Source organism: Syzygium oleosum, unplaced genomic scaffold, assembly GCF_021117445.2.
Source record: "Syzygium oleosum isolate NSW1041296 unplaced genomic scaffold, Sole_v2.1 Sole_v2.06, whole genome shotgun sequence".
Classification (NCBI taxonomy): Eukaryota; Viridiplantae; Streptophyta; class Magnoliopsida; order Myrtales; family Myrtaceae; genus Syzygium; species Syzygium oleosum.
Genome location: NW_026607490.1, coordinates 4480 through 65831, shown reverse-complemented (window position 1 = coordinate 65831; position 61352 = coordinate 4480). Strand labels below are relative to the sequence as shown.

The 61352-nt window shown below is 39.2% G+C and overlaps 7 protein-coding genes and 1 long non-coding RNA gene across 13 annotated transcripts; 6 read left to right on the top strand and 2 right to left on the bottom strand.

Annotated features, from left to right (window-relative positions):
* The first annotated feature begins 1336 nt into the window (after positions 1-1336).
* On the top strand, positions 1337-4827 carry LOC130138355 (isoeugenol synthase 1-like). The gene is made up of 5 exons (XM_056312167.1): positions 1337-2003; positions 2118-2252; positions 2380-2611; positions 2737-2940; positions 4190-4827. Exons 1-5 carry the CDS (start codon positions 1770-1772, stop codon positions 4387-4389), a joined length of 1005 nt encoding a protein of 334 aa, XP_056168142.1. The 5' UTR covers positions 1337-1769; the 3' UTR covers positions 4390-4827.
* A 2761-nt stretch (positions 4828-7588) lies between these two features.
* On the top strand, positions 7589-10683 carry LOC130134622 (isoeugenol synthase 1-like). Of its 2 annotated transcripts, none has more exons than XM_056312662.1 (5): positions 7589-7873; positions 7976-8110; positions 8236-8467; positions 8593-8796; positions 10046-10683. In XM_056312662.1, the coding sequence occupies exons 1-5, from the start codon at positions 7640-7642 to the stop codon at positions 10243-10245; spliced, it is 1005 nt and encodes a 334-aa protein (XP_056168637.1). In that variant the 5' UTR covers positions 7589-7639; the 3' UTR covers positions 10246-10683. The 2 variants fall into 2 exon arrangements, with proteins under 2 accessions (XP_056168637.1, XP_056168635.1); XM_056312660.1 differs by having other exon boundaries at positions 8236-8479.
* A 2756-nt stretch (positions 10684-13439) lies between these two features.
* Positions 13440-16545, top strand: LOC115669285 (isoeugenol synthase 1-like). The gene is made up of 5 exons (XM_056312673.1): positions 13440-13727; positions 13834-13968; positions 14094-14337; positions 14451-14654; positions 15908-16545. Exons 1-5 carry the CDS (start codon positions 13494-13496, stop codon positions 16105-16107), a joined length of 1017 nt encoding a protein of 338 aa, XP_056168648.1. The 5' UTR covers positions 13440-13493; the 3' UTR covers positions 16108-16545.
* A 2723-nt stretch (positions 16546-19268) lies between these two features.
* On the top strand, positions 19269-21540 carry LOC115666718 (uncharacterized). The gene is made up of 3 exons (XM_030588394.2): positions 19269-19605; positions 19696-19937; positions 21209-21540. Exons 1-3 carry the CDS (start codon positions 19363-19365, stop codon positions 21399-21401), a joined length of 678 nt encoding a protein of 225 aa, XP_030444254.2. The 5' UTR covers positions 19269-19362; the 3' UTR covers positions 21402-21540.
* A 2628-nt stretch (positions 21541-24168) lies between these two features.
* Positions 24169-29290, top strand: LOC130138345 (uncharacterized). The gene is made up of 4 exons (XM_056312130.1): positions 24169-24519; positions 26133-26653; positions 27706-28617; positions 28908-29290. Exons 1-4 carry the CDS (start codon positions 24346-24348, stop codon positions 29194-29196), a joined length of 1896 nt encoding a protein of 631 aa, XP_056168105.1. The 5' UTR covers positions 24169-24345; the 3' UTR covers positions 29197-29290.
* A 724-nt stretch (positions 29291-30014) lies between these two features.
* Positions 30015-36962, bottom strand: LOC115689662 (uncharacterized). Of its 4 annotated transcripts, none has more exons than XM_056312127.1 (11): positions 35951-36962; positions 35530-35789; positions 35354-35432; positions 34124-34394; positions 33792-34016; positions 33296-33555; positions 32759-32982; positions 31931-32056; positions 31521-31706; positions 30680-30817; positions 30015-30539 (listed from the first exon to the last, which is right to left on the bottom strand). In XM_056312127.1, the coding sequence occupies exons 2-11, from the start codon at positions 35767-35769 to the stop codon at positions 30237-30239; spliced, it is 2052 nt and encodes a 683-aa protein (XP_056168102.1). In that variant the 5' UTR covers positions 35770-35789; positions 35951-36962; the 3' UTR covers positions 30015-30236. The 4 variants fall into 4 exon arrangements, with proteins under 4 accessions (XP_056168102.1, XP_056168101.1, XP_056168103.1 ...); XM_056312126.1 differs by having other exon boundaries at positions 35530-35771; positions 35951-36564; XM_056312128.1 differs by having other exon boundaries at positions 35530-35607; positions 35951-36540.
* Positions 36963-37502: 540 nt separating this feature from the next.
* On the bottom strand, positions 37503-39295 carry LOC115669132 (uncharacterized). Of its 2 annotated transcripts, XR_008816748.1 has the most exons (3): positions 39200-39295; positions 38964-39119; positions 37503-38862 (listed from the first exon to the last, which is right to left on the bottom strand). It is a non-coding gene; the product is annotated as an uncharacterized LOC115669132 (long non-coding RNA). The 2 variants fall into 2 exon arrangements; XR_008816747.1 differs by lacking the exon at positions 39200-39295 and having other exon boundaries at positions 38964-39177.
* An 18361-nt stretch (positions 39296-57656) lies between these two features.
* On the top strand, positions 57657-60398 carry LOC130138394 (uncharacterized; the record flags this gene model as incomplete). Its single annotated transcript, XM_056312382.1, has 8 exons — positions 57657-57734; positions 58536-58580; positions 58716-58845; positions 59233-59258; positions 59375-59442; positions 59534-59582; positions 59672-59769; positions 60260-60398. Coding segments are annotated over 8 exons (633 nt in total), but the record flags the coding sequence as incomplete, so codon positions are not given.
* Between the last annotated feature and the right edge of the window lie 954 nt (positions 60399-61352).

The window sequence follows — 61352 nt, the reverse complement described above, 5'->3', positions numbered from 1 at the left end:
TCTTTACTTAGGAAAGTATTCAATATACCAAGTAATTAGAACAAACTACTTTATGATAGGTTGGAAGTTATATTTTTCATAGTATCCCTCTAATCATTAAAGAATATCACTAGCCAAGAATAGGTACTTTCTTTGGTAATGTGCAAGATTACTGAGTGCATAGAAAAACATTTACTATAGTGACTTGATAATTCAAACTTACTATTCATGAAGAAAGTCACAGGAAAAAATCGGGAAAATGACACAAATGGTCCATGAACTTTGTCCCAATGTGCAATGTGATTTCTGAAATTTTAATTTGTGCAATGTGACTCTTGGACTTTAGCCCAATGTGCAATGCCGTCCCTACACTTTTAAGTTGTTCAATGTTATTTCCGAACTTTTGGTATATGTTCAATAGTCCCTAGACTATATGAAAATATTCAATATTATCCCTGAACTTGATTTGATGGAAGGACAACATTAAATATTTTCATATAGTTTAGGGACTGAATTGAACATGTACCAAAAGTTCAAGTACCGCATTGAACAAATTAAAGGTTCAGAGATCACATTGCACATTGGGGTAAAGTTCATGGATCATATTGAACAAATTAAAAGTTCAAAGATCACATTGCACTTCGGGCTAAAATTCATGGATTTTTTTGTCATTATCCCAAAAAAATATAAGTTTTTTCATAGTGCGACAGTGACCGTTTGCTACCCCGCATGTACACTGGCCTGAGATTCCGGTCCGTCCGTGCTTGCGAAAAAGTTACGCTGGCAGTGGCTGACGATGGACGGAAAGCCAATAGCGTGGATTCTTCTTATATTTCGCAGTTGACGATTCTATGTACTTGCAGGGTTGGTGACACCATGACGATATGACTCTCCCAATACACGACAGAACATCCTTATTATCGTTGATTAATGATATGCATAGTTTGTGCAAACAGGACAAGGTATCTGAGATGCATATCCTATATAGATTTGAATTATAAATTATTAGATTTTTCTCCTAAAAAATTGCCTTCACACTATATATCCAAACCAGTCTGTGTAACTGAGAACTCTTTGTAGTCTGTGTAAGGATAAAATGAAATTGTTATTTGTAATGCACGGTTGGTGAAACTCTCACAAGCAACTCTTTTTTTTTTTTTCTGGCTTTGCTAGCATAGTAATTTTTGGCCACCGTGAGAGTAATAATATATTGTGAATCATAAATTTTTGAAGAAGTAAACCCTACAACAATTTATGATTATTTTTTATATATTTTTTGTAATCCAGAACATGCTATTGTTTTCACAATATATTAAGGACCGCCACTTAATCAGTTCTTTTTTCTTTTTTTCCCCTACATAAAAGGGTCGACTTGAATAGGGCAATGACTATATGAACGTATTTCCTTTTCATGCTTTCTAAAGGGTAAAAATCTTTATTTATTGTTTTCATGCTGAAAATTTGCCCCTTCATCGAATATTAACACGATTAAAGTCCATTTCAAAACTGTGTTTTGCATATCTGTGTCAAACACGATTAATCGGATTATGTTTTTGGTATTGTGAGAATCAATTTAGACAAATGGTGTGATTGATGCTTGGCTAGTCTGGTGCGGTAGTTGGGATAGTACTCAACACTGTTTGTGATCGACCTCACCCACCATATGAAGTTTTCGCATATAAAAAGGCCCTGCAGCCATGCAGATGGACTCGCACAGAGAGAGAGAGAGAGAGAGAGAGAGAGAGAGAGAGAGAGAGGGGTACGTACGAGGCTGAGAATATAACGGGAATATGAAGGACGAGGGTTTCCAATCCATGGCTAATGTTACTGTTATGAGCAAGAAGAAGGTGGAGAAGGAGAAGATATTGATATTCGGAGCGAGTGGATACCTGGGCAAGTTCATGGTCAAGACCTCCCTTTCCATGGGCCACCCTACTCTTGCTTATGTCCGCTCCATCAATTCCGAACCTTCCAAGCAACGGTTGCTCCATGAATTCGAATCGATGAACGTTACCGTTGTCCAAGTACCTATGACCGAAATAATTTTCTCATTCATTATCTTTTGTGTGTGTGTGTCTGTGTTTGTGTGTGAGACTCTCGAGTGTATTTATATAGATACTTTGTTTTCTGTGGTGTAGGGTGAATTGGAAGAGCATGAGAAGCTTGTGTCGCTACTCCGGCGGGTTGATGTCGTCATCTCGACTCTCCCTGTCCCTCAACATCTCCAACAACTCAAGATCATCGATGCCATTAAAGAAGCCCCCAACATCCAGGTGAAATTAAATTAGCTAGTCATATCCTAATTAAATAGAATTCATATTGAATGATGTATATGCTGCATGCAAGTGGCGCATGCTTAGTCCTCGTACATACTTATAAATGTGTGTGTATAATGTAAAGAGGTTTGTTCCGTCGGAGTATGGAAACGAAGTGGACAGGGTCAAAGGGGCGCTGCCGCCATTCGAAGCATTGCTGGAGAACAAGAGGAAGATCAGGAGAGCGACCGAGGCTGCGGGGATTCCCTACACCTACGTCTCTGCCAACTCTTTCGCTGCCTACTTTGTGGATTACTTGCTCCATCCCCGTGAGCAGTGCGACCATGTGGTCATTCATGGAACTGGCGATGCCAGAGGTACGGATATATGTAGGTATCTACTATACATATGTAGAAGATATATGCATAGCAGAGAGAGAGAGAGAGACTTCGTGTTAATCTTCTTTATAATGTATATGTCCCATTCCTACTGTAATCTACAGCCGTCCTAAATTACGAGGAAGATGTTGCGTTCTACACGGTAAAGGCAGCGACAGATCCAAGAGTGGCGAACCGCGTTATCATATACCGACCTCCAGGGAACATCGTTTCCCAGCTAGACTTGATTTCCATGTGGGAGAAAAAGACTGAACGGACTCTTAAAAAGATACACATTCCAGAGGAGGATATGGTCAAGCTCACTGAAAGTAAGATTTGAGTTCTTCGGGAAAATTATATAAAAATCCTTAAATATATTGCAATTGTGCCAATTCAGTTATAAACCTTTTTTTTTATGTTAATTGAGTCCTAAACCTTTTGTATTTGTGCCAATTCAGTCCATCTGGCTAATTTTGGCCGGCTGGCACTAACGTGGCACGACATCAGCTGACGTGACATAGCCGGTGCCGATGTGGACATTTTAAATAATATTTTAATATTTTTTCGAATTTTGTAATTATTTTTTTTTCTTTTCTTTGTCTTTTTTATTTCCTTCCTTCTTCCTCTGGTGGCGCTAGCTGGCCAAAATTGACTGAATTGGCAAGCCTCGAGCAGCGATAAAGAGGCTCCCCTCGCTGGGGTCGGCGAGGTTGATCTCGTTGACCCTCGCCTCTGATTGGTCGCCTCGGCTTGGCAATTGGCCAGAGGAAGAAGGAAGGAAAAAAAAAAGAGCAAGAAAAGAAAAAAAGCAAAAATAATTAAAAATTCAAAAAAAATTAAAATATTATAAAAATGTCCATGACAATACGTGACGATCAAAATTAGCTGGATGGACTAAATTGGTACAAATGCAAAAGATTTAGGACTCGTTTGGCACGAAAAAAAGTTTAGGACTGAATTGACACAATTGCAATAGATTTATGATTTTTTTGTTAATTTTCCTGAGTTTTTCTATTAATTTGCTTCTCTATTGAGATCTCTCTGCACAATGTTAAAGATGCCATGATAGCTATTGCACATGTCATTGAATCTTCGTGCCCAATACTATTCAGCGTTTTTACTGCTTTGACTATATCATGAGGACAAACGCAAGGTGCTTAGTTGATTCATTTTGAGAGAGGATGTTTATTTGCCGAGTGTGGGAAATAGAGTCATTCGTTTCTTAATCTAGTACGAGGTCAAGAGAATAAAGAGCCATACGTGCATCCTCATTAATTATGCGCTTCACGAGGTTGTCATTCCGTTAAGATAACAAAATTTAACATTGTCCGAAGGTTTTAATGTGAGCGATCACGTATTAAAATGTATTGTTATTCGCCTACACTCATAGAGACTTAATCATGGGTAATGACTAATGACATCTCGCCAAGATCAAATGGAAGCCAAGTCTACATCAATTCTGATGGTGCTACAGAATAGGATCTCTCTCATATTATATGTTGCGTGACACGTAGGCAATCGTTATAATTAGAAAGTAATCATCTCCTAATTTTTGTGGTTTGATTTACTGATCATCAGGTCTGCCACATCCGGACAATATACCGGTGGCGATACTTCACAACATATTCATAAAAGGAGAGCAGACGAGCTTTGAGATGACGGAGGATGATGTCGAGGCCTCCACATTGTATGCTGACCATCCCTACACTTCGGTTGATTCTCTCCTCGACCTTTGCTTGCTCAATCCTCCCAAACCCAAGTTGGCCTCTTTTGCCTGATTCTCTTCATGTACGTGTGATCTATGGCTATTCTCTCATAGTTTGCCCAAATATGTGTTTGCCCACCCCTGCTATATCACCCATATGTACTTGATGATGTATCATAATAATGAGGATTTCCGTACTGTCTTAAGAAGCCGAATGTTACAAATCCCTTGTGAATGTCTTGATCCGGGCTTATTTGGGGTGCATCGGCCAATGCCACTCAGGTTAAGCACGCGTCGAACATAGTGCATGGGTGTTTTGGACTTTTCATGTTTTTGATAATTTTTAGCCTGTGCCATCTCAAGTATTTATAATGTCTACTCTTGTTAGAATCAATGACGCTTGTAAAGTTCTTTAGGAGGTTCAACAACTCAAACTCTCATATTCTATATTTTCTTTTAATATACGGTGCTTGTACCGTTGATTAATATAATTGAGTAATATATTTTCTTACGGCCCGTTATTCGCCATCTATTTTTGTGTTCATTGCATGGTGACTCGTGGTTTGATGCGTGATGGAGACTGTTTTGGAATTTGGATCGTTTTTCTTATTAGCTTTGTGGTGTTTAATAACCCTACCGTCGGTTCTGCCTCGACAAGGTTTCTTCATGAACAGCTTTTACATAAGCTAATTTACCCGGAAGTCCTCGAAATGGAGAGCCAAACTAATTGTGCACAAGCCAATCGATTCAAAGTTGATGGAGAGCAGAATGCATCCCACACTTATATCTTGACATACAGTTGAAAGAATATTCCTAGAAACATATATACCTTCCTCTTAAGTTCAAACACATATTTATTTAGAGATTGTGAGTTGTTGGAAAAATTGTCCAAAAAGTCCTAAACATTTTACACTTTAGCCAATTGAGTCCTAAATATTTTCACTTCTTGCCAATTGAGTCCATCCGGCCAATTTTGACCGAAAATTATTGATGTGGACGTCGACCGTCCTGCGTGGTATTGTCGGTGCTGATGTGAATAATTTTTAATAATTTTTTTATGATTTTTTAATAAAATTTTTTAATTTGATTTTTATTTTTCTTTTCTTTGTTTTTTTTTTCATCTTCTTCTTCCTTCGGTCATTGGCCTCCTCAATGGCTGGCAACCGACCACAGGGGAGAGCCGGCAAGGCTTGCCCTCGTCGGATCTGGTGAGGGCTGATCTCGTCGGCCACTGGGGAGGGTTGACCTCGCCATTCAAGCGAGGATTGCCTCGCAGTGCCTGATAGGGGTGAGGTCGCCGAGGCGGGTGAAGTCCCCTCGCCTGTATTTGGTGAGGGCTGACCTCGTTGACCTCGAGCAAGGCTCGCCCTCGCCACATCCAGCAAAGTCGAACCTTGCCTGAGGCTGGCGAGGGTCAACCTTGCCAGAAGTTACTCTATCGAGCCTCGCTCGAAGCTAGCGGGGCCGACCCTTCCCGGATCTGGCGAGGGCGAGCCTTGCTCGAGGCCAGCTAGGTCGACCCTCGCTTGCCTTGGCGACCTCGCCTCTGCGAGGCGACCCTCACTCGGCTGGTGAGGTCGGTCCTGGCCAGATTTCGATGAGGGGGAGCCTCGCCGGTTCTCCCCTGTCGCTAGTCACCGGCCATCAAGGAGGCTTGCGACCAAAGGAAGAAGAAAAAAAAAAAACAAAGAAGAGAAATGATAAAAAGGAAAAAGAAAAAGAAAATATAAAAAAAATAATCGAAAAATCGAAAAAATAATAATAAAATTATTAAAAATGATCAATGTTAGCACCGGCAGTGGCATGTCAATGATTTCCGATCAAAATTGGCTGGATAGACTCAACTGGCAAGAAGTGAAAATATTTTGGATTCAATTGGCAAGAAGCGAAAATGTTTAAGACTCAATCGGTAAAATTGGAAGGTTTACGACTGAATTGAAAAAAATATAATAGATTTAAGACTTTTTGGACAATTTTTCTGTGAGTTGTTGTAGGGAGAGGCCTTGTACGTCCATGCTCCTACCTTTCACTTCTACCTTTTACTATGGCTTCACGTGCCAATTCTAGTATTTCTCCAGGATACAACAAAGTCTCAAAATGAGAATACTAGATATCAATTCTAGTATTTCTCCAGGGTCTCTCTAGGAAACAAAAGAAATGATGGCTGTAGTTTTCGAAACAAGACTCGAAGAAATTGATCTCTGTTTTCTTTCTTGCCAAAAACTGACATATATAGAAATCGGTCTTAAAGAACATTGGCAACTCTTCACGAAAGGTTGCGAAGCTAACAAAGATATTCCTTCGGAAGAAGTTGCAAACTGAATAGATGCAACCCTTCGGAAAAGATTGAAAACTGAACAAGTATAATCTCCAAAAGTTGTCTTGAAAAGACACATGTAAAATTCGGAATAAAATAAATAAATAAATAAATATATAATTCCGAATTTTCATAATTTCGAAAATTACTTAATAAACAAAAAACAACCTTTCAACTAATAAAAATTAATAAAATAACCTTGCGAAATAAAATAAAAAATATAAAGGGATTAGTGCTAATTAAACCGGTTTGTGTAACCTGACAATTCTTTGTAGTCTTTGCAAGGATAAAATAAAATTGTTATTTGTAATGCACAGGTTTGTGAAACTCTTGCAAACAACTCTTTTTCTTTACGGCTTTGCTAGCACGGTAATTTTTGGCCACTTGTGAGAGTAATAATATATTGTGAGCCATAAATTCTTGAAGAAGTAAACCCTACAACAATTTATGATTATTTTTATTTATTTTTTGTGATCCAGAACACGCGATTGTTTTCACGGTATATTAAGGACCGTCCCTTAATTATTTCTCTTTTCTTTTTCCCCTACATAAAAGGGTCGGCTTGAATAGGGCAATGACTATATAAACGTATTTCCTTTTCATGCTTTCTAAAGGGTAAAAATCTTTATTTATTGTTTTCATGCTGAAAATTTGCCCCTTCATCGATTATTAACACGATTAAAGTCCATTTCAAGACTGTGTTTTGCATATATGTGTCAAACACGATTAATCGGATTATGTTTTTGGTATTGTGAGAATCAATTTAGACAAATGGTGTGATTGATGCTTGGCTAGTCTGATGCGGTAGTTAGGTTGGTACTCAAAACTGTCTGTGATCGACCTCGCCCAACAAATGAAGTTTTCGCATATAAAAAGGCCCTGCAGCCATGCAGATGGACTCGCACAGAGAGAGAGAGAGAGAGAGAGAGAGAGAGAGAGAGAGAGAGAGAGAGAGAGAGAGAGAGAGAGAGAGGGGTACGTACGAGGCTGAGAATATAACGGGAATATGAAGGACGACGGTTTCCAATCCATGGCTAATGTTACTGTTATGAGCAAGAAGAAGGTGGAGAAGGAGAAGATATTGATATTCGGAGCGAGTGGATACCTGGGCAAGTTCATGGTCAAGGCCTCCCTTTCCATGGGCCACCCTACTCTTGCTTATGTCCGCTCCAGCAATCCCGATCCTTCCAAGCAACGGTTGCTCCATGAATTCGAATCGATGAACGTTACCGTTGTCCAAGTACCTATGACCGAAATAATTTTCTCATTCATTCATTATCTTTTGTGTGTGTGTGAGACTCTCGAGTGTATATGTATAGATACTTTGTTTTCTGTGGTGTAGGGTGAATTGGAAGAGCATGAGAAGCTTGTGTCGCTACTCCGGCGGGTTGATGTCGTCATCTCGACTCTCCCTGTCCCTCAACATCTCCAACAACTCAAGATCATCGATGCCATTAAAGAAGCCCCCAACATCCAGGTGAAATTAAATTAGCTAGTCATATCCTAATTAAATAGAATTCATATTGAATGATGTATATGCTGCATGCAAGTGGCGCATGCTTAGTCCTCGTACATACTTATAAATGTGTGTATAATGTAAAGAGGTTTGTTCCGTCGGAGTATGGAAACGAAGTGGACAGGGTCAAAGGGGCGCTGCCGCCATTCGAAGCATTGCTGGAGAACAAGAGGAAGATCAGGAGAGCGACCGAGGCTGCGGGGATTCCCTACACCTACGTCTCTGCCAACTCTTTCGCTGCCTACTTTGTGGATTACTTGCTCCATCCCCGTGAGCAGTGCGACCATGTGGTCATTCATGGAACTGGCGATGCCAGAGGTACGGATATATGTAGGTATCTACTATACATATGTAGAAGATATATGCATAGCAGAGAGAGAGAGAGAGACTTCGTGTTAATCTTCTTTATAATGTATATGTCCCATTCCTACTGTAATCTACAGCCGTCCTAAATTACGAGGAAGATGTTGCGTTCTACACGGTAAAGGCAGCGACAGATCCAAGAGTGGCGAACCGCGTTATCATATACCGACCTCCAGGGAACATCGTTTCCCAGCTAGACTTGATTTCCATGTGGGAGAAAAAGACTGAACGGACTCTTAAAAAGATACACATTCCAGAGGAGGATATGGTCAAGCTCACTGAAAGTAAGATTTGAGTTCTTCGGGAAAATTATATAAAAATCCTTAAATATATTGCAATTGTGCCAATTCAGTTATAAACCTTTTTTTTTATGTTAATTGAGTCCTAAACCTTTTGTATTTGTGCCAATTCAGTCCATCTGACTAATTTTGGCCGGCTGGCACTAACGTGGCACGACATCAGCTGACGTGACATAGCCGGTGCCGATGTGGACTTTTTCAATAATATTTTAATATTTTTTCGAATTTTGTAATTATTTTTTTTTCTTTTCTTTGTCTTTTTTATTTCCTTCCTTCTTCCTCTGGCGACGCTAGCTGGCCAAAATTGACTGAATTGGCAAGCCTCGAGCAGCGATAACGAGGCTCCCCTCGCTGGGGTCGGCGAGGTTGATCTCGTTGACCCTCGCCTCTGATTGGTCGCCTCGGCTTGGCAATTGGCTAGAGGAAGTAGGAAGGAAAAAAAAAAGAGCAAGAAAAGAAAAAAGCAAAAATAATTAAAAATTCAAAAAAAATTAAAATATTATAAAAAATGTCCATGACAGCGCCGGCCAGTCAAAATTAGCTGGATGGACTAAATTGGTACAAATGCAAAAGATTTAGGACTCGATTGGCACGAAAAAAAGTTTAGGACTGAATTGACACAATTGGAATAGATTTATGATTTTTTTGTTAAATTTCCCGAGTTTTTCTATTAATTTGCTTCTCTATTGAGATCTCTCTGCACAATGTTAAAGATGCCATGATAGCTATTGCACATGTCATTGAATCTTCGTGCCCAATACTATTCAGCGTTTTTACTGCTTTGACTATATCATGAGGACAAACGCAAGGTGCTTAGTTGATTCATTTTGAGAGAGGATGTTTATTTGCCGAGTGTGGGAAATAGAGTCATTCGTTTCTTAATCTAGTACGAGGTCAAGAGAATAAAGAGCCATACGTGCATCCTCATTAATTATGCGCTTCACGAGGTTGTCATTCCGTTAAGATAACAAAATTTAACATTGTCCGAAGGTTTTAATGTGAGCGATCACGTATTAAAATGTATTGTTATTCGCCTACACTCATAGAGACTTAATCATGGGTAATGACTAATGACATCTCGTCAAGATCAAATCGAAGCCAAGTCTACATCAATTCTGATGGTGCTACAGAATAGGATCTCTCTCATATTATATGTTGCGTGACACGTAGGCAATCGTTATAATTAGAAAGTAATCATCTCCTAATTTTTGTGGTTTGATTTACTGATCATCAGGTCTGCCACATCCGGACAATATACCGGTGGCGATACTTCACAACATATTCATAAAAGGAGAGCAGACGGGCTTTGAGATGACGGAGGATGATGTCGAGGCCTCCACATTGTATGCTGACCATCCCTACACTTCGGTTGATTCTCTCCTCGACCTTTGCTTGCTCAATCCTCCCAAACCCAAGTTGGCCTCTTTTGCCTGATTCTCTTCATGTACGTGTGATCTATGGCTATTCTCTCATAGTTTGCCCAAATATGTGTTTGCCCACCCCTGCTATATCACCCATATGTACTTGATGATGTATCATAATAATGAGGATTTCCGTACTGTCTTAAGAAGCCGAATGTTACAAATCCCTTGTGAGTGTCTTGATCCGGGCTTATTTGGGGTGCATCGGCCAATGCCACTCAGGTTAAGCACGCGTCGAACATAGTGCATGGGTGTTTTGGACTTTTCATGTTTTTGATAATTTTTAGCCTGTGCCATCTCAAGTATTTATAATGTCTACTCTTGTTAGAATCAATGACGCTTGTAAAGTTCTTTAGGAGGTTCAACAACTCAAACTCTCATATTCTATATTTTCTTTTAATATACGGTGCTTGTACCGTTGATTAATATAATTGAGTAATATATTTTCTTACGGCCCGTTATTCGCCATCTATTTTTGTGTTCATTGCATGGTGACTCGTGGTTTGATGCGTGATGGAGACTGTTTTGGAATTTGGATCGTTTTTCTTATTAGCTTTGTGGTGTTTAATAACCCTACCGTCGGTTCTGCCTCGACAAGGTTTCTTCATGAACAGCTTTTACATAAGCTAATTTACCCGGAAGTCCTCGAAATGGAGAGCCAAACTAATTGTGCACAAGCCAATCGATTCAAAGTTGATGGAGAGCAGAATGCATCCCACACTTATATCTTGACATACAGTTGAAAGAATATTCCTAGAAACATATATACCTTCCTCTTAAGTTCAAACACATATTTATTTAGAGATTGTGAGTTGTTGGAAAAATTGTCCAAAAAGTCCTAAACATTTTACACTTTAGCCAATTGAGTCCTAAATATTTTCACTTCTTGCCAATTGAGTCCATCCGGCCAATTTTGACCGAAAATTATTGATGTGGACGTCGACCGTCCTGCGTGGTATTGTCGGTGCTGATGTGAATAATTTTTAATAATTTTTTTATGATTTTTTAATAAAATTTTTTAATTTGATTTTTATTTTTCTTTTCTTTGTTTTTTTTTTCATCTTCTTCTTCCTTCGGTCATTGGCCTCCTCAATGGCTGGCAACCGACCACAGGGGAGAGCCGGCAAGGCTTGCCCTCGTCGGATCTGGTGAGGGCTGATCTCGTCGGCCACTGGGGAGGGTTGACCTCGCCATTCAAGCGAGGATTGCCTCGCAGTGCCTGATAGGGGTGAGGTCGCCGAGGCGGGTGAAGTCCCCTCGCCTGTATTTGGTGAGGGCTGACCTCGTTGACCTCGAGCAAGGCTCGCCCTCGCCACATCCAGCAAAGTCGAACCTTGCCTGAGGCTGGCGAGGGTCAACCTTGCCAGAAGTTACTCTATCGAGCCTCGCTCGAAGCTAGCGGGGCCGACCCTTCCCGGATCTGGCGAGGGCGAGCCTTGCTCGAGGCCAGCTAGGTCGACCCTCGCTTGCCTTGGCGACCTCGCCTCTGCGAGGTGACCCTCACTCGGCTGGTGAGGTCGGTCCTGGCCAGATTTCGATGAGGGAGAGCCTCGCCGGTTCTCCCCTGTCGCTAGTCACCGGCCATCAAGGAGGCTTGCGACCAAAGGAAGAAGAAAAAAAAAAAACAAAGAAGAGAAATGATAAAAAGGAAAAAGAAAAAGAAAATATAAAAAAATAATCGAAAAATCGAAAAAATAATAATAAAATTATTAAAAATGATCAATGTTAGCACCGGCAGTGGCATGTCAATGATTTCCGATCAAAATTGGCTGGATAGACTCAACTGGCAAGAAGTGAAAATATTTTGGATTCAATTGGCAAGAAGCGAAAATGTTTAAGACTCAATCGGTAAAATTGGAAGGTTTACGACTGAATTGAAAAAAATATAATAGATTTAAGACTTTTTGGACAATTTTTCTGTGAGTTGTTGTAGGGAGAGGCCTTGTACGTCCATGCTCCTACCTTTCACTTCTACCTTTTACTATGGCTTCACGTGCCAATTCTAGTATTTCTCCAGGATACAACAAAGTCTCAAAATGAGAATACTAGATATCAATTCTAGTATTTCTCCAGGGTCTCTCTAGGAAACAAAAGAAATGATGGCTGTAGTTTTCGAAACAAGACTCGAAGAAATTGATCTCTGTTTTCTTTCTTGCCAAAAACTGACATATATAGAAATCGGTCTTAAAGAACATTGGCAACTCTTCACGAAAGGTTGCGAAGCTAACAAAGATATTCCTTCGGAAGAAGTTGCAAACTGAATAGATGCAACCCTTCGGAAAAGATTGAAAACTGAACAAGTATAATCTCCAAAAGTTGTCTTGAAAAGACACATGTAAAATTCGGAATAAAATAAATAAATAAATAAATATATAATTCCGAATTTTCATAATTTCGAAAATTACTTAATAAACAAAAAACAACCTTTCAACTAATAAAAATTAATAAGATAACCTTACGAAATAAAATAAAAAATATAAAGGGATTAGTGCTAATTAAACCAGTTTGTGTAACTGACAATTCTTTGTAGTCTTTGCAAGGATAAAATAAAATTGTTATTTGTAATGCACAGTTTGTGAAACTCTTGCAAACAACTCTTTTTCTTTCTGGCTTTGCTAGCACAGTAATTTTTGGCCACTGTGAGAGTAATAATATATTGTGAGCCATAAATTCTTGAAGAAGTAAACCCTACAACAATTTATGATTATTTTTATTTATTTTTTTGTGATCCAGAACACGCGATTGTTTTCACAGTATATTAAGGACCGTCCCTTAATTATTTCTCTTTTCTTTTTTCCCCTACATAAAAGGGTCGGCTTGAATAGGGCAATGACTATATAAACGTATTTCCTTTTCATGCTTTCTAAAGGGTAAAAAACTTGATTTATTGTTTCCATGCTGAAAATTTGCCCCTTCATCGATTATTAACACGATTAAAGTCCATTTCAAGACTGTGTTTTGCATATATGTGTCAAACACGATTAATCGGATTATGTTTTTGGTATTGTGAGAATCAATTTAGACAAATGGTGTGATTGATGCTTGGCTAGTCTGATGCGGTAGTTAGGTTGGTACTCAAAACTGTCTGTGATCGACCTCGCCCAACAAATGAAGTTTTCGCATATAAAAAGGCCCTGCAGCCATGCAGATGGACTCGCACAGAGAGAGAGAGAGAGAGAGAGAGAGAGAGAGAGAGAGAGAGAGAGAGAGAGAGAGAGAGAGAGAGAGGGGTACGTACGAGGCTGAGAATATAACGGGAATATGAAGGACGACGGTTTCCAATCCATGGCTAATGTTACTGTTATGAGCAAGAAGAAGGTGGAGAAGGAGAAGATATTGATATTCGGAGCGAGTGGATACCTGGGCAAGTTCATGGTCAAGGCCTCCCTTTCCATGGGCCACCCTACTCTTGCTTATGTCCGCTCCAGCAATCCCGATCCTTCCAAGCAACGGTTGCTCCATGAATTCGAATCGATGAACGTTACCGTTGTCCAAGTACCTATGACCGAAATAATTTTCTCATTCATTCATTCATTATCTTTTGTGTGTGTGTGAGACTCTCGAGTGTATATGTATAGATACTTTGTTTTCTGTGGTGTAGGGTGAATTGGAAGAGCATGAGAAGCTTGTGTCGCTACTCCGGCGGGTTGATGTCGTCATCTCGACTCTCCCTGTCCCTCAACATCTCCAACAACTCAAGATCATCGATGCCATTAAAGAAGCCCCCAACATCCAGGTGAAATTAAATTAGCTAGTCATATCCTAATTAAATAGAATTCATATTGAATGATGTATATGCTGCATGCAAGTGGCGCATGCTTAGTCCTCGTACATACTTATAAATGTGTGTATAATGTAAAGAGGTTTGTTCCGTCGGAGTATGGAAACGAAGTGGACAGGGTCAAAGGGGCGCTGCCGCCATTCGAAGCATTGCTGGAGAACAAGAGGAAGATCAGGAGAGCGACCGAGGCTGCGGGGATTCCCTACACCTACGTCTCTGCCAACTCTTTCGCTGCCTACTTTGTGGATTACTTGCTCCATCCCCGTGAGCAGTGCGACCATGTGGTCATTCATGGAACTGGCGATGCCAGAGCTACGGATATATGTAGGTATCTACTATACATATGTAGAAGATATATGCATAGCAGAGAGAGAGAGAGAGACTTCGTGTTAATCTTCTTTATAATGTATATGTCCCATTCCTACTGTAATCTACAGCCGTCCTAAATTACGAGGAAGATGTTGCGTTCTACACGGTAAAGGCAGCGACAGATCCAAGAGTGGCGAACCGCGTTATCATATACCGACCTCCAGGGAACATCGTTTCCCAGCTAGACTTGATTTCCATGTGGGAGAAAAAGACTGAACGGACTCTTAAAAAGATACACATTCCAGAGGAGGATATGGTCAAGCTCACTGAAAGTAAGATTTGAGTTCTTCGGGAAAATTATATAAAAATCCTTAAATATATTGCAATTGTGTCAATTCAGTTATAAACCTTTTTTTTTTTATGTTAATTGAGTCCTAAACCTTTTGTATTTGTGCCAATTCAGTCCATCTGACTAATTTTGGCCGGCTGGCACTAACATGTAACGACATCAGCTGACGTGACATAGCCGGTGTCGACGTGGACATTTTTAATAATATTTTAATATTTTTCGAATTTTGTAATTATTTTTTTTTCTTTTCTTTGTCTTTTTTATTTCCTTCCTTCTTCCTCTGGCGACGCTAGCTGGCCAAAATTGACTGAATTGGCAAGCCTCGAGCAGCGATAACGAGGCTCCCCTCGCTGGGGTCGGCGAGGTTGATCTCGTTGACCCTCGCCTCTGATTGGTCGCCTCGGCTTGGCAATTGGCTAGAGGAAGAAGGAAGGAAAAAAAAAAGAAAGAGCAAGAAAAGAAAAAAGCAAAAATAATTAAAAATTCAAAAAAATTAAAATATTATAAAAAATGTCCATGTTAGCGCCGGCCGGCCAAAATTAGCTGGATGGACTAAATTGGTACAAATGCAAAAGATTTAGGACTCGATTGGCACGAAAAAAGGTTTAGGACTGAATTGATACAATTGCAATAGATTTATGATTTTTTTGTTAATTTTCCCGAGTTTTTCTATTAATTTGCTTCTCTATTGAGATCTCTCTGCACAATGTTAAATATGCCATGATAGCTATTGCACATGTCATTGAATCTTCGTGCCCAATACTATTCAGCGTTTTTACTGCTTTGACTATATCATGAGGACAAACGCAAGGTGCTTAGTTGATTCATTTTGAGAGAGGATGTTTATTTGCCGTGTGTGGGAAATAGAGTCATTCGTTTCTTAATCTAGTACGAGGTCAAGAGAATAAAGAGCCATACGTGCATCCTCATTAATTATGCGCCTCACGAGGTTGTCATTCCGTTAAGATAACAAAATTTAACATTGTCCGAAGGTTTTAATGTGAGCGATCACGTATTAAAATGTATTGTTATTCGCCTACACTCATAGAGACTTAATCATGGGTAATGACTAATGACATCTCGCCAAGATCAAATATAAGCCAAGTCTACATGAATTCTGATGGTGCTACAGAATAGGATCTCTCACATATCATATGTTGCGTGATACGTAGGCAATCGTTTTAATTAGAAAGTAATCATCTCCTAATTTTTGTGGTTTGATTTACTGATCATCAGCTCTGCCATATCCGGACAACATACCGGTGGCGATACTTCACAACATATTCATAAAAGGAGAGCAGACGAGCTTTGAGCTGACGGAGGATGATGTCGAGGCCTCCACATTGTATGCTGACCATCCCTACACTTCGGTTGATTCTCTCCTCGACCTTTGCTTGCTCAATCCTCCCAAACCCAAGTTGGCCTCTTTTGCCTGATTCTCTTCATGTACGTGTGATCTATGGCTATTCTCTCATAGTTTGCCCAAATATGTGTTTGCCCACCCCTACTATATCACCCGTATGTACTTGATGATGTATCATAATAATGAGGATTTCCGTACCGTCTTAAGAAGCCGAATGTTACAAATCCTTTGTGAGTGTCTTGATCCGGGCTTATTTGGGGTGCATCGGCCATGCCCACTCAGGTCAAGCACGCATCGAACATAGTGCATGGGTGTTTTGGACTTTTCATGTTTTTGATAATTTTTAGCCTGTGCCATCTCAAGTATTTATAATGTCTACTCTTGTTAGAATAAATGACGCTTGTAAAGTTCTTTAGGAGGTTCAACAACTCAAACTCTCACATTCCAAAGTTTCTTTTAATATACGGTGCTTGTACCGTTGATTAATATAATTGAGTAATATATTTTCTTACGGTCCGTTATTTGCCATCTATTTTTGTGTTCATTGCATGGTGACTCGTGGTTTGATGCGTGATGGAGACTATTTTGGAATTTGGATCGTTTTTCTTATCAGCTTGGTAATGTTTAATAACCCTACCGTCGGTTCTGCCTCGACAAGGTTTCTTCATGAACAGCTTTTACATAAGCTAATTTACCCGGAAGTCCTCGAAATGGAGAGCCAAACTAATTGTGCACAAGCCGATCGATTCAAAGTTGATGGAGAGCAGAATGCATCCCACACTTATATCTTGACATACAGTTGAAAGAATATTCCTAGAAACATATATACCTTCCTCTCAAGTTCAAACATATATTTATTTAGAGGTTGTGAGTTGTTGGGAAAATTGTCCAAAAAGTTCTAAACCTATTATACTTTTGCTAATTGAGTCCATCCAGTTAATTTTGACCGAAAATTATTGACGTGGACGTCGACCGTCCTACGTGGTACCGTTGGTACTGACGTGAACAATTTTTAATAATTTTTTTTCAATTTTTTAATTAATTTTTTTAATTTAATTTTTATTTTTCTTTTCTTTATTTTTTTTTCATCTTCTTCTTCCTCTGGTCGTTGGCCTCCTCAATGGCCGGCAACCGACTACGGGAGAGAGCCGACAAGGCTCGCCCTTGTCGGTTCTAGGAGGGCCGATCTCGTCGGCCACTGGCGAGGGTTGATCTTGCCATTCGAGCGAGGATCGCCTCACAGTGCCTCACAGGGGTGACGTCGCCGAGGCGAGTGAAGTCCCCTCGCTTGTATTTGGTGAGGGCTAACCTCGTTGACCTCAAGTGAGGCTTGCCCTCGCCAGATCCAGCAAAGTCGAACCTTGCCTGAGGCTGGCGAGGGTCGGCCTCACCAGAAGCTGTTCTGTTGAGCCTCGCCCGAAGCTAGCGAGGCCGACCCTTGCCGGATCTAGCGAGGGCGAGCCTTGCTCGAGGCTAGCTAGGTCGGCCCTCGCCCGCCTTGGCGACCTCGCCCCTGCGAGGCGACCCTCACTTGGCTGGTGAGGTCGGTCCTCGCTAGATTTCGGCGAGGGAGAGCCTCGCCGGCTCTCCCCTATCGCCAGTCGTTGGCCATCAAGGAGGCTGACGACCGGAGGAAGAAGAAGAAGAAAAAAAACAAAGAAGAGAAATGAAAAAAGGTAAAAGAAAAAGAAATTATAAAAAATAATCGAAAAATAAAAAAAATAATAAAATTATTAAAAATGGTCAATATCAGCATCGGCAGTACCGCGTTAGCGATTTTCGGTCAAAATTGACTGGATAGACTCAACTGGTAAGAAGTGAAAAGGTTTAGGATGCAATTGGCAATAAGTGAAAATTTTTAAGACTCAATCGGTAATATTAAAAAGGTTTATGACTGAATTGAAAAAAAATGCAATAGATTTATAATTTTTTTGACAATTTTTGCTTGAGTTGTTGTAGGGAGAGAGAGGCCTTGTACGTCCATGCTCCTACCTTTTGCTCCTACTTTTTAGTACGGCTTCACGTGCTAATTTCCGTGCGTCATGTCAGCAGTTTATTGAAAAATTAATTGAATTCCTATCAAAGTGCATTTGCGACAAACACAAAAAATTGAAGAGTGAAATCATAGTGGAAAGACTAGAAACCGAACACGTATAATCTCCAAAATTTGTCCTGAAAAGACACATGTAAAATTCGAATAAAATAAATAAATAAATATATAATTCCGAATTTTCATAATTTCGAAAATTACTTAATAAACAAAAAACAACCTTTCAACTAATAAAAATTAATAAAATAACCTTGCGAAATAAAATAAAAAATATAAAGGGATTAGTGCTAATTAAACCGCGGCCGCCTAATAATCGCGCCAAAGTGCTAAGTGTGGGCTTTTGGCATCAATGAAGGGAGAAGACGACAGTTATCTGAGTGGGTCTTTCGGCCATGACAGGATCTCGTCGTTTTGAGCATTTTTGGAGCTCTGATATCGCATAAGATTATGAATTCCAGAGTCAAATGATAAGTTTCGTTGCGTATACACGCAAATGTATTTGCTTACAGAACAAAAAACAAAACAAAAGATAACCGACAACAAACAAACTAAGCATTTGTGGTTTAGTTTAATGGGTTGCTAGCTCAATCTCAAAGATCAGAAGAGTTTTGAAATGGGAGTTCCATGTCTGTATTACACATGAACAAAATCTGTTGTCGAAATCATCGAGACAAAGGCGACCCATTAAAGAAACAAAAGAAGAAGCCCCTGCATCATTTTGAAGGAAAAGTTCATAAATGAGGGACCAGTTTTGCATGTAACCTGAACTGTTGGACGAAAAGGAGAAAAGTTGGGATAATGACACAAATAACCAATGTATTTTGGCCTAACGTATAATGTGATTCATGAATTTTAATTTGTTCAATGTAAATCTTGAACTTTAACCCAATGTATAATGTTATTCCTAAATTTTTAATTTACTTAATGTGATTTTTGAATTTTTAATTTATTAAATATGATTACTGAATTTTTTATAGATGTTCAATTTAGCTCCGGAACTATAAATATTGAACACGTAGTCGAGGGACTAATAAGTGTCATTTTTCCGAAAAAATTTCCACGGGAGAATAGTAAGAGAAGGACAAAAGTGTCATTTAACGAAAAAGGAAGTTGAAAACAGGGGGCGCTGATGGTTTATTTTTTTTATTTTTTTTTGGTCAGATCACTGATGGTTTATTGATCGGGGGGAAAATTGGCAGAGAGATAAGTGATATGGATAGATAAGGCTCGCCACTCTTCTTCATCGTCATCGCCAGACCGAGACAGAGGGGAAGAGGTATGGCAATGTCGAGAGGTGGTGGTGGCCTTGGCTCCGCAGCTGCCCTCTTGGGTAGCCCTGTGGCTGGGACGTCGATGCGTGGTCATACGAATGTCGCCGTGTGGAGTTGTCCTCTTCCTCCTCCTTCTCGCCCCTGCGGCCTCCGGAAGCACTCCTCTTCCCTGTCTTCTCCTCCACCTTCTCCTCCCTTTGTGACGGCCGTGGCCGCCACCGACTCCTCCAGTCAGATCAGCCCGACCCAGGTATCTTCCCCTTCCCTTTCCCCGTTCTTGTTTTGATGGGTCGGAATCAAAATCCCGACTTGCTCATCACCTCTTGCTCTGCACTAGCAGCGGTCCGAATCTAAGAGCACCAAGTACCACTTCGTGGTTGCGAATGCGAAATTCATGCTGGACGAGGAGGAGCACTTCCAGGAGCTTCTCTTCGAGCGCCTCCGCAACTATGGCGAGCGCAACAAGGAGCAGGACTTCTGGCTTGTCATCGAGCCCAAGTTCCTCGACAGCTTCCCTGATATCACCAAGCGATTGCGCCGGCCCGCTGTCGCGCTTGTCTCCACCAACGCTACCTGGATCACGTGAGTGCATTTTCAACTTTGAATTGCGAAACTCCTACCTCCCTAGGATTTTGCCTCGTGATGTAAGGTTACTGGAATCTGAATATTATAAGAACTTGGAATCGACGAAGGCCCAACTTCATCAATTTCATTGCAGCCAAACACGGCGAAGTGAAATGAGGGTGCAACCGAATTGAATCCCTTTCCTTCTATATTGGAAAAGCTGCCACTGTAATAATCCCGCGCTCGCCCCATTTTGGAACTTGGCTAGAGTTACGAGAAATTTGATTGCTTTTTGTCCTGTCGATTATCATATATCGAGTCCTTGAACTCTTCTCATGCAGACGCTGTGGCATGTAGAGGTAGCTTGTATCTATTTGCCTGTCCGTGATTCATTGTTGACTTGTTGTAGAGCTGATGGCCTAGTGGCTACCTCCATTTTCAAATGAATTTCTTTTTCTGCTAGGAAGATGCCTTGGTGATTACATGTTGAGTCCTTAAAACTCTTTAGATGTGGACATCATTTGAAGTGAGCATCCTATCTATTCAAATCATATTCTTTTTGTAGAATATAGATATTATGTGTTCATGGCTTGTTGATTATGAATTAACCACTTGAGCTCTCTTGATACGGACATCATCTAGAGTTAGCATCCTAGACTGACAAGCACATCCGTAGAACAATTTCGGTAAGGTGATCGTATGGATGATGGCAGTTAACATGGTCCACCCAATAAATGTTGTTGTAATAACAATATCTATTGTTATATATCTGGATATGCATTTTGTAATTTTAGCATGGCATATTCAGATTGTTTGCTGCATTGTGCTGAGGACTCTCGAGGAGTAATGTGCTTGCATATGCTTCTTTTTCTTAGATGTATATCAGATGTCTCTAATGGCGCTGCTATACTTCTTTTGAGCTGAAAAAATATTCTCAAATGGCATTCCTTTATGTAACCTAGTAAGGCGGCAAGCTCGATTCTTACGGGCCTGGTCATACATCAATTGCAAATGATTGCATATAATGGTCTTCAGCATGAATGTTATAGAATAATCGTCTCTATATTGTTGCTCGCTGTCTTCATGTTATTTGGGTTGGATTCCGATAGCACTGCTTATCTATCGTTTCCCTTAGCTCGCACCTATGTAATATATCATTTTGTTTTTCCATGGTTTTACCCATTTGATTTACATGCCAGTACTTGTTGCTCTTTGTTTACTGGTAAGTCTTTCTTCTAAGATTAGTTATTCTCAAACGGTAAGGCCTATCTTTTGTAATTACTTGACAGGTTCATGAAGTTGAGGCTGGATAGAGTGTTGGCTGATAGCTATGAGGCAGATAGCCTAGAAGAGGCATTGGCTTCTAATCCCACCCAAGTAGAGTTTGAGAAGCCAGTGAATTGGGTCGCGCCTTATCCAAAGTATGAATACGGATGGTGGGAGCCCTTCTTACCTGCGGGATGTAAAGAATCGAAAGTGTAGTACTACTTTCTTGGCGTTGCCCTTTCGGCTTTTTCTTTTTCTTCTTCTTCTTTTTAATTTAAAGCAGAGCTTGTTATTGTCGACAATATTATTTACTAGCCATTGGAGAGTTTTCAAGATGTCCGCATGTTTTTTGTTATTCCTTTTTCTGATTTTTGGTAGAACGGAAGAACATGAGATTTTCGAACATCCTGCAGGCTTCTAAGTTAGGGGCCATAGTTTTTATCAAAATGAGGTGTTTGAGGTCAAATGCAATTATTTCTAACTGACTAGAGCATTAAATATATGAAAATATAATGTGTGAAATCAACATGTAAGATGATTCACTGATAGTATATAATGTTCCAAACATTAAAATGATTTAAAAAGATGTCAAATAAGATTCTCTTAGTTAACTTGAAAGTTGCCATATAACATGAGGCACGAGTTGGGTTTTTTACCCCACTGCCAACTTGGTTCTCCTTTTCCTTGCTGAATCTGCAAGATAGAACGGCCAGGTTTCCAAATCCTCCCATTTCTAATGACTTCCATGCCAGTGGACCATGTTATCCTCTGAGGATTTCTATTTCCTAGTGGAGATGATGTTGAGCACATGCAGGTTGTGCATCTGCTTTCTGACTTCAATTAGAAGAATGCAACTCTTAAAGAGTCCTTTGGATCTGGAGGAAGTCGAGAGTTCAAGAACCGCCAGGGAGGTACTAAGGCAATGCAGATCGAGGCAATGCTATCCCCATTGTCATAATTCACTAATGCTTTTCTTTAATGACTTGTGCTTGTGCATTGACAAAATCACCAAATAATACAGCATTTTTTATCAATGTAATGTCGGTATGCAAACTTTTTATACTTGCTATTGTTAGAATATTTAAATAATAAATTACGTTTTCATCTAACATGTGAAACCTTTAGAACAGTTGGCAGTTATGCTCCAATAAATCTGAGAATTTTTTGTTTTAGACCTAATGAGTTCTGTTCTTCAAGTTTCAAAGTGAATAACTCCCCTGTTATTCATTCTTCTCCTTTTCATCATTTAAAAAAAAAAGTACAGTGCCATTAGTTGATATGTATATTTTTGCTCGAAAATCCAAATCATATACCTCTTTCCTTGTTCAAAACAGTCCACGCACTTTTTAAAAAGATATATTAAACAGTTAAATTGCTCCTCCCAAATACCAATGGGGATGTCGAAAAGAAAAATAGGTTGAGTTAATTACAAAACAGTCCGTATTAGCAAAATTTGTCATTAAAAAGTATGTGAAATATTTCAAATGACAAAAAGATTCATGGATAATTTTCAATTTCTATCAAAATTTGAAGGGACTGTTAGTGATATTATCCCATTAAAAAGAAAAGGAAAATGCCTACCACCAACATGAAAGAAAAGGAAAAACTTTATTAAAAATCGTAAACATTTATTCATCGGACACTAGTATCTAAGCTTTTTTTTTTTTTTCATTTCACCAATACCCCAAATGATTTAAAAATACATTTTGTCACAGTTTCATTAATAATTGCCGTTAAAAATCCACATTGCAACATGCGTGGACAACGCCACTAAAGATTTTAAATAGCCATTTTGGACGAAATCGTAACTGAAGGTATTTTTAGATCACTGATATATGTTTGATAAAATATCAATACCCCAAACAATTTAATGAGATACAAAAAAAAGTTTGGGGTATTGATATTTCACTGGACAAATTTGATAAAATTAACCTGAATTTATTTTCTTTGAATATATACTGAACAGCACAAGTGACATGTCTTCGGTTGATTTTCTAATTACCATTCAGAAAACAATGACAAAAAGTCTAGACAATGAGCCATTCTTGCATACTTTTAAGAAGGGGATAAGTGAACCAAAAGTTCTAAAATTTTATTGCGAAAGTGCAATTAAGTCTTAAATCAAAACCTAAAACTTGTCAAATTTGATACCCATCAAGCACCAAGTCAGAAAAAAACTTAAAAATTTGGAAAGAAAAAAAGAAAGAGAGGAAAAAAGAAAAAGGATTAAGAATTAAAAAAAAAATAAAAAGCTAATTTTTGCAAAAAAGAAAGAGGGAAGAGCATGGGCGGACGACGAGGGACTCCTCTTAAGCGGCTTCAATCCATGCTTTCTCAACTCCAATTCCCCTTCCGACCAAAAAAAGAAAAAAAAACTCCAATTCCCTTTAAATAGTCGAATGTGTCCTACATAAATAATAAAAAGACACATGAACAATTACCGTTAAGTCAAATTAGACGGAATTAACTGAGTAACTTAATTAAATAAATTTGATAAGTCGTAGGATTCGGTTACACTTTTTAAAAATTTTAGGGCTCAATTACACTTTTGCGGCAAACTTAGGACAAAAAAAATTAATAAAATGTGAACTAAACTCTTAGTGAACTTCATTATCATAAATTCATTGATAAAAAATAGTAAAATGTGAATTAAACCCTAAGTAAATTTCATTGACATAAATTTATTGACAAAAATTAGTAAAATGTGATCCAAACCTTAAGTGCCGTTTGGTCGACCGGATAAAAGCCAGGATAGGATATGTTTTATCCTATCCGTGTTTGGGTGGTCCAGATAGGATAGAGGTCGATAGATCTATCCCTGGGAGAAAACACGAGCGTAATTGATCTTAAATGATTAAGTTATGCGAATGGCCGTGAAATCTAGGGGTTGTAAGGGGGTGAGGTTAGGTGGGCTTCAATGCACCCGTGTATACAAGGAATTTTCCTGGACGCCACCCCGAGTCCGAAATAAAGACACGATGATATGAATAATGAAATACTACTTGTCCGACCCATCACGATTCACAAGTCCGAATCATCATCGTGTATCATTTTTCGACACCAACCAAATACTGCGCTTGGAGAGACCGCCTTGGTTGGCTCTGCTTCCTTCGACCTTCGTTTTGTGGGTGGCAGGATTTGGGAGTGGAGGTGAGAGAGGATGTCGGGAAGGTTGCTGAAGAAAATCCTGAAAGAACAAGAAGCGCAGCAGCTGCACCTGCCCCTGCCGTCGTCGGAGGACGAGGACTGTGATTCCCAATCGCCCGATTCCAAGAAGAACCCCTTCGACCTCCTCGGCGACGACGAAAGCGACGACCAAGACGTCCCCGAAGCGGTTCGACCCCGTATTCCCCGTTCGCTTTTCGTTTCTTTTCTTTTCCCGTACGATGGAAATTCCCTGTTCTTATTGCATATAGCTTCAAAGCCACCCGGAAAGTCTAATTGGACACACCCCGCTCGCAATTTCTCTTGTCACCGGCGCAATCGGGGAATAAAGTCGATTCATTTTGGGACAAAAAAGACGAATTGACAGTGTCCCTGGATTGGCCGGGCCTTGTTTTGGTGAATCTTTGACCTTCACATGTCTCCAGAACTAGAGTGATCCGAAATTTCTCATCTCGGATGTATTCTAACTGTGCTTTGATGCTATTTCGGTTTTCAAGATAAATTTGATAAAGAGAGAATTAATTGCTTTTGAAGATGTGCTAGATTAGAGTGAATGTGTGGGCAGCGATTTTGGGCTTGCGGAATTCATCCAGAGATGGGGAGCAAAAGATGCATCCTAGGTAGAAGAAGGATGTGAAAGCAAACTGAGTGTTTCACTTTCATAACTGGGTTAGGCAGCGAGTAGGCAAAGAAGACATGCATCTTTCCTTTTTATTTTTTTTATTTCACTATATTCTAGTGAGGTTATTAGATGGCTTCTTTTTCAGGCTAGGTAGCTGGATGGGTTTGGTTACATGCTGATTGCCAGGACTTTTTAGGCATTCAAATCACTTTGAATTGATTGGTTGGAAGACATTATTTGGGACAACTCAAAAGTTAAATGTTCTAATTTCCAAGATTTATTTTGTCCCCATGCTGTGTTTCGTGAGTTCCTTATCTTTCGGGGCTTGTGAGGCAGTTTTGGCTTCCATTGGGAATTTTATCAGGTTTTACGATAAATATCTGAAGCTGGATCAACATGATGATTTCATCTGTTATCAACAACCCAAGTATTCAGAAGACTGTCTTTTCTTATTCAGTATTATGTTGTTCTAGGCCTTAGTACATTCTAGTGTGTACTTTACGATTATCTAAACACCATAGAAGTCGAAAAGGCTTCCATTTGTTCTTCTGCTATTTATCTTCACACATGACCACAATCTTGGTTAAGGACTCTTCCTTCTTAAATTTGCATGTCATGGCAAAGTTCCAATTTTGCATGGGTGCCCACATGTATGTAAGGAGTTTAATAAGCACAATTAGTTATTGTATGTGATCCAATAAACATCTATGGGGCAGTTTTATTTGGATATCATGGTCATATGCAGTCAGCTCCGGCCTCTGTTACTGTCTGCCTGGAAGAATTCTCAACATCTATCAATAGTATTGGTAAAAGTATCAGTTAGGTACTAATGGCATCTAAGACATTTCAATGTGTACCGATTGAAGACTAAGTAACTAATCATCAATTTAGCTACAGTTGTTGGAGACAACCTGCAGAGTCTTTAATAGGTGAAGTCTGATAAGTCACAGATGATAGGTTTGTATGGGACATGCTATTTCACTTATTTCCTCATTGCAGTCATGTTTTAATTTTGTGGAGATTCATCCTTAACTCCTGCTTGAGTTTGGTCTGATCTATATTGTGTGCTTTCTGAGTGTGATATAGTTCTATTTTGTATATGTATTTATCATCCTGTTTACAAACATTTTATCTGTCTAATAAGAGTGCTCTACCGGCAGGAATTTCAATCTGCTGCAGTTGATGCCCAATCAAGAGGAAACGCTGATGAACAGGAAGAAACTCTGCTAGGAAGCACTCTTGAGGTGGTTTCATCATCCAACCATAAACCAAGGAAAAAGAAGAAAAAGAGAGAAAAGAAGGAATCTTCACACCACAATGGACTTAAAAAATCTGCTGACTTTGACCAGATTCTGGAAAACTTATCGATAGATGTAAAAAATGAAAATGAGCACAGAAGAGATCATCGCAGTGATATAAAAGAACAAGCAGTTTCTGTATTACAAGTGAATCAAAAGTACCTAAATGCTGAAATGGAGCTGCGAAGAATTTTTGGGTCTAAGGTCGTTAAGTCGTTTGAAAGTAGTCAAGTTGGCAGTTCTAGACACGCACGTGGGGGAAGACGTGGAAGCCATAATACTAGAAAGACAATACTTGTCACTCCATTGGACCATTGGCCTCGCTGGGATGGATCCTTGTCCATGGAACTTTTGGAAGCAAGCGATGGGCACAACCACCTTAGGTAAGGATCATGTTTCAGTTTTTCTTGGTAATGTTTTTCCAAGTTTTTTCTGTGCATATGGTTCTTTTGGAGACTATGAGACTATTCATAATGAGTATCTGCTTCTTTGAATGATTGGAGGCTGCAATTTTGCCCCTGGGAGTTTGAGAATTTAATACCTGTATAGAATCGGGAATATATCTATCACAATGATAAATGATTGGCGGCCTATGCTTAATTTTCAAATTTGAGTAATCTTCCTAGGGGAAGGCGTTCATCGACTTTGGTCAGTGTTTGGTTTCTGTGATTTTAGAGTCATGGACCTAAGCAGTGTCAAGGCTCATCCCTCGAGCATCTTGGTTTGGTTAGGCAGTACCTTAGGATGGTAGCATCTATCGTGGTGGGTGACTTTTGAAATCTCACGTCAATGTGCCATTATGTACACTACTTAAGCGAGACCACCGGCGATGTTAATACTAGCAGATGAGATTGTGAGAACCAAAGTCCTACCTTGTGGTACAGAATTTCATGGTATATTATTTTGAGATTCACCTCATTGAGTGGATGACATTGAATAATACCTGTGGGACAAGCCTCGTGTTGAATTTGTTCTCAACAAGGGAGGTTTCTCATTTTGTAATTCGTTCAATAGTCTCTTGATGGTATGGTACCAATGCATGTGGGAACCATATGTGATCTCACCTTATTATATGGTACCAATGCTGTTTGGATTCTGTACATGGTGAAGCAAGCTCACTGTATATCCTCTACAAGCAATTATATGTGGGGACACTAAAGTGGATGTGCACATTAAGGATGCTTGATATCCTTCTTTGATGTAGGAGATCTTTTCATGTTGTACTAAATCAACTTATTAACTCTTTCCTTCAGTCATGTTTAGATGGACCGGTAGGAGTTCCATAGACATGGCTGGAATATTTGCCAACATGTGCTGTATGCTTCTTTTAGTTGACAATTTACCAACAGTTTGGCTGTATATTGTATCTTTAAGCTTGTTTATAATTTTTTGCACAATAAGCACTGACATTCTTGAATATTTAAATGTGTAACAGATATGTCCAGTCATCATCTTATGTTCAAGCTCACAGGGCATTCGAAGCTGCCAAAGCTATTCATGATTTTAATGCCGTAGCAAGTGTTCTGTTATACCATCCTTATCACTTGGAATCACTTTTGACAATCGCTGAATACTTTAAAATTGTTGGTGAGCATCAAACGGCAGCAGATGCCATTGGCAAGTGCTTATATGGCCTGGAATGCGCGTGGCATCCTCTGTTTCCTCCATGGCAGGGTAATATCCAATTGAAATATGACCACGAGACAAACCGGCCTCTATTTAAGACACTTTTCATACACATGAACAATTTGGAAAGGCGAGGCTGTCATCGATCTGCATTAGAAGTTTGCAAGCTACTGCTTTCATTGGACATAGAAGATCCTATGGGGGCTATGTTCTGTGTTGACTACTTTGCCCTGAGGGCAGAAGAATATTCGTGGTTAGAAGACTTCTCTGAAAAATATAAAAGCGACAACTCTTTATGGTTGTTTCCAAATTTTTCATTTTCTCTTGCCATCTGCCGCTTCTATCTTGCGCAAGAGGATCTTCAAAAAGATGTGCATGATAATGATGCAAAGGCGTCATCGGTTGATCTTCTGAAGCAGGCGCTTATGCTTCATCCATCAGTGTTGAAGAAACTGGTAACAAAGGTTCCTCTGAAGGACCAGTTTTGGTTAAAAACAGTCAAACATCGGTTCTTTCGATCAGAGCATATGGGAGTACCATCCCTGGATCACCTTATTAATATATACATAGAGAGGAATTATCTCATATGGAGATTTCCTGGTCTGCAAAAGTTGCTAAGGGACACTGTGGAGCTGGTGATTGAAACAGTAGAAACTAATAGAAGTGACGCAGAGGACTGGGCTTGTGTGAGGAAAGAAGCATTTTCCTCTACCAAAAATGAGTAAGCTTTCTATTTTGGCCTTGTACTAATTATTTTTCTATCCTTAGCCTTGATAATATTCCAATCACTGAATGGGACGATGAATGCTTAATTTAAGTATAATGCTAAGATGCATGCAGATAAGGTCAAATACTTTATAGAACGTCTGGATTTTGTTATCCTCTCATTTATGGTTTGTTCATCGATTAGCAGAGTTTGAGCATTTTGTTACATGTGACTTTTGTGTTGTTGCTAGTTATTGACAAGCGTGGCTTTTCTCTACTCTTTTTTCCTCCCTTTTGGGGACGCAGGTACGGTCATCTCTTGGTTTCTGATTTTTCTGATTCCATGGCATCAATTTCTCCTGAAAACATGCAACAATTTATGGGTGAACCGGGGATGGGAGGTGGAGTACATGTTCAGGACCAAGTTGCTAATCCAGCTGGCGGTGCACACGCAGTCCGCGATGTAGCTGACAGGAGTGCTTTGGCTGTCCTATTTGAGTCAATCCTGCCTTGGGTTAATTATGGTGGAGAAGATGGTGGTAGAGGTGAGGATGCTGACCGCTTTAATGCAAATGCTCAGGACAATGCAGACTGACTAATTTTACTTCCGAAGGCAAAAGCATAACGAGTTACAGATTTTTTGAGCGCTTGTAGTTCTATTATCTTAATAATATTTGATATTTCCTGAACTGATTTATGCCTTTTCGGTTTCCTTTACAAAACTATGAAAGGCCTGATGCCATTTTCTGTTACAAACAGAGATCATAGGCTCAACCGATCGTCAGACTGATGACTTACGCTGACAGAAATACCCACTTACATATGCTGTTCAATCGCAAAAACGCGGGCGCAGGGAAACATAAAACCGGGTGCACACATAGACAAGACAAAATATCCACCTACACTACACATGACTTCTCAAATTCAAATTGGCAATTGGAGTATAATCAGCAACGACCCAATATTTCTTGTAATACCCATGAGATATTTGGTTAAGGAATTTTCTGCTTGGGTATTTGGCAGTAAAAACTGAAGAATAATGCCTGTCAATTGGACATGGTCTATTTATAAGACAACCAAGGCGAATTTATCCTCAACCAGTTTAAAGAATGCTATCACAAAATTTAAAATAGATTATGTCAATTGTTAAAAAATGAATTTCAATTAAGCAGACGACTTTTCTAAGGATGGATCAAATTCTGCATGATGTAGAGATATGATCCAGGAAATTCATCACGAGTACATTAGCTAAGAACTATCAACCAAACTTGTCGAACAAAGTAGGCACAGTATTGGGTCCCACTGATTGAAATAAACACAGATCAGAGGCATTGGGCCCCCTAGGACGCAACTTGAAACAAAAGTGCAGGGTATTGGCCAACGTCCTATCAACTGCTCAAAAGCCAAATTAACTGATATCCCAACAAAATTCCTTTCATAATATCTGACAAAATTCTGTACATATGGCTATTGTCTTCTAAGATCAACTCCACCAGCCAGTAAGATTACATAGCATTTTTTTTTTTCACTTTCTACTCCGGCACCTGCTTACATTATCTCCTTAAACCCAATGTTATTGGGATTAAGAAGGTAGGTGCTATTCACACATTCTCAAACTAAGATAATTGTTATTCCCTAAACAGCAGCTGCCCTCTTATCAGACGAGATTCTTTCTGCCATTTTGCTTGAAGATTGGCTACTAATTCTACAGCTACAGCCATCTCTTTTTAAAAATGACCGCTGTATGATCCTGATTGGAATTCCACCTAATTCAAAGTCTTCCTCCAACGACCTCGTTAAAAACCTGAGGTGCGTGTTTGAGAGCTGTGTCTTCCCACTGACAAAGGCGACAAAAGTGGGTGGCCTGGCTTTCACCTGAGTGAAGTACTTGATCTTGGGCTGGGCAGCCTGATTTTTCCAAGAGTGCCTGCTTATAACCTAGAGAGAGAGAGAGGGAGTCATTGCAAATTGCATTAGGGCAATCAAAAACTCCAACACGCACTTGGCCACTGGCTAGTGGTATAAACAAGTCAATTGTTGGAAGAACTAGAGAAGACCAAGCGTTATAGAAGCCTAACCTTATGCAACCAATGGTTAAGACGAGCTGTTGGCAGTCTTAGACACCATTTCTCATACGCGTCAACGACCTGGTGTATGACAGCCATCCTGCCCCTACCCTCTAATGCAGATATGAAAACAACAGGTATAGACTTCACCTGTTAAAAAGCCATGTCAGATCTCCTAAACCAACACAGGAGTTACTGGTACTGCAATCTATGCCCAAAATACCAACTAACCTATTGACCTCTTGATTTTCCAACTGCTCACATAAGTTCATAGACACACAGATTTGTAAATGTAGCAAACTATCAATCTAATTTCCAGAAAAACTTTCAACAGAATTTTGTGAACGCGAGACTAGGGGCAACAGGCTGCCCAAGAAAGGCATGGTTCCAAGTGTTGCCCTCACGATCTAACTAATGAGAGACACGTCTGATATTTGCATTGTTCAAAGTCCATTAAATAGACTATATAATCACCAATCCCTCAGGACAGGATGACCAAAAGTAGGCACGGCATCAAAGACTCTTCTAGTTACAATAAAAGCATTCCAATAGTTCCATAAAAAATGGTAGATACTTTTTAGGTACGAAACAGTTCTCAGTTTGCAATGTTGGATCAACATAATTTGATTGAACAAGCTCCAAGAGATGGGCAGAAACAAGGGACAAAGTCACGCAGCAAATCTATTTACAAGCATATCTTTTTTTCATCAAATAGAACTCTATCCCAACACCCGCAGACAGAGGAAAAGGGCTATTAGAAAGGAGAACTGGAAATAGAATAATGAGCCATCCCATAAGACGCTTAAGAAGAAAATGGGGTATCACAGGAGGGACATTTATAAGAAAGGCAAACCTGGGGAATCAAAGTTTGGATTTCTTCTGGAACAGCTTTCATCACCTCTTCATACAACATCGAGTCCTTCTTCCCTCTAAGGACATCCATCTTGTTGACAATCACAACCAACCCACGTCCTTCTTCTACAGCTTGTCTGGCTATTACCACTTCGGCATGTTTCATGCTTCGTTGTGCTCCAGCAATCTAACAAGGTAGGGGAAAAAAATGCATCCAGAGTAGTTCCAACAATCGAATCTATTAATCAAGGCATCAACTACAATGAGTAACAAATTGCTCCAATCATCCCTTACCTAAAATCTCTGCTATTAGACAAGCATCCCTCTGTTATATTATTTTCATGTAGTCATAAATTGAACTTATAATGTCACAGTAGGATGAAGTGCGCAGTAAAGTAACTTATAACAAACCTCTTCTGCATCAAGGACTAAAGCTACCACATGAGCACGCATAAGATTCTTTCTGGACTGTATGATGCTCAAGGAAGATGGTCCCTTTTCTTGCTTTGTCCTTTGCAACCAGCCTGCTGTGTCAACCTAGAAGATAGTTCATGTTAGAAGCAAAAGTCAAAAAGTGACACTAAAGACAATAATCACATTTAGAGTTAACAGAAGTTCTTACAATGAGGAAAGGCCAATATATGAAATTTATCCCGAGCAAAGACACTGAAAAGCTTTAGTTCACTAATACTATTCATCTGATAGAACGCTCGATGAACAGTAAATACATATTTATCACTACACAAGGGCACAAACAGTGCAACAAACACTGTAGCAGGTATAAATCCTCTAAAGATTTGGCCTGGAAAACTTCCAATCCCAATAGAAATCTCAGCCTGAAAGGATATACATGAACCAACCCGGGTATAACTGGTTCAGTCTAGTAGATCAGGTTGAAGTCTAGCAGATCCGTAAAGGATGGAGACATGCAGTACAATAACTCAGGAGTAGTTCATATCAAGACAAGCAGTTTGAAAAGGCAATAACCAAGGGGGCAATTTTTTTCGATTGCACATTCACATATGCAGTTGGGGGGAGGGGGAAGAGAGAGAAAGACATATAGAGAGAAATGCTTTCTGCTAACAAAAGTACTTTCCGAAATTTTCAAAGAAAACAATAAGGTAAGTAAGCAAGTCAGCACACCAACCAAATAGCCATGCTCATTCTATATAATGTCCCAAACTTATGCAACGTCAAAAACCCTTGACAAAAGGTGATGACTAAAATGTCGGCACTTACCAGATAGATATTTCTGCCTTGAAATTGAAAATGAGCCCTAACTGAATCTCTTGTTAGACCAGCTTCTGGACCAACCAGAACGCGATCTTCTTGTAACAAAGTATTCAACAATGTAGACTTTCCAACATTAGGTCTCCCAACTATTGCAAGCTGGAGAGGCAACTTAGACTCCTCAACCTCATTGGATTTGGAACAACTTTTCTCATTAGAAGCACTGTCACGGTCTAAAATAGAAGAAAAAGGTAATTAGGTTTGTGTGAATTGCGGAACTAAGGCCTACTTATCTGAAAACTTAAGCTATTAGATAGATGAAGGTGAAGTGCAGTAATTGATTATAAGGAAAGGCAAGTGAGGGATCGGGAGAAATATCATTTGAGGAACTCCTTTGATACTGGCTAGTGAGAGAGAAAGAGAGAGAGAGAGAGAGGTTTATGACTCGATTGCATTATGTACAAAAGGTTTTGGACTTGCACAGAGAGAGCCTTATAGCCTTCAACAAAAAGGTAAGTTTTCATGAATACAGCAAGCAAATCTTACCATTCAGAACACCAATCATATAATCCTCAAGAAGAGGCCTAAGAGCTAGATATAGTTCTGCCATGCCTAAACCAGTCTCAGCAGATATAGCAATAGGATCGCCAAACCCCAGTCTGCTGGCTTCTGCAGCTAAAACAGCAAGAGAGCCATTATCATCATCCAGTGATTCCGATTTATTCATTACAACTATAGGTTTCATCCCAGGCGCATGTTTCCGCAGCCACCTCCCAACTTCCAAATCCAAAGGGTGCAAACCAACTCTGTCAAGTAGAACAAATCCCATTAACAAACGAAGTCATGTGCGTTACGAACATGAGGAAACCGACAAAGTGAAACCAACTATGGGAGTAAATGACTATAGATACTTGCAAGGACGCAATTACATGTTCTAGGTGATTTTACCTCTATCCTTAATAATTTTCTCATAGTGTCTCTGCTGTACATAAAAGACCATAAGAGAGTAGTACAGAATTGACAGCTGTAAGTAAGAGCTCACCTAGCATCTATCAGAAAGATGGCAAACTGGGATCTAGCAAGAACCTTCGCAATCATCGCTGCAGTTCTGTCCAGGATTGAGCCAGAAGATGCAGCCATCTCCAAACCAGCAGAGTCCAACACTCTAAATCTTAGATCACTCAACTTGGCAATACCTTCTCGTATATCTCTTGTCACATGGTCCTCCGGAGTGTTATACACAAGAGCCTCCCTCCTCCGAATCAAACTACACAATACCTAAGCAATTAATATAGTGAAAGAATTTGTCAAAACTTGCCAACACAACAATACTCGTTGCTTTGATTGACACAGAGCTAGTAAAGTCAAACCTACCGGTTGAACAATGCCGATTTGCCCACATTTGGTCGTCCGACTATGATAAAAGTTGGAAGATCATTAATATCAACTTTGGTAAAGTCTATTGGTTGAACTTTGCCATGTATAAGGTTAAACTTGTCAGAATGAACCCTTCTCACATCCATGTGTGGACTAGTATGTAGTGACTCATCATTGACAAGGGTGCAAAAACCTCTGGTGGAATGAGTAAATTTAGGGCACTTTGGACACAAACTGGCACTGACAAAGCCACCACCAAGCATTGACCCTGAGAAGGCACATAAATGTTGACAATCAGACATGGATTAGACAAGAAGATAGCTTTTCCAATTCTTTTTTGATTTAATTTAAAAGATGCAACCATCTTAAGAGATCATACTATTACAAGTACAGAATTGTTACGCTAGATCAGTTCTAGGAGACCCCATCATGGTGTCCCAAATTCATGCTAAGTATATAGAGCGTATTGATGAACTGAGAGAGGAGCTAGCTCAGCTGATTATTTAGCTAAGTTCAATGCACTAGCACTGTGCAATGTTTCTCTCAAGTTCGAAAAAAAAGGTTATTTTTTGTTTATGATTATTCCCGATACAAATGTTTGATTTAGAATTAGCAAAACATGTAGTGCTAATATTGGCAGTTTCAAAAGAATCTCCTAATCCTGAATAAGTTGCCGCACAACAGAGACAACTTGTCACGCCTTAACATAAATAAACCTTAAGGATGCGCCAAGCTTAGTGGCTGAAAGGCTATAATGTGCCAAGTATAAGGATCAAAAGGAATTCCCTACAATGTCCAAACTAAGAGACCGCTAATCCATACAATCACCACACGTCTATAGACACCTCATTCTATCATGATGGTTAAAAACAAATAGCAAATCATCAAAGAATCCTAACTGTTGAATGCAGATGAAAGAATCAGAAGTATCACGTGAATTAAAATAAAATCTCTGAAGAGCTTCCATTGAGATTTTGTTGAACACTTGAGAGATTGTACAGCACCAATCACTTGTTTGCTCGCTCGCTAAATGAACATAAAGATAGAACAATAAAACACACTGCTGCGTTTTTATTAGTTGTTCACTGGAATCCATACTTCCTCATGTAGAGTGATCTCTGAAAACTATGCTCCATCAAAAGGAAAAAATGAGTGGCACTTTTCCCATTGACGACCAACACTCATTTCATACAAATTCTTACATGTGGAAGAACAGAAAACTTTTACCTGTCTTGGTTATGGTTCCTGCAATAGACTTCAGTTCTCTGGACTTCACGACCAAGGCTGCAGCATTATGATGTGACATCTACAAGGATGTGACAAATTTGGTCCACATTATTGATACTCGATAATAATGCCAGTCATAGCAATAAAAAAAGCACAACATACTGTGGGACACATACCAACTTCGCAACATCATATGCAGTGTCATCTGCAACGCACGAAAGCCAGGAGCCAGCTGCACATTTACCTTTTGCTTTCTGAATATCAGCAATCATTGTGCTATCATATCCATATTCTTCCATTTGTGTGTTAGATGGGAAGCGCGAAAACACAAGTCGGGCATTTGCTAAACAGATGTGTTTCACATCTGCTCTTCCGATCGAGCTTGCCTTCAATGAAAAGGTCCACATTCCTTGCATTTCTGCCGTCCAAACCTTTACTATGAGCATGTATGATGCAACAAATTCAAGAATCAACATTTGGTTTCAGAAAGACACACTCAAACATCCAATTAAGGCATGGAACCAACATGGTGGATCACCAGTATAACGGACAGGACCAATTTCTAGTGAACTTGGAGAAATCAAAATGAGGTTTTACCTCGACAACAATGGGGGTCGGTGAAGTGTGGCCAACTTGAGGTGTCAAAGACAAGGGCAGGGCTTGGTGCCGATTCAACTCAAATCGGGGTCACCAATGAAGTGATAACAACACCGCGAGCAGCTGCGCCGGAATTGTGGGGACAAGGAGCGACACCAGCGAGCGGCTACAGCAGAAGCAGCGAGGGATGGGCCGAACTAGGACGACGGCGGATGGTGGTTGTTGGTGCGGGTTTCAAGGAGGACGCTTGAACCGGTAACTTGGATGAACAAGTGGGAATTGCGACAACCAGAAGCCAGAGCAACAAGGGGGGCGCTGAGTGTAGGGCGGACGAGGAGGAGGAGGACGACGGCCCACCTAAATATTGCGGATATTTACAATAGGCCCAATAATAACGCCATTTTTTTTAGGCTTCTAAATCAAAGGATTTTTTTTTTCCGACCAAAAACTAAATCAAAAGATTTTTCTTCTTATTATTTCAGCAGGAAAAAAAATTGAGCAGTCTCACATTAAACAACTAGGGTTGTTGAAAAATCTTCTTGCTACAAATTGAAAACCAGTGTTCAGGGAATTTGTCTTTTATGAGCAAAAAAAAAAAAGTTAAAATAGAAATTTGTACATTCTTTTAGATCTTTGACAAGCGGTATATTATCTTTTGTGACCAAAGTGAGGTTTTATATGTAGCTTCGACAAAAAAAGAAGGTTATGCATAGCAAAATGGACAAAAAGAACAGTGATATTTAATAAGTGTGTGGACACAAAATTGTAATGCTAATTCTAACAACAATACTAACGAGTGAAGAAAAACCATCTAAAGAGACGTGCTCGTTATGACATGTAAATGACACTTTAGTAGGAGCAGTTGCAGTAATAATAATGCCGTTTCTTAATTTTTTTTCCCTTTGCTACCAAGGAACCTTATCCCGGCAAGGGTTTTTATTCAGAGAGAGAGAGAGAGAGCGCAACAAGGTTATAGCAGGATTTTTGGCTGAATATCTTAAAAAATACTCAACTTTAAGTTCGGTCACAATTTTATTCTAAATTTTAGGTTCAGTCCTAATTTTACCTTAAACTTTTTTTTTTTTGATTTGTAAATAACAAAATAATTTTACTTGAGTCTGAAATCTGCCTACATTCACCGTACGTCTTTCTTTAGGATAGGCCTCTAATTGTATAGGTGCAATGAATTACTTTAAGATCTAATTGTAAGGAGTTTTAAATGATAACAAGAAAGTTTAATAAAAAAAAATTAATATCAGGGGTCCTTTTTTTTGCAAAAAATGAATGATTCGAAAGCGTTTAGGGCTTTGGGGTTTAGGGGTTTGGGGTTTGGGGTTTTAGGGTTTAAGGGTTACGGGTTTAAGGTTACGGGTTTAGGGTTACGGGTTTAGGGGTTACGGGTCTAGGGTTACGGATCGCCTTTTGACCAAATAGTTTGCATGGCAGATAAATCTCCATTTTTAAATGATATGTAAAATTCAGCATTTGCTGGTAGCATGGATGCTTTGCTATCCTCTTGAATACTATGAAGTGCATCCCTGATTTTTGCAGCTTTTGGATAGTTTTCCTCCTCAATGGCAATTTGGAGCTCCTGCTCTAAAATTTGCTGATCTAGTGTAATGTTTTCGCCACTAAAGGCACTATCCCCTTGTTTTGCTTGACAAACTGTTGAAGAGAAGAAGGACGAATGGCCTCTAGGAAAGAATGCACCAGATATTGGCAAGGTTAGAGCTGGAAAGAAGTGTTCAAAATTGAACAATATCGGCTGTAACATGCAATTTGTAATAAGCTATTTGACAAACACAAAATTTTATAGCCAAGGTTCAAGAAACAACTAAAGAGTACCTCATTCAAGAAAAAAATACTCCTATATTAGGAACAGGAATTCCATAGGTAAGGTAACTACTAAGACTTCCTGTGGGGAATTTATTTGGTTTATCTATTTGCAGAATTAGATGGCCATGATAATGATGAGGCAGGGGAACTTACTCGGTTTACGAAATTGTAAACTCAGTCGACCATGACAATGACGAGGCTGGTAAGAGGATACTACAATGTCCTCCATCTTACGAGTACAAGAAGAGGCATAGTATCCTAGGAGGACGGAACACTTTGATGGGCTGCACTTCCTTGTACAATTAGTACTAATACAAGGAGAAAACGTCAATATGACACTTGCCATTTAGCTGAATGACTGCCTGCCTCTGACTTCAGGTATCTGCTGCCAAAGAGAAGACAACTCAACCAGCTAAAGCTAAAGATCTGATTTCACTGCAATCAAAAGTTTTAAAAAACTAATGTTTTCCAGCATACACAGGAATACTAGCGGCCCAGGTTTTGAGTGGTTAGAAAAAATTAGATATTGAATGACGGGAAATAGTGGAGGGAGAGGACGGCCAAGGGGAAAGTTGTCTGTTCATACTGTCATAGTGGAGAGACGAATGTATGTTGCATTAAACATACTTCAGCTAGTTAACATACTTCAATGCTCGGCATGACACTAGTTTTGCCAATACCAGAGATATTACAAAACCTCAAGGCGAGCATATAGGAGAAACCTGGAGGATCACTTTTCTAGGGTTCAGAATTAGCATGGATATATAGATTAATTCAGAGAGTTAAGAGTATATGGTATCAGTATAAACAGAAAAATGTAAAATTTAAGAAGACCATTGCAAAGCAGATGCTTTCTGGAATTTCATCAAGCAGGTGGCGTGGAATCGTGATGGCGTGGGTTTTCATGGATTCTAATGTTAGCAACCGTTACTTAAGAAGATTCATGAAATGTATCAACTGTGCTGTTTCATTGGAGAGCAACAAAAGAGAAATTTCTCGAGGTCCGAGCAGTTTGGGTCCGCGATTGGAAAATCATGGTCTCCTTCCTGACACGGGGTAGTGATCTAACCCCAGACCTATAAAAGCGAAAAATTCAAGAGGAATCAATTGTATGAACCCATACAAGCTAGAGTGCATACCGTCTTCGTAATCCCACTGAGTCATACGAATTACTTACTGCTAGATGGGGGTGGGGGTGGGGGTGGGGTTGTCCTCAAAATCCAAGAAAAACTGAGAATATAATTGCGCCACAATACGAATAAGAATGGGAAGAACAAGAAGTAATTGCAGGACGACCAATGAAGAAGAAGAAGAAAGCGGAAGGGAACGTTCGCTGCACAAGAAGCAAAACTATACTCTGAGAGAGAGAGAGAGAGAGAGAGAGAGAGGGAGAGGGAGGGAGACAAAAATTACCTTTGGGGTTTGGCAACGTTCAAATCCATAAGCCACGTTCCTTGTTCTGGGATTGAAAGTTCGGTGAAATCGCTTCAGGATGGCAAGTCAAACTCGCTAAACTCGTTGGAATCGCGATCTCATCAAGTTCCCCAAATGCTGGGCCTTTGCTGCTGCTTCTTCTTCTTCGTGGGCCAATCCAGAAAATCCAGCTGACGAGCCCCTTAGGGCACGAATGGTAACCATTCTGCTCCAGAAATTAAATTTTTGCCAGAAATTGATTTCTGGATGAGAAATCTGTTTGATAAAACATGACTAATTTTGATTTTTAGAACAGAAATTTATTTTGATTTGTTGATTTTTTTTGCACCTAAAAAAATTTAAATTTCACTCAAAGTGGGTGGCCACACGTATTCTAAGCCATTCTGTAAAGTTTTAAAATTTTTTATTTTTTGATTTTTTTGGGCACCTCAAAAAATTTAAATTTCACTCAAAGTGGGTGGCCAAAGGTATTCTAAGCCATTTTGTGAAGTTTTGAAAATTTTGATTTTTTTTGGCACCTCAAAAAATTAAATTTCACTCAAAATGGGTGGCCACATATATTCTTAAGCCATTCTGTGAAATTTTGAAATTTTTGATTTTTTTGGGGCACCTCAAAAAATTTAAATTTCACTCAAAGTGGGTGGCCTAAGTATTCTAAGTCATTCTGTGAAGTTTTGCAATTTTTGATTTTTTTGGACACCTAAAAAAATTTAAATTTCACTCAAGGGTGACTTCTAAGCCATTCCGTGAAGTTTCGAAATTTTTGATTTTTTTATATTTTTTGAAAAAAATTCACCAAATTTCCTATTTTCCCAAAATCTAACTTTTTTTTATTTTCTGGAAATTTTTATGAATTTTTCTGGAATTTTTCAATTTTTATGCATTTTCTAAAAAAAAAAATTAGTGAGCTATCAACATGTGTTGTAAAGGCCACGAAAAAGAGAGAAAAGAGGGAGAATGCATTCTGGAAGAGAGAAGCTACAAAAAGTAGCTTCTCATTTTCTTGCTCAAAACTCATTTTGGAATCAAGAATGCATTCTAGAATCAAGTATTTTTAACAAATGCATTTTTATTCCAGAAGGCAAAAATTACTCCAGAATGCATTTCGGAAATTTTTTAACAAACACATTTATGTTCCAGAATGCATTCTGGTGCAGAAATTCTGCTCCAGAATGGATTCCATGCGCGCCCTAAACATTAAAATGGAGCGACCAAACTTTACCGTTTCAAGATTGAAACAGTCTTTTATCAATCGCTTCGACTCCTTCACAAGGGCTTTTGGCTTTTGGACTTTAAAATAGATAGACAGCTTGTTGTAGCAGATTTGTATTCTTTTCTTTTATAGGGATTTCTACTTAACACTCGATTCGAACGGTAAAATCTTTTTGATTGGCATAAGAAAAAGAAGAAAGAAAAACTCGATACTTTTGAAAGTTGGTAATACGATACTGGTTGATTATATCGGTGCATTTGCATTGATTCCATGCATCATGTAAGTTGGTCGACATGATGCTGGGGAATCACAAATGTTGGGCGGTGCTATTAGCTGTGTAATTGAAGAGAGGACAACTAAGAGATCACCAAAATAATCCTCTCGAAAATCGTACATAAATAAAATTTTTGGTCATCATACTTTCATGATCGTTCAAATTAAGCCCATGTAGTTTTAATTTGTTTCAAAAAAATCATCCTATTTTCATAAAATAGGGTTTAGGGTCTGGGATCTGAGGTTTAGGGTTTTGGGGTATGAGGTATGGGGTTTCAGGTTTCGGGGCCTGGGGTTGGGGGTCTGGGGTCTAAGGTCCGGGGTCTGGGGTTTCGGGTTCGGGGTTAGGGGTTCAGGGTTTCGGGTTCAAGGTTTCGGGATGGGGTTTGGGGTTACGATTTTTGGGTTTATGGGTTTAGGGTTAAGGGTTTAGGGGTTTAGGGTTAAGGGTTTAGGGTTTAGGGTTTTAGGGTTTAGGGTTTGGGGTGTAGGGTATGGGGTTTAGGGTGTGGGGTTTAGGGTTTAGGGTTGAGAGTGGATGTCTTCCCATAAGTTCAATTCTCTAAAACTTGTCTTGTCATTGTCGCGCCTCTTTATTTAATCATTTGTGTTTCTTCTCTTCTGTGCACAAGTTAACACTTGGATGAAGGCTTGTTTACTTAAAACAGTCTGTTAATTATCCAAGGAGTGCGGAGTTAGCTTAATTTGCATAAGAATCAATGGTTTCTGGTCTTAACCTGGAGTTTCAAATCATATTTTTGCAGAGAAGTATCTGATTACTTGGTCTAATGCCGCATAAGACCCGCCCCATGACGGCGCTGTTATTGTTTACTGGAGTCAGCGCCGTTTTGGTTTCAACTATAACTCCAGTCTATGACTTCATTTGCTTTCTACCTTACTGGGAGAGAAGGGTATGGTCGTTTTTCATTCTCTTTTGCATTGACTCTATGGGATTGTTTGTGAAGAGGGGAGGGGAGAGAAAATTCTTTCACAAAAATTTCAAATTTTTAGCCATTTTCCTCACCCTCCTCCCATTTTCCCTCCCATCCCCTCTTCCCAAGGAAAGCTATAGAAAAACTTATTATTGAGGATTGTGTCATAGCTGATATCTGATTGTTTGATAGAGAAGTTGATCTAGATGTGTCACTTCTGAGCCTTCTGCATAATGTCAGTCCATGTTTCTATTTGGTAGAATGTATCCTGGTTCTGTTACATCATGTCCTTTTTTGGGAAAATAGTTGTATCAATGGATCCATCCAATACAGCCTGGGCTTCAAGTTTTGTTTTCGTATATGCGCATCTAGCCTATCAAGTTCTTTGATATAATAGCGTGAACAGAAAATGTGGGATACAAGAGTTATAAGTGCTACTAATCATCTTCCTCAGAAATCTATTTAATCATCATAACTATCTGCTGGATCTAAATGAGTAATTATGTTGTAATATACTCGTAATTTAGCTCCATTGACTATTTAGATGCTTTTTCATAGAATAAGATTATGTGTTCTGATTTTCCCTTGTGTTATGCGCTTCTGTCAAGAGCATTTCTAGCTTAGATGATGAAGCGGTCTCCATAGGCTGGATGGTGTTTACCATCAATTTAACATGAACACTGCTGCTGTAACAGTTGTATCATATTTCCAAAAAGTTGAGACATGTGACCGAGCCCTGATGATACGCTTGTGCTATTATTTCCTGTGGCCTGTGGGTGGACTATATACAAACTATTAAGATAAATGCAGAATAGTCCTGTTTATCTTGAAATTGCGATACATTGAAAAAGACGCCCAATATCGTGTGTACATCTATTCATCTTAACATCCTAATTCTTTCCTTGTTTCAGAGAGAGCGTCGTCGTCAGGAACGCGAAGCTGCTCTAGCTAAGAATTCTGGTGCCGCATCAACATGGAATCAACTAGATGCCATGTCTCCCATACTGGAGATCTGTTCTTTTTATCTTGACCTATCCATACAAGATGTTCACATCATTACCAGGAGTTCTGATCGAAATCACTGAACATGCTCTCTTTACAAGCCACAGGTTGATTACCGTTTCTTCCTGATTGAATGTGCAATTGCAGCTGTACATATAATTGTTGAATTCTATTGACATTTCACTATGGTAGGTTCTACCGATTCGATCGAACTGATTCTCCTGATAATGCTAGTGCAGTCGATTTCTTTTACTCCATACGGGAGCTTTTGCAGAGCTGTTTTTCAACAAATCTATTACTTTCTATCTCGAGTTGCCTTCTGCAGTATCTTTTTGTGGGCTGAACTTAACAAGCTTCCAAATGGGGCAAAATTCGTAATACCACGGGTCCGAGTGTGTCCTTCGCCAAGAAAGGAACCTTCTCCAGTGCATAATAAAGTCGAAACACACGACCCAACTGGTATGACATTAGGCTGTTCATGAGGATTGGCTCTTCTGGCGGCAAAAGTTTGAGGAGTTCTCTGGAAGTAAGACTCGAATCTTGAACTGGGCTTGCTGACATGAAGTGCAAGGAAAGTAGAGGTACATGTGCCCCTGGAACGTGAGGATGCTCCTATGGTAGGGCGAGTAGCGCTAGCAGTGGGGGATCCTTAGTGGGTACAGCTCTGGTCTTTGACAAAATAACAAGTACTCCGTAAAAACTTCTTACTAAGTGTCCATTAGACTTCTAATTTGCAAGATGTTGATCATTCTCTTTGCAAGGGGAACTATTCTTGCGCTCTCCACACAATATTATAATAATATTAATGGTTACGTATAAAATATTCCTTTCATGTTATATAACGACGACAATTAAGATTTTGTATTGTTACTAAGTCTCTATGTTTTACATAATATGAGTTAAGAATTCCGTAAAAAAAGAGGGAGATTCATATAAAAAGAGATAGAATTTAACTAATTATTTATAATAAAATACGAGTAGCTATATTTCAGAAATGAAAAAAAAAAATTCACGCCAACTTGCACGTCATCTTCTAACTAAAGAAATCAAGCCATTACCCTCCCGATAATTAATCTCCCATTTATCAAGCCATCTCATTGATTTTCCTTGGAACGTTTTCTTACTCGCCCCTTCGCTCTTATGTCTGGCGGATACACATCCCAGTATACACTTTTGTAGTCATCTAGAATAATTAAGGTATCATTAAAGCGAGCTAAAAAGAAATTGTAAATATTGGACGGTTTTATCATAACCTCCTAGCCCCTATTACCAAGTAGACAATCAGAAAGTAAACATAATCGTATCATGAGAACAAAGTTAATAAAAAAAATGAGAAACTCCAATCATAAATGCACCCATGTGCAAGGGAAAATAACAAAAGATAAAGAACACGAGGACAAAAATATAACATAAGATTGCCTTGAAATCAACCTCTATATGCCGGTCCAAGAATGAGCTTTGATACAGCTATTCCTTAAATCGAAATTCTTAGGGGTAATGACACAAATAGTCCATGAATTTTGGCTCAATATGCAATGAGATTCCTAAACTTTTAATTTTTTCAATGTGGTCCTTAAATTTTCCCCTCATGTGCAATGTCATCTTTGAACTTTTAATTTATTCAATACGGGCCTTAGATTATTGGCACATATTTAATTTAGTCCCTAGCCTATATGAAATTTTTTAATTTTGTTCTTCCATTTATTCACGTTCAAAGACAACATTGAACGTTTTCTTATAGTATAGAGACTAAATTGAACATTAAATATATTAAAAGTTCAGAGACGACATTGTATATTGGAGTAAAGTTCGGGGACTACATCGAAGAAATAAAAAGTTCAAGGACCACAATACATATTGGGTCAAAGTTGAAGGATCATTTGTGTCGTTTTCCCAAATTCTTATATTAAAGTCAATAGACGACAACAGTAAAAGGGTGAAAATATAGCCCACAAATTTTCATTTCATGTTTTCACTAAGGTGGAGATTTGGTAGGTAAGTTCTTCTTGATATTTATATCTTTTCTTTTTCTTTTTTGGTATTAGAGTTTTTTTTTGGTCTAGTGTATTAGAGTTGATAGGCGATATTTAAGACTAATTTTGTTTTTAAATGTCTTTATCAAATTGGAAAATTAAATCTTGCCATTGTTCCTTTTGTAAATTTTCAAACTAGAATTAAAAGTTGATTTCACATTTGACCATACAACAAAAGATCTTCAATGATAATATATCCATGAATAATGCTGTAGACAAATTACCAAGACTTGGAAGGGATGATTTGCTTTTTCAAATAAACTTGAAAATGAATATTATTATTTGGCACTCTCAACGCTCGAGTCTTATTGAATGAGTATGTGTAACATGTTACAATTGATCATTTATTTTAACTAAATATGAAAAATAAACGTACCATCTAATTATAAATCACTTTACATATTTCATCGAAAAAATTGAGTTTTCTACTAATGAGTTTGAATTTCGAATTAATGTGTTTGATAAATCGCTCACCAGCTAAATGAAAAAGAAACTATCTTAAATTAACTATTGTAGTCAATCTAACTAACTAACAAATTAATGTATTTTATTTTCAAAATTTTAAAAATGCGATATATACCCTTAATACAGCTGCCAAATAGGATCTCTAAAAACTTTTCGATTTTCACAAGGAATGTAAATGTCTCAACAATTTTGCATGTACGGCTTGGACATTGCAAGCATGTATAGGTGGGTCCACTTGACTTAACCAAAGTGCAATTTAGGCCGTTCGCAAAAAATATTGTTATGCAACCAAATAGGCGTAAAAATGGGCTCTTCCATAGGACTAATACGTCGACTTTCTTAGATATTTTTAATCTCCTATAGTGAGGTATTTAGAACTATCTTCGATAATTTGACTCAAGTACATGCCTGATCTACTCTTGGTATATAATTATTGGATCCTCCACTCACAGGTAAAAAATTAATTGATCTTAAAAGAAAAATTAGTCAAATTAAGTATATTTAGTTCTTTCAAGGTTGAAATGATATGAATAAGACTTGTTCATTTGACCCAAATAATTCCTTTTTTGATTGGTTTTTTTAGCCTAACTTTTGGTTGCTTTAGGTGACTACACCCTTACTCTACCTAAAGTAACAGCACCCCACAGTTTCCCAAGGAAACCGGATGACTTTTTTGTCTAGTTTTATTGGGAAATCAATTCCCTTAAATAACAATTTTTAGCTAAAAGTGAGTTTAAAGGAAAAAAATCAGAATTATTAACGAACGAAATACAAATAATCACAAATATGAAAATGATATTTGGTTGATTTAATTCATCTATTACATTTGCATGTGATTTTTTTCTTTTATTTATTTTTCCATCAATCTTCGATCACATTTTAAAGAATTATACTTTCATTACTTTCCTTTTATATGAGTTTAAGTATCTAATAGCTTTCTGGTATAATTATTAAAAAATATATGAAGTTATAAGAGTTAGATTCTATACTCATTTAAGATAACATAAATTCCTTGGCCCTCATTGTCATGATATCTTCATATTAGCATCTTTAATTAAATAATTTTTCCCAACCAATCTTGTAATATTTTTTCATCAATTCAATTAGTATAAAGGGAACTCCATATAAAAAAAATAAGAAAATTGGTTTGACCATATCTAATTCAAGAAAAATGTGATATTTTGATAAATAACTTCTAAAATACTATGTTCGAGTACCATCTATTGGTGTGCAATTAAAGCTAATAAGAGCCAAGTAAAATTTCTTTTTCGCAATGAGAGACTAACTTGTTTTTCAATGTGTACATAAAAAAGCTTAATAGTGGTGTACATGATCATAAAACATTAAAAAGATTGATAGTCCATAATTCATATCCTCCGTATACCTAATGTTTACTTTTCTCATTTTGTAATTCTTAGATATTAATTCGTAGCTATTATTAATAATGAAGAGATGTGAAAGAGAGAAATGTGAAATTTTGTGTATATTGTGATGTTTATATTAACGAAGAATACATTAGCCTATTTATAAGTTTTATTAGATTACTATTCTAAGATAATATCTCAATCAAGATAATGTATAATCAAAGGGAGATATACGTGCAACACATGTGCAACATTCGTGCAACATGCGTGCAATCATGAAAGATACAAATAATCAACATAAAATTTCATAATTATGCTAGATAGGAATTGTGAGCAATTTGATGAGCATTGTTCCTGAACAAACTGTCCTTTCCCTGATCATCATATGGAATCCCAGAAGTTGACACAAACTCAGCATATAGCTTTTCATCATTATCCTCTTTTCTAGGATCAGTAGTTGCACTTTTCTGAACAGATTGAGGTTCTTTCACAACGAGTCTATCATCTGAACCAGCAGTAGACGCTTCACCTACTTTTTCTTTGCCTTTTCTCGAAGGCCCTGTTTTTCCTGTTGAAGGAGTCTCCGTCGCACTTTTCTTGGAAGGAGTTGTCTCCTTCAAGACAATGCCTTTTTCTGCTATTGGTGAACCTCCCAACCTTACACCTTTCTCATACTCTTGCCATATTTCTCTTTCAGACAGAAAACCTAATGTGCGACACACTAGATTAATCGTGCTTTGATCACTTCGACTTTCTCGAAGAAGTTTTATGGTTTTAATCACATGTTTTGCCATCTTAAAAGGAACACGTTCACTAACAGGAGTCCTTGGAGATTTGTTACCTTCTGATGTCTCCTTGTCTGAGCCCGTGTCTGATATTTCAATTAGCTCGGGTTCTTCTTGATGAGTCGCCGTGGAAGACATTCCAGCGAGGCGGTTTGATCGTCTTGAACCCTCGATCACTTTCTTAGAAACAGATGCAGATTTGGGTGCCATTGCAGAGATTTTGAGGAATCGGGAAGAAAGGTGAGATTTTTAGGGCATTGGAGTTTTTGGAGAGAGTCGGATTCTGAGTTCGTGAGAGAGTGAAAGACGAAAAGGTAAAAGGGTTTATACCACCGAAAACCCCAAATTGATACACGTTTGACAATTTTACCTTCAACTTTTTTTTTTACCACTAAAAACCCTAAACTGATATACATGTGATAATTTTACCCCGAACATACCCCAAAAAACCTCAAACTGGTACACTTGTGACAATTTTACCCTGAACATATCACAAAAAACTCCAAACTGGTACACATGTGACAATTTTACCCCGAACTAAAATTTTAATATTATTTTTTTATTTTTTCGAATTGTTATTAATTATTTTGCTTTTTCTTTTTTTTTCTTCATCTTTAACATTTGGCCGGTCGCTGGACCGGCGATCGGCCAGAGGCGGAAGCCGGCGAGGTCAGCCCCACCGGCTGCTGGCGAGGGCCGCCTTCGCCGGCGTCGGGCGAGGACGACCCTCGCCTGAGTTGGGCGAGGGTTGCCCTCGCCGGATCTAGCGAGGGCGACCCTCGCCTGCGTCGGGCGACCCTCGCCTGCGTTGGGCGAGGGCTGCCCTCGCCGGCGTTAGGGAGGCCAGCTCTCGCCCTACGTAGGCGAAGGTCGCCCTCGCTTGGGCGGGCGAGGGCGGCCCTCGCTCGACGCCGGCGAGGGCGGCCCTCGCTCGACGCCGGCGAGGGAGATATGAAAGAGAGAAATGTGAAATTTTGTGTATATTGTGATGTTTATATTAACGAAGAATACATTAGTCTATTTATAAGTTTTATTAGATTACTATTCTAAGATAATATCTCAATCAAGATAATGTATAATCAAAGGGAGATATACGTGCAACACATGTGCAACGTTCGTGCAACATGCGTGCAATCATGAAAGATACAAATAATCAACATAAAATTTCATAATTATGCTAGATAGGAATTGTGAGCAATTTGATGAGCATTGTTCCTGAACAAACTGTCCTTTCCCTGATCATCAGATGGAATCCCAGAAGTTGACACAAACTCAGCATATAGCTTTTCATCATTATCCTCTTTTCTAGGATCGGTAGTTGCACTTTTCCACAGATTGAGGTTCTTTCACAACGAGTCTATCATCCGAACCAGCGTAGATGCTTCACCTACTTTTTCTTTGCCTTTTCTCGAAGGCCCTGTTTTTCCGTTGAAGGAGTCTCCGTCGCACTTTTCTTGGAAGGAGTTGTCTCCTTCAAGACAATGCCTTTTTCTCGCTATTGGTGAACCTCCCAACCTTACACCTTACTCATACTCTTGCCATACTTCTCTTTGAATTAGTGAAAACCTAATGTGCGACACACTAGATTAACCGTGCTTTGATCACTTCGACTTTCTCAAGAAGTTTTATGGTTTTAATCACATGTTTTGCCATCTTAAAAAGTGCATTCAGTTTAAGGTTTTTTGTTGTCAAAAAAATAATTTTGAGTAAATTTTTGCACATATGTACCAATTTGAATTTTTTTGTAATTAAAAAATTAGTTTTCCTAAATTTATCACAAGCGTACGAGTTTGGAATTTTTCGTGGTATTAACAATCTTGCATTGGGAGAGATTTTTTCTATATTTTATTTAATTTTCACAATTTTTATTAAACATTATTTGAGTACCGAATATCAATTTAACCATCTCGGTGTGATGTATACATTATTTTCTTGATGTTGCATGTAAACAAGATAAATTAATCATGTTTCGATTTGGCTAAAACGTAATCACTAAAATGAGGTGAACTAGTAATCTCGGTGTGATAATAAATGTGGTTATTAGATTGTTCGAGCAAAGCGGATTTTGAATTGTACGTAATTCGAATACGTAGAAAAGGAAAAGGAATGCAAACGTGAAAGAAAATGAAAATAAGTATGCTAATACAAAGGAAAGAATAGAGATAAGTGCACTTTCGAAAGTTTAAAATTTATCAGCGAAAGTCTGATTGAGTTCACAAAGCTTTCAAAAGCGCGAATTGAATCTTAAAACTTGTCAAGTTGGAACAATCAAATTTTCCGTTAACTCCATCAAACTTGGCTAATGAAAAATATTGACACGACCTTTGTTATTATTTTGCTCTTCTATATGGTGATAATATAGTTAAAGGAGGACGTCGTTTTGGTCTAAATATGATTTTTATATAAATTTTTATTTAAGATTATAATAAAAAAAGAAAACTTACATATATAAAAGGAAACAAAAAACATAAGAAGAAAAATGCGCAGTGGGGGCTGCCCCTCACCATTGCCACCCACATCTTTACAAATAATCAACATAAAATTTCATAATTATGCTAGATAGGAATTGTGAGCAATTTGATGAGCATTGTTCCTGAACAAATTGTCCTTTCCCTGATCATCATATGGAATCCTAGAAGTTGACACAAACTCAGCATATAGCTTTTCATCATTATCATCTTTTCTAGGATCAGTAGTTGCACTTTTTGAAAAGATTGAGGTTCTTTCACAACGAGTCTATCATCGAACCAGCGGTAGACGCTTCACCTACTTTTCTTTGCCTTTTCTCGAAGGCCCTGTTTTTCTGTTGACGGAGTCTCCGTCGCACTTTTCTTGGAAGGAGTTGTCTCCTTCAAGACAATGCCTTTTCTGCTATTGGTGAACCTCCCAACCTTATACCTTTCTCATACTCTTGCCATACTTCTCTTTCGGACAGAAAACCTAATGTGCGACACACTAGATTAACCGTGCTTTGATCACTTCGACTTTCTCGAAGAAGTTTTATGGTTTTAATCACATGTTTTGCCATCTTAAAAGGAACACGTTCACTAACAGGAGTCCTTGGAGATTTGTTACCTTCTGATGTCTCCTTGTCTGAGCCCGTGTCTGATATTTCAATTAGCTCGGGTTCTTCATGATGAGTCGCCGTGGAAGACATTCCAGCGAGGCGGTTTGATCGTCTTGAACCCTTGATCACTTTCTTAGAAACAGATGCAGATTTGGGTGCCATTGCAGAGATTTTGACGAATCGGGAAGAAAGGTGAGATTTTTAGGGCATTGGAGTTTTTGGAGAGAGTCGGATTATGAGTTCGTGAGAGAGTGAAAGACGAAAAGGTAACAGGGTTTATACCACCGAAAACCCCAAATTGATACACGTTTGACAATTTTACCTTCAACTTTTTTTTTTACCTCTAAAAACCCTACACTGATATACATGTGATAATTTTACCCCGAACATACCCCAAAAAACCCCAAACCGGTACACTTGTGACAATTTTACCCTGAACATATCACAAAAAACTCCAAACTGGTACACATGTGACAATTTTACCCTGAACTAAAATTTTAATATTATTTTTTTTATTTTTTCGAATTGTTATTAATTATTTGGCTTTTTCTTTTTTTTTCTTCATCTTTAACATTTGGCCGGTCGCTGGACCGGCGATCGGCCAGAGGCGGAAGCCGGCGAGGTCGGCCCCCACCGGCTATTGGCGAGGGCCGCCTTCGCCGGCGTCGGGCGAGGACGACCCTCGCCTGAGTTGGGCGAGGGTTGCCCTCGCCGGATCTAGCGAGGGCGACCCTCGCCTGCGTCGGGCGAGGGCTGCCTCGCCGGCGTCGGGAGGCCAGCCTCGCCCTACGCAGGCGGGGTCGCCCTCGCTTGGGCGGGCGAGGCAGCCCTCGCTCGGCGCCGCAGCGAGGGTGGCCTTCGTCGACATCGGCGAGGAGATATGAAAGAGAGAAATGTGAAATTTTGTGTATATTGTGATGTTTATATTAACGAAGAATACATTAGCCTATTTATAAGTTTTATTAGATTACTATTCTAAGATAATATCTCAATCAAGATAATGTATAATCAAAGGGAGATATACGTGCAACACATGTGCAACATTCGTGCAACATGCGTGCAATCATGAAAGATACAATTAATCAACATAAAATTTCATAATTATGCTAGATAGGAATTGTGAGCAATTTGATTAGCATTGTTCCTGAACAAACTGTCCTTTCCCTGATCATCATATGGAATCCCAGAAGTTGACACAAACTCAGCATATAGATTTTCATCATTATCCTCTTTTCTAGGATCGGTAGTTGCACTTTTCGAACAGTTGAGGTTCTTTCACAACGAGTCTATCATCCGAACCAGCGATAGACGCGCTTCACCTACATTTTCTTTGCCTTTTCTCGAAGGCCCCGCTTTCCTGTTGAAGGAGTCTCCGTCGCACTTTTCTTGGAAGGAGTTGTCTCCTTCAAGACAATGCCTTTTTCTGCTATTGGTGAACCTCCCCACCTTACACCTTTCTCATACTCTTGCCATACTTCTCTTTCAGACAGAAAACCTAATGTGCGACACACTAGATTAACCGTGCTTTGATCACTTCGGCTTTCTCGAAGAAGTTTTATGGTTTTAATCACATGTTTTGCCATCTTAAAAGGAACACGTTCACTAACAGGAGTCCTTGGAGATTTGTTACCTTCGATGTCTCCTTGTCCGAGCCCCACATCGATATTTCAATTAGCTCGGGTTCTTCATGATGAGTCGCCGTGGAAGACATTCCAATGAGGCGGTTTGATCTTCTTGAACCCTCGATCACTTTCTTAGAAACAGATGCAGATTTGGGTGCCATTGCGAGATTTTGACGAATCGGGAAGAAATGTGAGATTTTTAGGGCATTGGAGTTTTTGGAGAGAGTCGGATTCTGAGTTCGTGAGAGAGTGAAAGACGAAAAGGTAAAAGGGATTATACCACCGAAAACCCCAAATTGATACACGTTTGACAATTTTACCTTCAACTTTTTTTTACCACTAAAAACCCTAAACCGATATACATGTGATAATTTTACCCGAACATACCCCAAAAACCCCAAACCGGTACACTTGTGACAATTTTACCACTGAACTAAAATTTTAATATTATTTTTGTATTTTTTCGAATTTTTATTAATTATTTTGCTTTTTCTTTTTTTTTCTTCATCTTTAACATTTGGCGGTCATTGACCGGCGATCGGCCGAGGCGGAAGCCGCGAGTCGGCCCCACCGGCGTTAGCGAGGCGCCGCCGCCGGCGTCGCGCAGGACGACCCTCGCTGAGTTGGCCGAGGTTGCCCTCGCCGGATATAGCGAGGCGACCCTCGCCCGCGTCGGGAGGCGGCCCTCTCCTACGCGGCGGGTCGCCCTCGCTTGGGCGGGCGAGGGCGGCCCTCGCTCGACGCCGGCGAGGAGATATGAAAGAGAGAAATGTGAAATTTTGTGTATATTGTGATGTTTATATTAACGAAGAATACATTAGGCTATTTATAAGTTTTATTAGATTACTATTCTAAAATAATATCTCAATAAAGATAATGTATAATCAAAGGGAGATATACGTGCAACACATGTGCAACATTCGTGCAACATGCGTGCAATCATGAAAGATACAAATAATCAACATAAAATTTCATAATTATGCTAGATAGGAATTGTGAGCAATTTGATGAGCATTGTTCCTGAACAAACTGTCCTTTCCTTGATCATCAGATGGAATCCCAGAAGTTGACACAAACTCAGCATATAGCTTTTCATCATTATCCTCTTTTCTAGGATCAGTAGTTGCACTTTTCGAATGCAGTTGAGGTTCTTTCACAACGAGTCTATCATCCGAACCAGCGTAGACGCTTCACCTACTTTTCTTTGCCTTTTCTCGAAGGCCCCGTTTTTCCGTTGAACGAGTCTCCGTCGCACTTTTCTTGGAAGGAGTTGTCTCCTTCAAGACAATGCCTTTTCTCGCTATTGGTGAACCTCCCCACCTTACACCTTTCTCATACTCTTGCCATACTTCTCTTTCAGACAGAAAACCTAATGTGCGACACACTAGATTAACCGTGCTTTGATCACTTCGGCTTTCTCGAAGAAGTTTTATGGTTTTAATCACATGTTTTGCCATCTTAAAAGGAACACATTCACTAACAGGAGTCCTTGGAGATTTGTTACCTTCTGATGTCTCCTTGTCTGAGCCCGTGTCTGATATTTCAATTAGCTCGAGTTCTTCATGATGAGTCGCCGTGGAAGACATTCCAGCGAGGCGGTTTGATCGTCTTGAACCCTCGATCACTTTCTTAGAAACAGATGCAGATTTGGGTGCCATTGCAGAGATTTTGAGGAATCGGGAAGAAAGGTGAGATTTTTAGGGCATTGGAGTTTTTGGAGAGAGTCGGATTCTGAGTTCGTGAGAGAGTGAAAGACGAAAAGGTAAAAGGGTTTATACCACCGAAAACCCCAAATTGATACACGTTTGACAATTTTACCTTCAACTTTTTTTTTACCACTAAAAACCCTAAACTGATATACATGTGACAATTTTACCCCGAACATACCCCAAAAAACCCCAAACTGGTACACTTGTGACAATTTTACCCTGAACATATCACAAAAAACTCCAAACTGGTACACATGTGACAATTTTACCCTGAACTAAAATTTTAATATTATTTTTTTATTTTTTCGAATTTTTATTAATTATTTTGCTTTTTCTTTTTTTTTCTTCATCTTTAACATTTGGCCGGTCGCTGGACCGGCGATCGGCCAGAGGTGGAAGCCGACGAGGTCGGCCCCACCGGCTGCTGGCGAGGGCCGCCTTCGCCGGCGTCGGGCGAGGACGACCCTCGCCTGAGTTGGGCGAGGGTTGCCCTCGCCGGATCTAGCGAGGGCGACCCTCGCCTGCGTCGGGCGAGGGCTGCCCTCGCCGGCGTCAGGGAGGCCAGCCCTCGCCCTACGTAGGCGAGGGTCGCCCTCGCTTGGGCGGGCGAGGGCGGCCCTCGCTCGACGCCGGCGGGGGCGGCCCTCGCTCGACGCCGGCGAGGCGGCCCTCGCTCGACGCCGGCGAGGCGGCCCTCGCTCGACGCCGGCGGGCGGCCCTCGCTCGACGCCGGCGAGGCGGCCCTCGCTCGGCCGCCGCGAGGCGGCCCTCGCTCGACGCCCGTCGAGGCGGCCCTCGCTCGACGCCGCCGAGGCGGCCCTCGCTCGGCGCCGGCGAGGGCGGCCCTCGCTCGGCCGGCGAGGGCGGCCCTCGCTCGGCGCGGCGACGTGCGGCCTCGCTGAGTCGCCTCGCCGGATCTGGCGAGGTCGGCCGTCACCCGACTCAGGCGAGGGTGGCCCTTACCGAATCTGGCGAGGGCGGCCCTCGCGGGCGTCGAGCGAGAGCTGTCTTCGCCCACCTAGGCGAGGGCGATCCTCGCTCGACGTCGGTGAGGACAGCCCTTGCACGACGCCGACGAGGGCCGCCCTCGCCAGATCCGACGAGGGCCGCCCTCGCCAGATTTCGCGAGGGCCGCCATCGCCCACGCCGGCGAGGTCGAGCCTTGCCATAGGCCAGCAGGGCCGACCTCGCCGGCTTTCGCCTCTGGCCGGTCGCCGGTCCGGCGACCGACCAGAGGTTGAAAATGAAGAAAAAAAAAAAGAAAAGAAAATAAAAAAATAAAAAAATTCTAAAAAGATAAAAAATAATATTAAAAAATTATTAGTTCGGGGTAAAATTGTCACAGGTATACCAGTTTGAGATTTTTCGTGGTCAAAAAAATAGTTTAGGGTAAATTTGTCACGGGTTTACCAGTTTGGAGTAAAATTGTCACAGGTGTACTAGTTTGGGGTTTTTGGTAGTAAAAAAAAAAGCTTGGGGTAAAATTGTCACAGGTGTACCAGTTTGGGGTTTTTGGTTGTCAAAAAAAAGTTTGGGGTAAAATTGTCACACATGTACCAGTTTAGGATTTTTGGTGGTATTAACCCAATTTCTTTAGTGCCCTTTATTTCATAGGTTAACGTCACGAAAAATCTCCAATCAATAAACCTGTGACAAAAAATTAAGTTTTTTTATCACGATGGGATTTTTTCGTTGTTTATCATTAGTGTACTAAATTTGATTTTTTCGTGATATTAATCAAATTTAACGAAAATTAACAAAGGCTAAATTTATCACGGATGTATCGATTTGGAATTTTTCGTGGTATTAATCCAATTTAACGAAAATTAACGAAGATTAAATTTGTCAGGGGTGTACCGATTTGGAGTTTCTAGTGATCGAAAAATTAGTATTGAGTAAATTTATCAAAAGTGCATCAGTTTAAGGTTTTTTGTTGTCAAAAAATTAATTTTGAGTAAATTTTTGCACATATGTACCAATTTGAAGTTTTTTGTAATTAAAAAATTAGTTTTTCCTAAATTTATCACAAGCGTACGAGTTTGGAGTTTTTCGTGGTATTAACAATCTTTTGACTGGGAATTTTTTTCTATATTTTATTTAATTTTCACAATTTTTTATTAAACATTATTTGAGTACCGAATATCAATTTAACCATCTCAGTGTGATGTATACATTATTTTGCTGATGTTGCATGTAAACAAGATAAATTAATCATGTTTCGATTTGGCTAAAACGTAATCACTAAAATGAGGTGAACTAGTAATACTGGTGTGATCATAAATGGTTATTAGATTGTTCGACAAGCAGATTTTGAATCGTACGTAATTCGAATGCAGAAAAGGAAAAGGAATGCAAACGAGAAAGAAAATGAAAATAAGTATGCTAATGCAAAGGAAAATAGAGATAAGTGCACTCGAAAGCTTAAAATTTATCACGAAAGTGCAATTGAGTCCTAAAACTTTCAAAAAGCACAATTAAATCTTAAAACTTGTCAAATTGGAACAATCAAATTTTCCGTTAACTCCATCAAACTTGGCTAATGAAAAATACTGACACGACCTTTGTTATTATTTTGCTCTTCTATATGGTGATAATATAGTTAAAAGGACGTCGTTTTGGTCTAAATATGATTTTTTATATAAATTTTTATTTAAGTTATAAAAAAAAAGAAAACTTACATATATAAAAACAAAAAACATAAGAAGAAAAATGCGAGTGAGGGCTGCCCTCACCATTGCCACCCCGCCATCTTTAGGAAGGGCCCGCAGTAGTGGGGGATGGCTAGTGATAGTGGCAGCCCTCGACCAAATTTGGCGGGGTTGCCAACTAACCCCTACCTCGCTGGTCCTTCCTGGTAATGGTGGGGCGGCGGCGGTAGCAAGGACTGAGAGCTTGAGTTTCTCTTTTTTTTCTTTTGTGTGTTGTGTGTGTGTGTGTTTTTTTTTTTTTTTTTAAGTTTGCTTATTTTTTAATACAAGTTAAATAAATTTGTATTAAAAAATTGTATTTGAACCAAAACGACATGATTTAAACTTTATGTTTCATGTTTTAGCCACGTCATCGCCATACAAGAGATAAAAAAATAATAAAAAAACCACATTAGCACTTTCCATTAAACCAGGTTATTATCCAAGCAGTAGCCGATCTAGTCGATTAAGATGCATAATGAGTATTTATTGCTAAATTACAAGGAGTCCAAATTCGATTTCCCAATGAAGAGATCTTGTTTGCCAGGACTAACTCGTGCCAACTACTCTACTTCCCTATAATTTCTTTCTAATTCAAGAAAAGAGTGAATACCCATAATTTTATTTCAAAATTCAAATCAAAATCAATACGATCTAGTCGATTAAGATGCATAATGAGGATCATATCTATATGATTATGCACTTATGGACAAATACAAACTCTTTCACCCTTCGTGTTTTGGGAGCCCACATCAATATTTGTTGACTAAAGCATATACTTCTCATTTAGTCATCTAATCTGAGCAATTATTACAATTGGGCCCCCCATTTTTTCGGTGCAAATGAGGTCTTCGAACTTTTTTTTTTAATCTAAGTCCTTTTTCTGATTAACACCCTTAATTATTTTGATGTGATTGTTTGATGTGCCTACTTTATTCTTCGTTCCACTGAATTTTAGAATTTTGAAAGTTCTTTCCATCCTTTTTTTTATAATATTAAAAAAAGGTACATCAAACAACTTGTTAACATAATTGAATTTCATAATCGTAAAAATAAATTGATTGGAAAAAAATCAAGCAACTTAGAAGATTAATTCGCACCAAAAGAAGTTGAGGACTCAATTGAAAAATTGCACAAGTTAGATAGTAAATTTGGACTTATCCCGGAACGATATGCACAATTGTATAAATTTTTTAAATTTGGGTAGCATCATTTATATCCTTAGGATAGGACTAGATAGGATATGATAAGAAATCCTGGGATTAAATTTGGACTTATCCCGCTTGGTGCTGGGCCGAGCACTGGTTGCCTTTCTTCTCCAGCCGCGGGTTCGACAGCTTCGCCGTCAGCTTGCTCGGTCAGGTAAACAAAAGCAAGAACTGTACTGTGTATCTCTCGCTGACGGATAGTCTCGGTCGATCCTTGTATCTGTGGCTCGAATTCAAGAAAGATCTGCATTTGGAAGGCATAGTTGCTGGTTTTTCAATTCTTTTTTTTACATTTACTAAGCGAGAGACGTCTTGGAGGTGGAGGAAGGGCAATGCACATCTATTTCACGCAATTGGAATGATCATCTGCGTGGAATTCGGAATTACGATGTTCATGATGGCTCATTCGCTGGCGATGAACTTGGTCCTCACAAGCACAGCTTTTTTTATCCTGATAGGAAATGCTTCGAAGCAAAAAAATATGTCCTCGAAATGATCTAAAATGAAATGAGAGGTTTGGATTGAAAGATATGGTTATTATGACTGCGGATGTTTGGTATTAAAAAGTTAATGCCTCTGTCAAATTAGAGAAACCCGGAGAAGTTGTTCGAGGTTGCAATGGAAAAGGGCGTCTGCCTTCCTGCGAAAGCTTTTAACACTACCGGTAGTAATTTATTACAAGCTGCTTTCAGGGTTACAGGAGGCATTAACATTTTCCTGACAATGTAACGCGTTAATAATGCTTGGCGTAGCGATTTCTTGACAAGTGATTTCTCCATGCAGTTTGAAACTTTTGGATTTAAATTGATCAGCATAGATTTTGTTCTCTCCTGTCTACTCTGGCTCTGGCTTACTTCTCCGAAAAAAAATGGCCTCCATATTCTAAACATAAAGTAGTATTTGTTTCTAGTCTCTTTTCTTGGTTTGTGAACCACACTTTCCCTTTTCTTGTCAGGGTGAAAGTGATACACCCTCCGCTCCTGTTGCTGGTTCACTCCAGGTATCTTGGCTCTTTGACCTGAAATTCTCTTGAAGGGGCTAATGTATTTTTTTTTACTTTTTTCTGTTGATCTAGGCAGATATATAGAGTGAGTGGCACTTTCGTTATTTATGCTTATCTGATACCATGCAGTAGACACATGCAGCTGATGTTGCCGACTTCATTGACAAAAAACTTAGCTCGCCTCCAGTTCTGCTTGGACATTCATTCGGAGGGCTTATTGTCCAGTACTACATTGCAAACATAAGAGACGAGCAACATACAGGTTAGCTTCTAGCTGGTTTTTAGTCTGCATTCTGGGATACCTGCATTGATGTGGTAGTAGCTATGAGGCTCTTGTCAAAATCTTTCTTCCTAGTGGCAAGGGATTTAAAATGCAGACATTTATATGATGAGTGGGAAAATGCTCCCATGATCTTAGTTCTCAATAACACGTTACTCATATGCATTAAGCTAGTCTTTGTACGTTGTGGATCTGGACATCTCTTTTAGCATATTTGAACACAATAATTAAATTCATGTGGTTCGTATTCAGTGAGATGTATATCTCGATTTTTAATCTGAGCCACAAGCATAAATCACAATGCACGCACCTCATAAGGCTTGAATCTTTTGAGCTTTCTACTTGTGCCAATGTTCTACTTAATGCTAGGATCTCTTCCTGATTGCTACTTGGATGTGCTTATTCTTTCATTGGAATCTCTTGGGTTGACCTGTATTCGACCTTTTACTCATATAATCTTTGCACACTTAATTGGCATTCATCCTGTTATGTGTTTTCTCTTTTTTTATAGAGGGATGGTTTGTTCCCGGACTTGGCAGGAGCTGTGCTTGTTTGCTCTGTACCTCCTTCTGGTAATAGGTGACTTCAGATCCCATAAGAAATACATGCCCTTCATTTACTTTACTGATTAGTACAATGGCTTTACTCATATTTTCTTCTGTTTGTTCAGTGGCATAGTGTGGCGATATCTCTTTACCAAACCTATAGCAGCTTTTAAGGTAGTTTCTTATCAATAAGAGAAACTATCCTCCTTGTTTCTATTCCAGTGTGATGTAATTTGATAATATAATGCCTTCGAATGTAACAGGTCACTCGCAGTTTAGCTGCTAAAGGCTTTCAAACTTCTCTTCCTCTCTGTAAGGAAACATTTTTTTCTGCTGCAATGGAGGATCATCTGGTGCAACGGTAGGTTCCTCTGGTTATACTTTTGGATGAGAATCTTCTTCAATATTCATTTTATCATATGTTAAACATTTATTAAAAATTATGTCTGCATAAGAAAAGCTTTAATAACCTTGATGCATTTCGAGACAAGAAAGGAAATGGAAATTAATTTGGACTGCTGCTGAAAGCTTATTCAAGAAAGCAATCTGGATCGCACTGAGCAATATAATCATTAATGTAACGTTCTTCATCGTTCTTGCTTATTAAGGTGTTGCTCTGACCATATTTCTTACCTAACCAGATTGACAATAAGGACATTGACATCTTGAAATTGCTTACACCCAAATACTTCAAATGCAAGTGTTCAATTTCCAATTTCTTCAGAATACTTTTTATATTTTAAGATAATTATTTCGTTGGGTGAGAAACTATCTAATTTATTAAAGTATGTATTGTAATCCTTGAAGGTATCCGACAATCTTGGGGGCCTAAACTTTTTCCTTTCCTTTAGTTATCAGGAACTAATGAAGGCTAGTTCGCGGATGCCATTGTTTGATCTAAGGAAGCTGAATGCTTCTCTTCCAGTTCCCTCTGTGCCAAAATCTTCTATTCAACTTCTCGTAGTGGGTGCAACTGATGATTTCATAGTGGTAAATGACTAAATTCTGTACCTTTTGCTACTTTCATCATTTGTGCTTGGTCATTTTATTCCATGGATGCGGTTGCAACGTTGTTGACACTTAGTTTTAATTTGCCCAAATTTAATTGCACAAAATTTAGGAGTTAATTTTCTTTAATTCCTAAAACAAAAAAAAATTTCTATTTAAATGCATTGCATATAGAAATTAGGCATTTTGCATTAATAGGGTCTACTAGAGTAAAAAAGAAAAAAAAAGAAAAAAAAGAAAAACAAAGAATTTCCGAGTTGGGCGGGGTTTAGGGTTTTAGGGTTTAGGTTTTAGGTTTTAGGGTTTTAGGGTTTAGGGGTTAAGGGTTTTAGGGTTTTAGGGTTTAGGGTTTTAGGGTTAAGGGTTTAGGGGTTAAGGGTTTAGGGTTTAGGGTTTAGGGTTTAGGGTTTAGGGTTTAGGGTTTAGGGTTTAGGGTTTAGGGTTTAGGGTTTAGGGTTTAGGGTTTAGGGTTTAGGGTTTAGGGTTTAGGGTTTAGGGTTTAGGGTTTAGGGTTTAGGGTTTAGGGTTTAGGGTTTAGGGTTTAGGGTTTAGGGTTTAGGGTTTAGGGTTTAGGGTTTAGGGTTTAGGGTTTAGGGTTTAGGGTTTAGGGTTTAGGGTTTAGGGTTTAGGGTTTAGGGTTTAGGGTTTAGGGTTTAGGGTTTAGGGTTTAGGGTTTAGGGTTTAGGGTTTAGGGTTTAGGGTTTAGGGTTTAGGGTTTAGGGTTTAGGGTTTAGGGTTTAGGGTTTAGGGTTTAGGGTTTAGGGTTTAGGGTTTAGGGTTTAGGGTTTAGGGTTTAGGGTTTAGGGTTTAGGGTTTAGGGTTTAGGGTTTAGGGTTTAGGGTTTAGGGTTTAGGGTTTAGGGTTTAGGGTTTAGGGTTTAGGGTTTAGGGTTTAGGGTTTAGGGTTTAGGGTTTAGGGTTTAGGGTTTAGGGTTTA

Coding starts and splice junctions, on each gene's coding strand:
- LOC130138355 (XM_056312167.1), top strand. CDS start 1,770: ATGAAGGACGAGGGTTTCCAATCCATGGCTAATGTTACTGTTATGAGC. Junction 2,612..2,736: donor TGGAACTGGCGATGCCAGAG/GTACGGATATAT, acceptor TGTAATCTACAG/CCGTCCTAAATTACGAGGAA. Junction 2,941..4,189: donor TATGGTCAAGCTCACTGAAA/GTAAGATTTGAG, acceptor ACTGATCATCAG/GTCTGCCACATCCGGACAAT.
- LOC130134622 (XM_056312660.1), top strand. CDS start 7,640: ATGAAGGACGACGGTTTCCAATCCATGGCTAATGTTACTGTTATGAGC. Junction 8,111..8,235: donor AAGAAGCCCCCAACATCCAG/GTGAAATTAAAT, acceptor TATAATGTAAAG/AGGTTTGTTCCGTCGGAGTA. Junction 8,480..8,592: donor TGCCAGAGGTACGGATATAT/GTAGGTATCTAC, acceptor TGTAATCTACAG/CCGTCCTAAATTACGAGGAA.
- LOC115669285 (XM_056312673.1), top strand. CDS start 13,494: ATGAAGGACGACGGTTTCCAATCCATGGCTAATGTTACTGTTATGAGC. Junction 13,969..14,093: donor AAGAAGCCCCCAACATCCAG/GTGAAATTAAAT, acceptor TATAATGTAAAG/AGGTTTGTTCCGTCGGAGTA. Junction 14,655..15,907: donor TATGGTCAAGCTCACTGAAA/GTAAGATTTGAG, acceptor ACTGATCATCAG/CTCTGCCATATCCGGACAAC.
- LOC115666718 (XM_030588394.2), top strand. CDS start 19,363: ATGGCAATGTCGAGAGGTGGTGGTGGCCTTGGCTCCGCAGCTGCCCTC. Junction 19,606..19,695: donor GTCAGATCAGCCCGACCCAG/GTATCTTCCCCT, acceptor CTGCACTAGCAG/CGGTCCGAATCTAAGAGCAC. Junction 19,938..21,208: donor ACCAACGCTACCTGGATCAC/GTGAGTGCATTT, acceptor ATTACTTGACAG/GTTCATGAAGTTGAGGCTGG.
- LOC130138345 (XM_056312130.1), top strand. CDS start 24,346: ATGTCGGGAAGGTTGCTGAAGAAAATCCTGAAAGAACAAGAAGCGCAG. Junction 26,654..27,705: donor GATGGGCACAACCACCTTAG/GTAAGGATCATG, acceptor AATGTGTAACAG/ATATGTCCAGTCATCATCTT. Junction 28,618..28,907: donor TTTTCCTCTACCAAAAATGA/GTAAGCTTTCTA, acceptor TTGGGGACGCAG/GTACGGTCATCTCTTGGTTT.
- LOC115689662 (XM_056312127.1), bottom strand. CDS start 35,769: ATGCAAGGAATGTGGACCTTTTCATTGAAGGCAAGCTCGATCGGAAGA. Junction 34,017..34,123: donor AAATCGGCATTGTTCAACCG/GTAGGTTTGACT, acceptor GGTATTGTGTAG/TTTGATTCGGAGGAGGGAGG. Junction 32,057..32,758: donor AAGGCAGAAATATCTATCTG/GTAAGTGCCGAC, acceptor ACTATCTTCTAG/GTTGACACAGCAGGCTGGTT.